This window comes from Lottia gigantea (genome assembly GCF_000327385.1).
Source record: "Lottia gigantea unplaced genomic scaffold LOTGIsca_33, whole genome shotgun sequence".
NCBI classification, from domain to species: Eukaryota; Metazoa; Mollusca; class Gastropoda; family Lottiidae; genus Lottia; species Lottia gigantea.
Window position 1 is genome coordinate 971,421 of NW_008709110.1, and position 72,089 is coordinate 1,043,509.

At 32.8% G+C, this 72,089-nt stretch overlaps 4 protein-coding genes across 4 annotated transcripts; 1 reads left to right on the forward strand and 3 right to left on the reverse strand.

Annotated features, from left to right (window-relative positions):
- Nucleotides 1–21,104: 21,104 nt before the first annotated feature.
- Nucleotides 21,105–25,246, reverse strand: LOTGIDRAFT_162274 (hypothetical protein; the record flags this gene model as incomplete). Its single annotated transcript, XM_009058233.1, has 3 exons — nt 21,105–21,216; nt 23,556–23,799; nt 25,165–25,246. 3 exons carry the CDS (start codon nt 25,244–25,246, stop codon nt 21,105–21,107), a joined length of 438 nt encoding a protein of 145 aa, XP_009056481.1.
- Nucleotides 25,247–29,386: 4,140 nt separating this feature from the next.
- On the reverse strand, nt 29,387–30,709 carry LOTGIDRAFT_216450 (hypothetical protein). The gene is made up of 2 exons (XM_009058234.1): nt 30,679–30,709; nt 29,387–30,575 (listed from the first exon to the last, which is right to left on the reverse strand). The coding sequence occupies exon 2, from the start codon at nt 30,545–30,547 to the stop codon at nt 29,408–29,410; it is 1,140 nt and encodes a 379-aa protein (XP_009056482.1). The 5' UTR covers nt 30,548–30,575; nt 30,679–30,709; the 3' UTR covers nt 29,387–29,407.
- Nucleotides 30,710–32,957: 2,248 nt separating this feature from the next.
- Nucleotides 32,958–34,097, reverse strand: LOTGIDRAFT_162276 (hypothetical protein; the record flags this gene model as incomplete). The annotated part of the gene is made up of 1 exon (XM_009058235.1): nt 32,958–34,097. The coding sequence occupies one exon, from the start codon at nt 34,095–34,097 to the stop codon at nt 32,958–32,960; it is 1,140 nt and encodes a 379-aa protein (XP_009056483.1).
- A 14,924-nt stretch (nt 34,098–49,021) lies between these two features.
- LOTGIDRAFT_120292 (hypothetical protein) lies at nt 49,022–51,842 on the forward strand (the record flags this gene model as incomplete). Its single annotated transcript, XM_009058236.1, has 3 exons — nt 49,022–49,800; nt 50,701–50,922; nt 51,713–51,842. The coding sequence occupies 3 exons, from the start codon at nt 49,022–49,024 to the stop codon at nt 51,840–51,842; spliced, it is 1,131 nt and encodes a 376-aa protein (XP_009056484.1).
- Between the last annotated feature and the right edge of the window lie 20,247 nt (nt 51,843–72,089).

A 72,089-nucleotide genomic window follows, 5' to 3' on the forward strand; every position in this document is an offset into this window, starting at 1 on the left:
TAAATATTTAATTAAGTATTTCGGAAATAAAGTCTGCATCATATGATTATCCTCTGAAATTTCAAGTAAATTTATAATCAGAAACAGTTTTTAATGTTGCTTCGCCCATTTTAGTATCACAAATTCATCCTTGAGCCACACCTCTCCAACACTAATTTTTAGACTAAAAACTGCTCAAAGTCTGTGTTCTCTTGTAGGTGGTGATACATGTAGCCGGCCTGGATTTGTGATAAGAAAGTGTATAGGTTTGATCTTCACGAGAGACAGGTTGCTAAGTCTACATATTAAATGTTGCATTAGTTCCATCTTGTATTTAATAGAACAAATGACATTTTGAGAAGGTTAAGAGTTTTTCTAGATTTCCCTAGTTGTTTCAACTTCAGACTAATTTATGAGCTCGAGACTTGCTTCAATTGTTTCTGTGCAGTCATAATAACATCTTTTGGGGATTTTAATGCCGTAAAACGTTGGTTCCAGTCTTTTGAATTCAAGAGTTGTGTTGCCAAAACGGATACTTAACTAGTCATTTATACTCTGTTTTTGGAGTGTGTTTATCCTTCAATTATAGAGGCTATTCGCCAGGTTTTTGTTCAAATCGTTAAAAAATCAAGGCCAAGAAATTTGTTTCAAAGCGGACACTAGAACCTAACATTTATCGAATAATAAACAAAAATGAAATGAAATGAATGGAGTTTTACGTCCTACTTTTCTGCACCATGTGTGCCAATGAAGACGAGCAACGCCGTGCAGGGTGCGATGAGGGAAATTTTGCATGGACAGCCTGCTCTTTTTCGATTTCCAATTGTCGAGGGATCGTTTAACGTGCACAGCCTGTAGCACACGGGGTCGAATAATACGCTGTTTTATAGGATGTATGGTCGAAAGTATAGTTCGAATTCCAGACCAGTGTACCGTAAAAAAAATCTCATAGTTGTACTTAAAAACCAGATGCATTAAAACTAGAATGCACAGCCAGACCTAGACCAGATCCTTAATAGAACATTGACCTAAAGTAAAAATAGAGGGCCGACTTGACAGCTGACAATGTTAAATTGACTGTGATTGGCTTGAGATAGATGTCAAGTGAACTTACTAATGACTTGGATTGGTAAGATCGATAGGTCAACTACAAAAGTGAATGTCACGATATCAAAGGCCACTGACATCTCTTTTTTGTCTCTTCGTTTGGGCTTTATTATAGGAAAAAATTTACGGCTGTGTTATGGTGTAATTACTTGTAGTCACTAAAGAGACCTTTCTCAAATACAAGTCTATTCATGTATTAAAACCTCAAACCATTTCAATTGTAGAAATCACTATACACGTACAAAATTTATTAGGTCACTAATTACACCTTCAGACAATGTTGGGTAGAGTTGTACATAAGTCTTGAACTTCTTGATGAATTGCAAATTCATAGGCCTACAGATGTGTCAGTGGAAAGAATCAACTCCTCATTTGTGAAGTGCTGCCACCAAGAAAGTGGCTTTCAAGTTCAGATCAGATAAAGGTTGAAAAAATCTACAAGAATCGCTGCGTCTGAACTGTGAACATGCTAAATGCTTCAATATCGTCCACAAACATGGTGGTATTACCACACCTATTTACAGCATATCTATATCAGTTTACCAATTTTAAATAACACACAATATAATAAGCAAATTATTCAAATAATATAGGTGACAGCCGTAGGTGTTTACAAACTGCTTTGTCCAATTCTAATATTTAACAAAAGAGTAACAAGTGCGAATATGAAAATGATGAATTTAAAGCCATTAGTAACGGTAATGACTTTTCTTATCGATTTCAAGGGCGAAACTCGGTCGTATTATGTGGTTATATATTAAATATGCGAACAACTGTTCAATGTGTAAATTTTGGCATGACTCAGATATGATATAAAGTTACGATGATGTGATAATATCGATGTAAAATATAACTTCATCATGCGGCTTTGTTTCAGTTGACAATGAAATGACTATTTACATAGATTCCAAAGCATCAAAAGTACCGAACAGATGGCAACAACTCATTGCCATGCCGAAATTTCATGATGATTTTAACTCTGTGACACTTCAACTCTGATAAAAAAAACTCAGTTCGACATCAGAAAGATTCACATGCGACTGAAAATGTTTTTATAACATAACACAAAAGCGATTTAGAGTGATTGTATTATATTGAATCAAGCACAATGATTCGCTGCAGGAAGCTCAAAATGTAAATACCTTCCACAATTTAATCTCATTTGATCTGTTGTATTAAATAGATCTAGTAGTGAATGGCTGTCAGTATTATGAATATAATGTATAAATAAAAAGTACTTGATAATGTTGTATATTGGTAGAAAAGTTCTATAGTGAAATGGTCAATTGGAAAGCTGTATTGTTCGTCCGTCTGTCAGGCAACAGAAATCGATGGTATATACTAGTAGTTCAATGCTTCTCTCTCTTTAATCAATACGCTTAATTGGATTGTAAAATTAAGTCTTTCTATATGTAGTACTATACTAGTGTACTATTTGATAAGTTAAGAATTTGGTTGGCTGATGTTGGATGCTAGATTTATAGATTTGTTGAATTCTTAAATCTCAACAGACAGGTCAATCATTTGCTGTATTCAAGAACTCATTATGAGCAACTTTCATTCACCAAGTATTGTTTCATTCGCAAGTTACTATTGATCTGATTGAATGTTGTCAAATATCAAACTGATGGGCAACAACTAGTTCTAATTTTAATATAAATCTTCCCTGGTATCCTCCTTAATTACACGTACAACAAATTGTAATACACACATACAAAAACGTGTTGATTGCGCTTTAAGTAGCCTTGACTTTAGCCTCATTTTAAACGTAGCAAGTGACGAAGATGATTTAAAGCATGGCTTATCCACAAGTTACCCCCACCTGTAATTGGAACTTTCCGGAAGAGATTTTTGTTTAAATCCGAAACTCGTATCGGCAACGTAACATGATCACTAGTCATTTTTTTTTAATTGTGGGTGGTTAGTCTCGGATTACAAAGACTGGAAGTTCATTCTCTCGTTACAATCCGTTAATGTGATTTGCGATCAGGTTAAGGATGTAATTTTTGAATTTCTCTTGTTACGCTTATCATTTATTGGACCACCTACTCGATTGTTAGATCGAATTAGATAATGAATGAATATTGGTTAGATATTATAGGTCTGTACTAAAATGTTCTGTAAGGCTAGTTCGTCCTTCGTTATATAAAGAGTAATTCATTTAAATTCCCATCAATCCTGTTGTAAATAGGTACAGATAATACTTATTTGCATTGATTTTTTCCTTTCCCTTTTTTCAAGAAGCATTAATTGGCCACATTGTATCAATTACAACTACAGGTATACTTGAGGGTCTGATTCCAGATTACACATATTTCAAGTTATATTGTGTTCTCTAATGGGATTGTCATGATGTTTTTAGAACTTTGTATGTGTATTGGGGACACTGTTGGAGCAAATTGATGCTTACAATGTCCTCGATACAACCCCTTTAATTGTTGTTTATTAAATTATAGAGAGTTATTTTAACACATTATGATATATCCATTGTCGATACCACTCCCTATATTTGCGAGGTTAAAAATCTAGAAATGTTCATCATCTGTTTGAATTAATGATATAGATATTGATTTATCATGAAATATGTAGTCTACGAGATCTACTGATATTATACTAGTTTATGTATGATATTTTACATTAGTCGCAAATTAATCATTATTCATGAAAATAAAACGAATTTCACAATAGATACTCGATTTTAATCATATTACTTATATTTCCCAAATAATCGATTGAAAATAGTTCAGATTAACATTGAGAAGGCATGCAGTCATGTTATGACAGAACGTACATATTCAAAGTAGTTTAATTTCGCAATTTTCGGAGTTGAAAGAAAAGACGAGTCGTCATTTTAACTCTCAAACGCCGATAATTCTGTATCCGTAAACTTATCGACACAAATGGCTAAAATTTCGACGGTGAGTTGTCAACACTAATTAGTTAAGGTCAATCAAATGGTAAAACGAAAGGTGAACTTATTCGATTTAATGTTAAATGCTTAGCATTCGGTTTACCGAAAAGTGAACATGCACTGAATCGCTATACCGGGAACATAATATATTATTATATTATTTGACAAAGTTCTGCTATTGGTTGATCAGAATCAAGTTTTGTGGGAAGAGAAGGGATTAAGTGAGTGGTAGATGAGTCATCCTTAAGTCTGTCTTTACGAGGATATACCGTAGTTATATAAATAGAAATGAAAGAAAATTGTGTAGATAAGAAGAGAGAATTCTAACTAAGATCGATATTTATTCAGTTAACTCTCATCTACAGTCTGGACTTCTATCGCTGGTAAAACATATAGAAATATATACTTTGTATTGTTTACCGAATTACAATAGGATCGGGTATAGTTTTAGACTACAAAATGGGTCATACTTATAAATAATCTTTTTTTTACATATAGAGTCAAAATACACCAAGGTGACACGGTCCTGTCTAAAATTCAGCCCTTATTACGATTGTATCGCAGAATTTGTTGAAATTTTGGTTTGGCCCTTTTATCTTAAAGAATAGAAGTTAACTATTAATCAGGTTTTCGAGAGACTCTTTCCATAAATACTAAAGATTATCGTAGAGTTCTGTTTTCATCTTGTACTTAAAGTGAGTCACTTTCTTCAATGGCATTTAATTCTGTAGTTCTTGACATTGAGGTCAAGAGAAATACATGTATTTAAACCTGGTAAAATTCTCCATTATAATAAAAGGTCACTCATCAGATCAGTATTGCCCAGTCTAGCTTAACACTTGATAGCAGGGGGTTACCCATAACATTAATCTGTCCGAAAATGACCATATATATCAAGCCATAACGGTCGAAAGTGGGATTTCAGCCTCATCTGAAAAAGTTAATCCGTGGACACATGCGTCATTTTGTCCTATGAGAAATACCATGATTCATGAAATATAAGCTATAATATATTATTCCATGGTATATTTAATTAACTCTATACTTTCTTACTAATTGAACTATATTAATCAATAATTATTGTGTCATTTTATGTATACCATGGTTTATACAATATTTACTTATAAAATGTCATGTACAGTTTTATATTGTTCAATGTACTTCCAGTTTCAATTACATTGTTTTCATCTTTCTAATAAACAGTGTATCAAATGACACTGTTGGCAACATGTAATTGACTAGCACATTAGTGTAAAATTCCCAACTAAATAAGTGATCCAACACATGGATAATACCCATGAGCACAGTTTCGTTTATTGTTAGTTTTCGTTAGCACCATAAGGCGTCTATAGGAATTTTAGAGTTGGTCTTTTCAGCTTGTTTAAAAAACATACTACTGTATTGCTAAATGAAACACTTTTGTAATTTATAGATTGGAATAGTTAGATGTTTGAATCTATTTACCAGGTTTCTATTTCGCTTATTTTGAATAATGAAATTCGATTTAATCGCCATTCAATTACAATATTTAAATACATTTCTATACTGACGTCATGTATATTTTAAACACAGATGTGACTAAATGTTGAAAGAGAAAGAGAATTTAAAATCTATAAAATGTTGTAAAGTCTTTTGTTATTTTCTATTCAATCAATTCAGATTATACAAGTTGTTTAAATACGTATCTATTTTGAGCTTAATAAATAAGACAATTTGAGTTTATTGCGTAATGAATGTTACTCTTCAATATATTGTCTTTTTATTTCTCTGAAAAGTTCCTCTAGATATTATCGTAAACTTCAAGAAGAATAAATAGTTGTCTTATACTCGACAAAATGTGGGCGTATAAGAGACATGCGTAGGTTACCATTGTTTCTGAACACATGTTTGTTTGACATCGTGTAAATGTCTTTGCATTAATTGAGATAAAAGAAAAAAGAATGTCATTACGCTGTTCGGAAACAATTAACAATATTCCCATCAGAGTGAATGAATGAAGTGAATGTAAGTTATGTAATATAATAAATGTCTGTGATGTTTTTGTACCTGTATACATGTTGTTAATGAATAAAATTCTATTACTGAAATTTCCATAGAAACTCACATTCATTCCTCAGTCATTAGTTAAACTCATGATTTATCTTCTTTCATTGTTCATGACCACTTCAGATCTATCATTCATTTATCCTCTCAATTGTACATTCATTCACAAATATATATATAAACAAAGCTTACCTTACCGATAAACGTCCTTGAGCATACCCCAACCCCCCTTCCCCCAATCCAAACCAACCATTGTAAAACACTAGAATTGAAATTTGTAAAAGGATATCCCCATTCTATGATCATCTTAGCATATTTTCGGATAAAGTTATCCTCACTGAATATAAACAGTGATCGACTGTTAGCTAATCCCATTTTGACTAATCTGATGAATCTCTGCTTTTTCGATTTGTTTCTTATAGATCCTTCTTCAGTACCTTCATCTCTACCATTTCCATCAACTTGGAAATTGGCCATTCTGAAAATAAAAGAAAGATTAGTTTAAAATCAGATGCTTTCTCTTGCCCACGCTTTTTTGGAATTTTTTTTGAAAAATGCTTCTTGCTGAAAATTAATTGACAAATACTACAAAAACATACTGAATTAGGCTAGTTTACAACTGTTTTTACGAATCAGATGCACAATTATTCTTGAATTTATTGACATTGTCTATTCCTAATATGACTCTTCTCGTCTTAATGTCAAGCGAAATGAAAGTGAAGTCGTACAATATGACCTGAACGAGATGGTTACATGGAACGCAAAGAGAGGGTGATCGTTCTGCTAAAATATTGTTTTCATGAACGACAGCTTACGTTTACACGTAAAATATGGTATTTATGCCACAAAAAAAACATGAATAATTAGTTGTTTTCAGACAACAATATATTTATTATGTCGGTGTACACGATGTTCAGATGCAAACAAGTGTACATTACAGTTAGCATAACTTCTTCGGCAACGCAGATATCATTATAAGTGAATTTTGTCTGATTCTTTTTTGTTTGTCAACGTTGTTTGCCTTATGCGTTGTATCATATTTGTCTTTGTCAGTATCAATAATACGTTAGCTGAAAAATGCAAAGTTAATGAATGCACATCCGGAAGTGTCCTTGGAATTTCATACTTATCTTTCCAGCTATATGTATGACATTTTATATAATGTGTTATCTATCAATGATCTTTCATTTAAGTACGGGATAATTCGGGTTGTCAGCTTTGTGGGTAAATTGATTTAGGTGTAGGCAAAAGAGTCAACCAAATGTACATGCAGTTGACATTAGATCTCCGATAAAATCAACATTTTAAGTGTGTCATAGTTAACAGACATGACCTTAAGGTTCTCCACTATTCTTTCTCTTTGTTTCTCTTAATACAATTACAGGAAATTGAATATAAGTGAGACTGGTTTTTAAGACTTTACGATTAGACAGTATTGTTTAATTATATTTTCTACTATTGATTTTTGTACGTACCAGACATCGTGTATATGCCAAGTGTTTTCTACCAAGGTGAATGGCTTCCGGAAAAAGTCATCGTTTAACTACATGTCTACAGCTTTGTTTTGAAACACTTTAAGTAGTGCTCTATTTTATTATAATAACGGCATTTACTGGACCTTACAGTGAATGTTTGTTGGAGTGTCAAGTTTGTTGGTCAAGTAAATTGAAAATGTATGTACTACTACAAAATATGTTAAACATTCTTCAGACAGAAACGTTAGTCTATCATAACCCTCACCCCCATTTCATATATTCGAGGGCTGGCTAAAAATTTTGTAAACCAATCCTTGAAAGCCCATAACAGGTCAATAGTTTTCATATATTTCTCTCAATGTATTTCCCTTCCAGATTTACACACTGTTGCCAGTGGTGTTGCAAGGTCTGGATTCATTTTCAGCTTCCACTTTGAGAATTCATTCAAAGTTATTAGTCCACAAAATGGACTAGCTAATAATTTTTAAACTGTTTTATGCATCCAAAATTAATTAATAAAGGTTTGGCATATGATGAGCACTTATGTTAATTGACCACTTCTGTAACCTATTTTTATATATTTGTAGATATATGTCCATCATTTTAAAAAATGTGCATTATACTTCAATAATAATCAGTAGATCATTTCCGTTGCATTAGCATTTGTAAACGTATAGAATATTCCGATATCTCGATTACTACTAATGTCACCACTCTTGTCTACTGCATTTTTTTTTAAACTTCTATTGGGAGCAATTAAATTCACAATGGCAACCATATTTTTCTAAAAGGCAGGACGTAGACCATTTGAAAGAAAATTATATAATTATATAAGAGTACCATGTTATCGATATGGTCATATTTTTATGGAAATTGGTATAATGAATATAGATATGAGATATAATATAACGCTAACTGAACAAATGAATAATGAATAAATATTATATATTGTATTATTTCTATATAACGATTCATTAATATGTAATTATGTCAAAGCGTTTTAATGTAAATGGCCACACTTTTATATTTTTGACAAGAAAAATTTACATACAAGCGAATGTGCTTACGAATGGAAATATTTGACAATCTCTCAAACTTCGCAACATTCGCCGTGTCTTGGTAAGCGTTGGTAACAAATTCAGAATATGTTACGAAGATTGGTCAATTTACGAAGCCCTTCCTGAAATTCAGTGTATGTTGTGAAGACGGTCATTCGCCGTCGATTAAGCGTGCGTCAGCGTTGGCAACGTTCGTAAAGGCATTTGTAAGGCGTTTGTAACCTTCGAGGGGCCCCTTTCCTCTGGTGCCAATGTTACGAATGCCTTACGGATGGCTTACCAATACTTTACCAACATTTTTGTTGCGAACACTTGCCAACGCTTCCTAATGTTTTGACAATGCTTACGAACAGTTACCAATGCTTGCGAACGCGTGTTTCAAATTGCCATTAGGAATGTATTGTAAATGTCTTGATAACATTTAGACAAATTTTGCAAATATAAATGGCATTTGCCCCCAGGGAGTTGTCCAGATGGTATAAAAGGCCCAATTTTCAATTCAATTTCATCATCACCGACGGATGACCGAGATTAAAATATTCCCCACCCAATCGCAAGTTTTTGGGCGAATTCACTGTGAAATTCAAATATTCATATTCGCAAGACTATTCGCCACAATGTGAGATCAGCATAGAAACATAACTAACAAGTCCAATCCGCAATTAGAGATCTTTAAGAAATATTTGCCGCTCTTTATGATTTCACCATCTGTGCCATCTAGTCAAAATAGAATAGAATAACATTAAATAGTGCTTCCTATTTGGTTCTATTTTCGATTTTGTGTTTAACTTTAGATATAGATTCGGCGGAGTAGCAACATTACAAACCATTAATGAATACCAACATCAAAGCAGAAATAGTGGTATTATACCATCATCAAATTGTCATCGTTTTGACAGAATATTATATGATCTATATCTATCTCTACCAACATCTAAATGGAACGTCCATTCAATTAGATAATTCACCATAACAATTTCCTTGAGGAATAACAAGAAAAACATACAATATAATACAGAATATATAGCAGAATGTTACATTCAACCATATACCGATATAGAACTGAGATGAACTTGAAAAACCTAATTGCAGAGTGGAAGTCGGTGCTCTTGAACGGTAATCATGGTCCGAATGGTCACATATTTGGTCACAACTAAAAGTAGACTACTAAAGTGGAGTTTAAGGACATCATTGAAAAGAGCCAATCAATGTTCCAAGAAGTTAAATGCCAGGCTTCACATCTACATCTCTCAGTTAGTGTTATATCTTTTTTATTAACATGATAATGTAATAATCTCTAATTTGAATAGCAATGCTCTTGAAATATTGAATTCATAATAAATAGTATCACATAGAGTTCAGTATTAATTTAATTAGTACCAGTACAATAGAGAGCAGGTGGTGTTTATGTAATCAACTTCCACCGTTACAACTATAAACCTAAAGTTAGCTATTGTGATGTCTATTGTTCAGTATATCAATACATTAAAATGTCCTGTTGCTGCTTCTACTTCCTGTATCTCCTCTTTCACTTTCTTTTGTGAAACTTTTCCCATATTTCAAGCAACAGAGCAAGTGAGTGTACCAAATAGCTTTCCGTTATATCTCGCAAGATATATGCGCAAAATTGAAATTAGTTTTCAGAGGATACAGACGAAGACGACTGGAGTTAATTTAAGTGTTCATCATGCCAGTATATTTTGGGTTTATAATAGGAAATGGATAGAGAACTGTATATCGCGAACATGTCTCATGTGCACTGAGCAAGTATAATAAATATACATGCATCACGGGCAGTTATACATGTATTAAAGTTATAGATATATAACAGATAGAGGAATGAATATTACGGACACGGCTGAACAGTTAACAATACTGTATATCCATGAGGGTACGTAATATATATAATATATATATATATGAAAGTGAGAACACCATCATTTAATTAATTAGCTAAAGTAGAACATCTGTTACAATTATTAGAAATATTGTTCCACCACAATGCGTACTTAAATCTATAAAATTTTGCATTGTAACCAACTTTTAAAAACCATTATTTAAAAAAGGGAAATGTGTTTTGAAAACACCGGTATAATCAATAACTGTGAAATACATGTGTATGTCTGATTTCTGTTCCTATTATAAGTGTACAATGAATAGTTGATAGTAGTCCATTAGATGTAGATCCTGCAGATCATGTAGTCTCTGGTCACGAAAACCCATGATGTGACAATGAGCGATAAAATTAGACTTCCACCATATGCCAGAGCAACTATTCAGATCCACAAAACATTCAATGCTCGGCTGCACATCAGCTCTCGGAACATCTTAAACAACACTTCACTAGAATCTGGAAGCCTTTCTAGAAGACACCAAATTCTTTTATCAAAGATTCGGATGAGTCCAAATTGAAATAACTGCAGGCCATAGGGAGGATGTTCTCGAATGACTTATTTACCAAAGTTCCATGTAAAGATGTGTTGAGTAATATAAGAGATACCACACTCACTACCGACGGCATGTTCGACACCATGTTCTATATCAACTTCACATCTGTGAACAATTCCACAGTCAACCTATGGGAAGGCTACTGATTACTGAAATCTAAATAACAGAAGAAGAGACGTTGGAAACTTCTCCAAACTCCTTCATCTGCTGGTCGGGGAATGGGCTAACGCCTTTTCCATGCGGAAGATGACTCACAACAGCATGGTAATGACAAGGGTGAAGTTCACTAAGGAAGCAGAATAAAATGACTCAATACCCTTTCTCTATGATGTACGACTCAAATCTCATCAAGACAAGCCCGTTATGAAGGTTCATCTACGGTGGCTAAACATCTTCTTGTGGGAAGAAAACTTAAAGTGAGCAAATTTTATCTTTATGAACATGATTGAAACTAGGGAAAGGTTGCATAAAAACTTTTAAGTAATGATTGTTTCATTAAGCTGTGTCTATAATAAAAGACTGTGGTTTAATGAGTCAGAAATACCGAAGAAAGTCGACGTATTAAAACCATTATTTACAATGCTAATATCCGTTAGAATACACGGGTCATATTAATCAATAACTCATGTTCAACAAATCCAGGTGTATTTCTGCTTAACTTTACGTCAAGGCCGCACAGATTATCTTTTTGCACTTTTTGTAATCGATTTCCATTTTCAATTAGTTTTTCTCTTCATTTCAACCAATTGATTTCTTTTAAAAGAATTTAAATATTTGTTTCCAAATTAATTTCATATAATTCACTACAAATCTTTTCATTCTTCCAATCAATCTGTTATATAGTTTGTTAGAAATTGTTTGACACATCAAATCAAGTTACAATATGTTTCTATCTTAAGGTTTGAATATTGATTGACGATCTTGAAAGTGTTTGAATTAATATAATTGTATGCGATTAAATGGTAAAATCAATATATAAGACAATGAAAGTAGAAAGTCTACGATATACTATAATAAATAATACAAATAACTTAGTTGTTTATATAAATATACATTGCGTTGTCTTACATGTCTTAAAACACTTTCGTGGTTTGCTCTGAAGTTACCTATTGAGACATGTGTTTAAGCGCCTGAATATGGCGAAATTATTCTCACAGTTGGTGGCCAATTCCCAAAAGTTGACGATTACTGACAAATACCAACCCCATTTCACTAATTGATGGATGCTAGAATCACGTCTTAGTCATACGAACCAATTAAGCTCAAGGTCATTCGTGCAGATTTTCCAAAATGTTTTGTTTTGTTTTTTTTTGTTCAGAATATAAAAAGATGTACAGTTTGTTTCATTGATATTGCTTCGGCTGTGCTTAGACATTATGGATTGATAGCGTCTACGTTCTTTGGCAGGTATTGTCAGACATTTACATATTGAAATCCTCTTAGTCTAGGTTGTAGGTTTTGTTCAGGACTCAATGAATTGTTTCTAATTATCGTGGAATTTCACAATTTCAGGATTTATAATGTCTATGATGTTACACTAGGGGAAAATTGTAATTATTAAGAATAACCGACATCTGTATATCAAACTCTATATCCTGCGGACTACGATTGTGCAACTTTACTGTAGTCTGTGTGTATAGTTAGGTTTGGTGCCTTATATTCTAAAGTAGGGATTCCTTACAAAACGATGCTGATTTACTGTAAAGGATTTATGTTGTGGCTCCAATTATTACATAATTGATATTGTATAATGTACAAACTGACACGTTACAGGACCATGATATTTTATATCAGATGGGCTTGAATAACATATAAAACAAAACCTGCGTTCTGTGCGATCTAAATATTACTCCAAAGGACGATTTAAGAGTTCCCAACCTCGAAGATTTATACAGACTTGTACAAAATGGCCACTGAAAGTAGGGAATCAAAATGGCGCCGAATTATTTGAATTTTTTTCTTTCATAAAAGAACACGTACTTTGAAAATAATATTATCCTTCCTAACAAGAATTCTTTGAGGTTTCTTCTTAATTTCCAAATGCCTAATTTCCACCGTATTGTCAGGAGAGAAATGGAGAAGGCTTTTTCAAACTATGCATATCTTGATTACTAACAATACATCAAGTGTGAAGTTATTTGATAATGAAATGGTAATTGTATCTATTTCAAGGATTACACGTTTTGAGATTAAGATAATATTTCCTTATTCTTCGTCGTGACTAATTGATTAAGATAAATGGAATAATATTCAGATTATATTCCTGCTAAATATTGGAATAAAGATTATATATTTTGTATTTAAATAAAATGTATAGAGATTAATTTACAAAAACGATGGAACCAAATTGATTAAAGTACAATTTTAATTTCATCTCTGACATAAAGTCGATTTTAAGATGATTTTCACCAGAAAAGACTGTAAAGACATTTGTAAATTCCAATACATATAAAATGAGGATGAAGCTATAGCCAGTAATGGTGTTTAAGTCTGATTTTAACTTAACTTCAAAAGACGATCGATAAAATGTTATGAAGAATATACGGTGAACTTACCATTTTGGACCTTCCATAATAATGGTTTTACCATTCCTTATTTCATTGATGATCTAGTATCCACTACATAGTCACCTAATCCTTTACAATATATCCACAATAAAATAAAAACTATAATAATACCCAATTCCACAAAACCGATCTGTTGTTGTTTGGCTAATCGTCTACGTTCAGTTTTCATCGGAAACCATTTAGCCGCGTTATTCGCCTTTCGGTTTAACAACACTCATTCCATAGTAGTCTGTACATCGAGATAATTATGGCAGAATCGAGCCACATACATTATTAATGAGCACATTGTCATTCTCTTATTGACAATCTAAACGTGGAATTCTACCAACCAATCAAATTCTTTCTCATAAAATGCTCTGAAAATTGGGATAATGACGTCATTTAGAATGTAACGATATTATATCCCAAATTATTTCAAGATACCGGCTTGTCTTAAGTATTGGCAATGAAGGAAAGTCATCGAATGAATCTGATTGAGAATGTGTCGCGTGCTGGTGGTAAACAAAGAGTGAAAAATAAACATGTGACGTAGAAAAAATGGATTTTTGTTGTGGAGATCTATAGAATAATGTAATTATAGGTGACTGTAAACTAAGAGACAGCCATCTGTTAGATATAGTAGGTTATACTGGTGTTTAAACTATGATCTACCTGATAATTATATCTCTTTATCACCCAATATCCATCAATAATTATACCATTGTTTCAAAACCATTTCATTTTCAACATAAAATCACCTATATTGTATTAATTGTAATGTTTTGAAAACATAATACGAGCATTATCTTAATAGACATGAGTGCAAAGCGACATGCTTTTTTATGTGTTAAAGACTTCTGAACCACTCTGAAATTGTTTGGTCCATAAGAACGTCTTCTTTTTGATTCAAAGTTTCTGTAAGATTTTTGCTCAACATAATGAAAATAAAAGTGAATGGAAGTTAAAATAAAATTGGTTGATATTGTATCATTACGGTATATTCAATAAGTAAACAGAAACATTGTAAATATTGCTTTATCATCTGTTATTTTTTGTCATTTTTAGCATTATATTAACTTATACTGTCTACGAAACATTATCGTGTTTTTGTTAAGAGTAGGCTACTGACAAGAACTCGCTGCTGACACGTTCACAAGGTTTTAAGCACATTAGCAAATTTTGTCATTTGCTTTTCGTTTAAATATTTTAAACGGTACGTTTTATTTAACCAAGGGCTCGAAAGTCACCCAAAGTAAGTTTGGATCTAGATAGCATTATAATTGTAAGAAAAATGATTATATTCACACAAAAACATGGCGTTACAAATAAAAGCGTCGTCTGGACATTGATATATAATTAAGTAGAGATTGATGGTGCGTTGCGGGAATAAAAGAAATATCCGAAGCTATTTCCTTTGCAATTTTTTGACTACCACAGCCTTTAAGCACAACACTACTGTTATTTGCCTGGTGATGTCAATGCAATAATTGTGTTGTAATAAATTTAATGAACACGACAATATAAAATATTCTTTCAACCTATAATACCTGTAAACGTTATTGATTTGGGACTTGAGGTTCCTAAATGTATGTACAGCATCATATCTCTTGTACTGATTCACTACGGTAGAAATGAAATGAATGTTTTAAAGTTTTACGTCCCACTTGCACCTGATCGACCTAATGAAGACGGGCAACGCCATGTAGTGTGCAGTGAGCGAAATTTTGCCAGTCTACTCTTATTCGATATTTAATTGTCGAGGGATGTTTAACGTGCACAGCCTGAAGCACACGGAACCCCAGTTCATTGCACGACGGTAGAAGATCTATTATATATTACCAAATGATGATATATGATGTATAAGTAATATCAGATGATATGTATTAATCATTCTATATTATTATATAAGACCATAAAAATTAGATATGTATCGTAATAGTATTACAGCAATGACCAATATCACTTACACAGTAGACATAATTCTTAATACAGCTAGAAACGTCTGACATTGGTCAAGTGGTCAAACTTTCATGTAATACCCAACCCTTGTGCTACATAATCGTAAACGTTATACATGTAATACATTACCATTAAATATGGTGCAATTAAAAAAATTAGGAAGAAAGTTCTGACCAGCTCAGTTTCATTTCTAGGTATCATTTAGTGGGGGCCAGCCTAATTTTTGCCATGCATGGTTGTCCCATATTGATAATTGAGTCTTTGTGCTTATTTAGGTTGAATATAATAAATATCGCAATTAATATGTAGAAACAATATACATCATTCGAATCTAAGCTACAATGATTAATTTATATTCATTATTCATTTTAATAACACGCTTCATAAATTCCCATAAGCATTAGTTGTTACAGCCATAATTGGTAGCAATATCAGACGGCAGATAGATTTAGTGTTAAGGCCATAATTATCATACGAGTCTAACGCATGTTAAAATTTCAACTACCCAAGGCAGATGGTTAATTGAAGACACAGTCGGACTTATCTTTTGTTAAAAAGAAAACAAAAACAAAAGGTGTTGTTTACCGCTGATATATTGTATTCAAAACATACATTTTTTTCAGCAATTTAAATAAAACTGAAAAGGTGTGAAAAACCACTAATCTACCGAGTGGTATTATCAGAGCCATTTTGTCTAGTTGTCTACCCATGAACTCAGATTTCCGCCATATTAATCTATTGTAAAACACCTTTCAGTTGCCAATGAAACAAAAATGTCGTTCAGATTAGCTTATCTATATGTCAACTACAACAATTTTGAAGCAACTGCGAGGATTTAGCTTCTCTTTTCAACAGCCTTGCTAAATAGCCTACTTTTGAAGCATCTGTGAGGGTTTGCAATGCAACAATGGTTAAAACGGAACATTGTAATTAACTATAAATATTGCCATGCTCAGAGATACAAAGATGACCAGCAATTGTTTCCACCAACCAACTATTTCTATACAATTATTACTGTGTCAATCATCCAATCAATAAGCTCCTTACAAATTCAATACAACACAACAATTACAACTGACGACTTGCCATTAATAAGTCTTTATAGACTACATTCAAACTTCATTAAATTCTTTATAATTTTCCTAGAAAACAGACAATTAACAATGTAAAAACACAAAGTATTGATTGCTTCTCAAGGCGATAAAACGATTTTGAAGTGTCTAACCTCGAAAAACGGGAAATATGAAGGCTCAGTTATCAATTGGCAGTATTTTAATCCTGTATTAGTGCAACGACATACGAAATTCAGACTGTGTATGTCTACACCACTCTATATTTATATGCCTTTATATCTAGAAGTTATTTGGTTAGTAATGATAACTTTTAATGGCAAACAAGACGAACTTTGAACACAGCATTATTCGTGGCCACAGGTCACATATTTTTTTCAAATCAACTCAAACCTTGCTTTTAGTAAAATAGCACTATGGTGGCTACCCTCTAAAGATTCCTATCTTTATATTTTAAGGGAAGGTGACAATTTACATATGCAGCTTCTTGAGGTTCATGTGCCAAATATTCCTTGTAGCAAAGAATCTCTCCGTAATTTCCAAAGCATTTGATTCCCGTTTGTATACATTTAGTGTTGCTCATAAACACATACATTACAGAAGATTACCTCACGAGAAAGAGCGTAAACCTCTCTACCCTTTAAAATTCGTATCTGTACACCTCGCCAGAACAAAAAATTTCAAACTATGAATATTGCCTATCAAAATAGTTTCTCTCCTAGAATAGAGTCTCTATCTACAAGTCTACGGATACTGACCATATTTTCTGAATTATCCATCAACAGCGCTGTATACGGTTTAATTATCTAGCGATAGTCAACAACAAATGAGATTTGCACATCAAGCTCGAATCATAGTGAAAGTGGTATTTTATTTCATATCTACACATATTAAGCCAATCCTGTAAAATCAGTGTAATAATTGACACAGACACATTTACAACATGTTTTAAAATCATATCAAGCATAGAAAAGTGTAATCTTTGTACAATACCTGAAAAAGGAAGGATCTACATTCTAAAAACATTCGGCCTGGTCAGAAAATAGGAACTGTTGTTCCCAATCTTGTCGAGAGGAAGAATAAAATAGCTATAATCTTGGGTTATAAAAGATCGTTTAACTGCCAGATAGGACATTTACATGAATGAATTTGCATGACTGATTTTTATGTATATAATATGATGGTGGAGTCGTCATTTACCCAATCGATTTTCTTTACAGCTTTTATTTTGGATGGAACTTACGTAGATTATTTTTCATGTTTTAAGGTCACTAGATAATTTATATGTTGTTAGATTTCCTAAATAGTGTTATTGATTAAAAATATGGTGCATGGCAAAATAGTACATTATGATAAGGTTACCTCCCAACAGGCTTTTCAAACTAAACCCCAAACACCAAACGAGAGCAATATGATACAGTTATGTTTTGCAATTTCAATGTAACAGAAATGCTGTGGATTTACAAAAATTAGCAAATGTCAAGAAGGTGAAACGGAAATACGAGGATGTGAGAGGAACAAAAACAAGTATGTTGGATCCTAGCTTATGCTCAAAGGGATTGACAAGGATTCCTTTGGTCGAGGGTAGGATAATCATAGCTTGTCATGATCCTGTTCCTCACGGATAAAAAAAGCGCTGTCATTATCATCAGAAGATAAATCATAAGACGAAATTGGCCGGAATCCAGTATTTTGCGTCCAAGCTAAATACTTGAGAACGAAAACAAATCAAGTATTTGTCGATCACCTCCAGTGCTACCACTCGCTGACCGGTTTAATGAATTCAGAAGACTTTCTCAAGATTGTGTTTGTTGGTATGGTGAATACAAATTTCTAACTTGGCAAGTCAAGATATCGTCGTAAAGATTAGTATTTCTTCAATCTCGCAGTTCTTCTTCAATTACTATAATACCCACTACAATTCTATGAATAGACGATCCACTTTTCATTGATTTTTGTCTCCTGCGTTAAATCGATCTTTTCACAGTGGAATTCTATTAAAAATGCCGCCATCTTGCCTGATATTTTATTTCATGCCAAGGAAAGATAACTGTGCAGTATAAGTAGCATCAAATAAAAATAATGCTGGTATTAATGATATTATAATTATCTAACATCATAATCATTAATACTCTTTGGGTTCTAGTTTCAGTTAAATGACATAACTCCCCATCTCTTTTTAAGACAAAGTCCAAAAATACTTCACGACTGGCATAGAAGATCACCACATATGAAAGGCACAGATTATCATTCTATTCGTGTTTAAAATCTCAACAAGAGTTGTTCCAATATATCCGTTTTGTAATCATGTCAAATTTTGAAGCTAAATTATAAAACAGAACAACGATTTATCTGCTTCCGTACCGTGGGGTTTCGGGACGACTCAAAGTGAGAGTCTTGCTCGCTTCAGAGGTTCCATATCGCATAGGTCAAGATGACACTTTCCAAGCTGCCGCTATCCTGGGAAGATTTCCCCCATTGAACACAAAAACGTAGCCCGCTTCAGAAGCCGTGAAGGGCGTAAAAGTCTAATTTAAATAGTTCCATATTATCATGGCTCATTGGAATACTAGCAGTAGCTCCCGTAAAAAATATCATTAAACAGAATCTAAAAACCATTGTTGAAACATGTGATGGAGATGTAATAATAAGCTGCTCACGTTATTTTCTAAAGATATTTGATGCCAATTTTAGACGAGGGAGTTAATAGAGCGATGGGTAAATGAGAAAGATATCATTGAGTGTGGAATGAATTAAAATCGTGACCAGATTTACCAATTGAATTAAACTACCAGTAAATAATATCCCACGAGATTCTAGAAAATTGATTTTTACCGCTAAACCTGTTCATAAAATTCAAATTTTAATATAATTCATTAACTTAAAATCTTTCGGTCTGGAAAACACATTACATACTATATGTATTGTAGCACATACTAGTTTCGACTATTTGTTTCAACTATGCTTGAAATAGTATATAATTTTAATTTTTGGCAGTGTATTCAGTAATAAAGGTTTAAACACATCATTTCCTATCATCGAGTTAGTCATAAGTTAAACAATCGATATCAAAACATTTACAAAACAGAAAAGTGATTTATTGTAGCTTTTAAGATTCTTTTCCGCCACTCTATAAATAACGATACTTTTAGGCAACCAGGAATGGTTAATTTATTCTTAACACATGAACAGAACCTGTGGCATGACTAGCCTCAATGTTGCTTTTCGAGGATGCATATAATTTAGGGTTTCTATCATTGTCTTGCCAAATAGTCAACACAGTAAAGTGGATCATTATAGCCAGTCGCTGACAGTAAACTTATCTGATCTGATAATGCAGCTTATTTTCAAACATCTGTCGGTTATAGGACTAATTACAATTTTTTTATGAAATGAAATGAAATGAATGGAGTTTTACGTCCTACTTTTCTGCACCATGTGGGCTAATGAAGACGGGCAACGCCATGCAGGGTGCGATGAGGGAAATTTTGCCAGGACAGCGGCATTAGCCTGCTCTTTTTCGATTTCCAACTGTCGAGGGATCTTTAACGTGCACAGCCTGTAGCACACGGGGCCTCGGTTTATTGTCCCATCCAAACGACTAGACGCTATTTCCATGTCAGCCCCTCTTACCTGCATCACTGACACCGTTCAGAATTTCAGAAGAAAAAAAAATAAAGCATAGTTTTCAATCGCATTGTTCTACGCTTAGGCTACATGAGATAGTGATAATAGTGAGTCTTACCAAAATTGATTATATCGTTGTTATCCTATAATATGTTGTAAAGAGCAAAGTAAAATCTAAGAGTCGACGAAATATTATAGTTAGATCTAATTTTATAGAGTTATTATGGTAATTTTTGTACAAGTTTAATAATGCTAAAATGCCTTTACATTTTATTAATAAAATCCAAGTGGTAGTTGATTTTCGAACCTAAACAGTGTCGACTTGATATTTGGAAATTCAAAATGGCGTCAAGAATGTAAGAAAATGTTGAAGGATTATCAGGGGAATGGATGTCAAGTATGATCAGATATACTGACTACAGCGAGTCGGGTTTTAATTCAGTAATGAACTATATAATCAATATTTGACGCTATCAACTCTCAGTATACTACATTACACACAAACAACTAAAGTGAACAATGCCATCGTCAAACCCACAGTTTTTCTTATATGTTTGACTTCAAAGCCGACATGTACGTAGAAGAAGGATTACTGATCAATAATCCTATTTTTTAACTGAAACCATCAAACTGTGGCAGTAATTAAACTAGAATTGTCCTTCAAGACTATTGGTATTTGAATAATAAATATGGCCTTATAGCACTGGCATGGCTGTTGATGTCATAGAAATGCCCAAGGTCAAATTTTTATAGAGTCCTTAAGACTTGTCTAGAAATTTCAACCTACTTAGATAATGATAATATAGGCCCTGTATATTAATCACCAAACTGATTCACAATATTAGGAGTTTTTTTTGACATTTGTCGTAATTTTGAAAAACCTAAAAACTACCACTGTTAATACTGTATGACCCAGTTAGAACACAGAATAAGAATATTGTGAAATTGCTCTTAATTTGCCATTTGATGATGTGGTTTCGTTGACTTATCAATCTGAAAAAAACATTTCAATCCAATCATTTATATTGTGTTGCTAGGTTGTTTTAAAACCATGGACAAATTTCTTTTGGCCTTCAGTTTATATGTTACTTAATTGTTACTCATGTATTTTATTTGTGTGATTTGCTAATATCCAAGATTGCCATTATACACACACTCCTTTCGACACTTACAGACTCTGACACCTACAGGGGGGTGGGAAGGGTTTACAAAAGATTTGATGGCTGTGTATGTCAGGAACCATACTGTATTCTCAGACCAAAACACCAAAGTGTATGATAAAGCATTATGAAGAGTGGAGAGTAAACTGTAATGTTATATCTTATATAAATAATTAACTATATGGTTCCCTTGTTCTCATCGATTTTCCTGTACCAGCATGATATACAACCACTGATACTATTATCATATTGCCAGACTATATTTAAACTATATAATATTCCATAACACTATCGTTACATCAGACTAGATTATCTCTATTTATTCCATGTGTGTTGCACAATGCACGACTGATAAATGCCTATTTCAATATGCATATTACGAAAGCTTGATATTGAGAAACTTGAACTTTTGTCCTCTCGTTTGACCTACTCCACTAATTAACCACAACGCCGTACATAACATTATGATGTTATTAGCATTACTATTAAAAGGAATGAAAATGTGTTTTACACCTAAATACCTTGCAACATAATTGCAAATATTGGAAGCTTATTCAGATTCACAAGAGAACTCTCTTACTAATTCGAACTTACAAAATTTATGACTAAGGAAATAGGTTTCAAAGCCTGATATTATTCCCCTAATGGCGTTGGCTTGATCCCAAAGGCCATTATGTAATAGCGAGCAATTCAGTTTGTATCGATGTTTTGCGAAATTATACATTCGATCGTGCATAAATGCTTGAATTAATTTAATAATAAAATTAGGTCACTTGCATAATTCTATTTCACTGTATAGCTCTCTATGTTACAATATCAATAACCCGAACTTTTATCTTAATATCAATTTTATGTTGAAATTCTTTTCTTATGCTATTTACATCTGCAATAGATGTATTCTACCAACAGTTGTAACATAAAATAAATAGTTGTTCTTTGGGCAGTTGTTTTCCAAGTTCCTAAATATTTCTAAAGGACATTTTATTATTCGTAGTAATGAATGCTAAAAGAAGAAGCAGATGACAATCCAAACTTGAAAACGTATCGTGGCAACGGCAATAGGAAACCATTTGTGAACGTTCAGATCTACCCATATTGGATTAGATTAACATGTAAAATTGTAAGATCTTGGATGATTTCAAGCTGCGCAAATCTCCCAACAAGACGCAAGTGTCCCAGTCCAAGGTAATTGCCATCCACGGCTACTAAATCTTGAAGCATCAAAGAAAACGTTATTTTGGTTAGTTGGAAGGCCAAATAGTGTAAGATAAACTTGATATTGAATAGATGAGTGCCTTAGGTTTTTCGAATTATGTTTTCAAGAACATCTAGGGATAGATCTCGACTGCACGCATGTGTTTTGTGCTATCAAGAGCAAAAGATTTAAATCTCATCAAGGTTTGGGTTATAAGATTGAATGTCATTTTTGGGATGAAACTTGACCAAGATGCAGGCGTGATTCGTTCCTTATATTGAAAGTTCAGATTTTTTTGACTACCATTACCCGCCTTATCCATTCAATGTATTCTTATGATGCCATTGTTCAGAGACCTAAGGTAAAATGGCAACTTGATGGTTTGGTTTATCAAATTTATCTCTTTCTCATATATTGATCAATGGTGACGTACGATACATTTCGATGGGAAAATTGTGATGTAATTTGAATGATCTATGTAACGTTTTACGAGTCTGTCATGTAATATACGATACTATTTCTCTCAAACGTGTGTTAAGATCTCAGGAGTTGTGGCCCCTCAATATTCTATTACAATTATTGTAAATCCTTCCAAGTGAGTGTAATTGAGTTAACATGGCTTTGGTCGGTATAATTGGATTGTTAGATGTACTCAATAAACTAAGAAATCCATATGCTGTGAAATACCTTACTTACATGTACTTATTGGTTATTCGGATGTTCAACAGTAAATATTTACATACGCAGATGTTCAAATATACTATCTGATGCTTTTTTATACTTAAGTGATCTACACATCGATTAAAACTGTTAAATATTTGATTACCAATGAACAGCTGATATGTACATCTCAGAATGTGATGTTAAAGTGAACCTAAGAAGAAAACATGATTTCAGTCAGTCAATCGGAAGCGGAAGTTTATCACATCTGATTAACATTCACTATAAAAAATGAAAAAGAAGTGAATTAAACTTACTCTGGATATGACTTGATCTCCTTTAATCTGGTTTGTAACAGGGCACATTGTCGTAAATCAGAATTATCCACCACCCTCCTCCTCGCCACCCGTACTTGTGGCTCCTCTTCCGGCATGCCGGGTAGGGCCGTAAAGTGGGACGGAAGGGCGGTATTGGAAACAAGTGAGGCACGACGTCGGGCGGCATGTCGACTACCTGCTGCTCCAATCATCCCAGGGGACCTGGACCGGTTCCGGTTATTACCTGAAAAAATAAAAAAAAAGGTAATGATGTAAAATGGCTGTAAAATAATATATCAGGTACAAAAAAGAATATCTGAAAAATCCTTAATAGCTTGATCATTAGAAAAAAATTGCTTAATGTATACAATATTAACTTAATGTCCTGGTATTTTTTTCGAAATATTTTCAATTTGGCAACAACGATCTAAACCGACATCCTTAATTTTATTGGGTATTGGTTAGAGTGGTAATATTACAACATGAAACCATTTCTTAAAGTATGGGACCAGAATTAAAAAAAGATATATTTTGAAGGAAATTCAAGGCCGAATTATATTGATATACGTGTATGATACGTGCGTTTTGTAACAAAATCCAATATATACCCATACTTAACATACACATAGGTAATCACCCGAAACATAGGCTTGCTCATAGTTAAGAATACTACTGAACAGATGTCAATAAAGCTCTGAAAACTACCCCTCTTATCAAGTGTATTGTTACTCTAGTTAAAAAAACTTTTTGTTATAATCTTGTTTCATCGAGTACAAACATTACATGAGGCCGGATCGACCGTGTACCAAATAAAACTGAAAAAGGCATTATATCTTATTAGAGGACATCGTTGGCTAAGCTAATACGGACTGGGCGCACAAAGTAAAAGAAGAATCTTAATAATGGTTAACAAATGATGTGAACAATTCCGATGGCATAATTTTTTGAGCTATTAACACTAATATTGGCTGGTGTTACGACAGACACTTGAGCACTGATTTGCTGATAAAAATGACATATTTATACTCCACATTCGTCCATCTACATTTGACTATGTAAAGGGGGTTTATGATAAATTTGATTTAAAAATATTTTAGCCATATTGATTGGTGCATGCGAAAATGCAATGCACATACATGTATTAGGTATAACCGATTTTTATTTACATTGTATTTCCGTGAAGGGGAGATAGATATATTTATCGCGTGTTTTATGTTATATATTGGATCAGAATGTGCAAAAACACATTTTTGTCAGTACATGACAAGTTTTTTTTTTTTGTTTTTTTAGGAATTGATTTATTTATTATTTTTTTCTATGTATACCTGTAATAAGTTAAGCGAGGAAAGATTCCAATGATTGAAATATTGTTTATTGGTCAACCTTTTGGGATAGGTTGGGATCTATCTTGTAAAGGGAAGTAACTGGTTGAATCCTATTGGTTAAAAAACGCCTTGTCACTTGGTTGATATGCGCGTGTCTTGATATATTGTTGAATAATCTGTTTCTCTGGGTGGACAAATGCTTTGTTTGCGTATCCTTATAATATGAAGACGATTGTGCTGTTTGTCCATGTGGTAAGACGATGTTTTTGTTCTGCATGTCTGACCATGTAGACGATTGTTCTGAACGCCGGACCCTACAGATGGACGATTAGCGTAGTAATACGATTGTTGTGTTTGTATGTCCATATAGTCTGAAAATAAAGATGCAATGACTTCATAGAATTAATTTTAAGTTTTCTGTGACCTTGATGCTCTGTCCGGATCTCACTTTCAATCATCCAAGTGATACTTGCTCATACTTGTATATTAAGGAACGTCTTAATAATGATTCTTTATACAACACGACATAACCTTTTGCCTTAGAGACTGTTTTTCTATTGACTAGACTGAAATAATATATTAAGATAATAATAATTGTCCAATAATAAACTAGAGATTTATAATGATGAACATCAATCGATATATGGATTTCTGTTCAATGAAGTCACCATGTTCTTCTTTATACAATCCTGCTTTACCGGTTCTTTATTTCAATACCTAAGCGATTTTAACTACTGTTTACTCCCCTGTAATTTTTGATGAGATGTGCTAGATTGCTATATAATGGTCTCTTATACATTTTATCTGATATTTACAATGCGTTAACAATACAACGATCAAAGCAATAAGGTCCAATAAGAAACTTTGTCAAAATGGTGAGAGTAAGAATCGTTTCACAGTGACCGAGACCCATGTCACAATGGCAATACTCTTATATTTGACAATCAGACAGATATTGAGTATGATAGTCTTCGCTGATCTTCTATGTCTTTATACAACTATGGTTCAGAACAAAACTGGTTCAATACATTGCCTCGCAGCTGTTCTGGATAATTAAATTGTAAAACATACACTTTACTTTCAACTCAAATGTGAATTTCAGAAAATAATTGCATGATTTGTTCACATATGCAATGACGGAAAATCTAATTTCCGGTAGATTAATATTCGTGGTTGTTGTTTATGCTAATCCACACCTTTCATGAAAATATTCTTTCGTATAGTGTATTTTAATAACTGGATCTCAGCAACTGGTTTAGTTTGGTTGAACTGGTTCAATATTGCCTTGTGTTAAAATTGCCAGGAAAGTCCAATATCATTCAAAGCATAAGGTTTTATCATAAAAGTACATAGCCAATTTTTAATTTGTTCATTAATAACCAAGGTGTTATAGAATGTTAATCGTTAAGAATACATTTCAGATAAACTCGTATTCTGTGTACATTTCCTCATATGTCAGGGAAAGAGTCTGAATGGGCAGAATACGCGTTTAACACCAATGACTAAGATTTTACATTAATTGACATACCATAGCTCGTATTGCATGCATGGTACGAAATTGTTCTGACCGACAGTCACATGTATGGAAAGGTCAGACGACCACTGACTTCAAACTCAATTGACCAGTTTTTCAGCAATTATGTCGTGTTTTCTATGTGTAAACTTGTGATATAACTATTGTGTACGCAATAAACTGTATCAACCTTCAATGCCTGCATATAAACTCTGCCATATTATTATGAATAATAGTAAATATTAAAACTGGTCTTAGATACAACAAGCCCTAATACTTGATTCGCTGAAGTTTCAGTTTTCGACATAACTTTGAATTTTTCAACCCGGTTTCCCCCTGTCAGTGATGCAGGTAAGAGGGGCTGGCATGGAAAAAGCGTCTAATCGTTCGGATTGAACAATAAACCAAGACCCCAAGTGCTACAGACTGTGCACGTTAAAGATCCCTCGACAGTTGAAAATCGAGAAAGAGCAGGCTATAATGCCGATGTCCTGGCAAAATTTCTCTAATTGCACCCTGCATGGCGTTGCCCCCCTTCATTAGCCCACATGGTACAGAAAAGTAGGACGCCATTCATTTCACTTCATTTTTTTCTCCAGTTTTCGCCAAATAATTTCATGGAATAAAAATGTTGCGACAAAATGATACTGTGTGGAAATTAACTATCTTAATTCACAACAAGAGACACAATCGACATTTGCTCAAGTTGAATAATTGGGTAACAATTGTCTTTAGTGACGAGAATATCGGCCTGGTAGACCAAGACGTAAATGTCGTTTTGGCTCGTACAATCATTCAAGATAGCCGAAAAGAGAACTATATTGTCCCAATGATTCTATATTCGATATTGTACACTAAATCCCATTGGTCACATCTAGCTAATAATGATTATTTATTACATGTAAATTAAGACAAGAGACTTTCATTATGTCCGGACGGACACACAATATATGATATCTAGGAAGTGAATAGTCTATTTTGACATTTAAATCGGATAAGAGAAGTGAATACATTGATTTTTTTTAACCCTTACCAATTCCAGGACAACTTTAAATATTGTTTGCTACCTTGCGCTATATCCCGGTTGTGATATATGACTCTTAAATGTCAACAAAACAGATAATCACAAAAACGGTGAAGGTCGCTCTAGCGCTCTGCAACATATCACGGCAATGAGTGAATGAATATATTAATATTGCCACGTAATCACGTGGCTCTGCTAATTTAAATATTAGAGGTTGGTTGTTTAGGGCTACAGGTAGTTGTAAAAAAGTTAACGGAATCCAAAATACGTAATATATGTATTCAGATAATATAATGTTTCATTGGATAACCAATAGTCACAATAAAATATTAAATGCATAAGTACATAATAAGGTTGTCTCCAAAAGGCTCTAAATTTGAGGACTATATTTAGGTCGCAATATTACTATCACTTCACAAATCACCGTAAATACCGGAAGTTGAGAGTCTCGCCAAAGAAGACACACGGAATTCTCTATTCAATTCTCAGATTCACCTTTGCGGAAACTGTAACGAATTGCCGAATACCATAACTGAGGTAGACTCACTTTTAAGGAAACTGTGTAGATGTGGCCGAATATATATATAAAATGATTTCATTGGTTAAAGTCACGAAGGTTGAAGTCTGCCATTGTCAACCTGTCTTAGTATATTGATCGCAGATTAAGTCGAGTTGAAAATCCCACAATTTATCATCTTCATGTAGTGATTTGACTTTAAACCTATTATCATTACCAATAGTCTGCTTACAAACGTGATTTGACCATCTTTCAAATATAAATTAGTTTCTCTTAAAGATAGGAGGAGGAAATTTGCAGGTCACGTTGTCGATCATACACTTTTAAAGTCAGTAAAATATCCGAGTATTCTGTATTTTGCAACATTTGCATCTTTGTCTGATATTTGAAATTTCATAATAAAGATGTCATTTTAACTTAGTCAAGTACAATAACTAAAAATCCCAACTTTACAATCTTCTACTTCATCATCACACCAAATTTTCTTAACCTTTAACTCGACCTTTGTTTATATCAGTAATCTTAACTTTGCAACCCCAGCCAGTGCTCTTATGAGACTATATTCTTATCTTCGTCTGCCACCAAATTTTATCATTTCAGATCAATTGAAATAAGTGACTAATGTAAAAGAAAATTGTTGGAAGTCAAGGGCAAAAGCTCAAAAAATGTTCATCGAAAAATCATCAAATTGGACCTAATGTAACAATAACACTGCGTTAAAATCGATTCAATTGAATTTACGTGTACAGGGTCGAGAATACTATGCGCCCACAGTTTCATCAAACTGTGATGTGAATGTGCATCTGAGGGTATAACAAATGAAGGGAAGAGTGATTTATTGCAAGAACTACATCGTAGTGTGCATACTGAGATATAAAATAATATTTGAATGCTAAACCTATAGGAAAATATGTGATTCTGTGTTTTCCTACCTGTGGCTCCATTGCTATTGATTTGAAAGACATGGTGGTTTAGTTTCAAGGTTGGTTGTATTTAATGAACATTGATAATTAGGTTGACAGGTGTTCACTCTTCAAGATCTGATCACCAAATGACTGATGAGTGGTTGCTCGGTTAATGATAAGTTAAGTTCACTTATACAGCAGACTACAAAAGGACATGTTTTGTCTGTCTGTTAGTAATGAAAATGGCGGATGAATACATTATTTGCTAAATTTGGACGTTATTAATGCTTACTCGTTACGTGGATTGTCACTTATGATCATAAGACAAATGTTTTGACACAATATAATCCATTAACTGGAATGACAATAGGGTTAACGTTCTAGTTTACGGCGTCTGATTGAGTCGCTTAAGACGGCTGACACAGTGTGCGATACGGGGAACTTTGGCATGGGCATATCTTTTCGATTAACAAAAGCCTTAGTAGCTGTGCCACTGTAATCAAAATCGGAAAACTAATGTTCTTGATAATGATATAAGGAATCTTGTATGTGACAAAGTGAGTTTTATTTATACTTTAAAGGCTACCAAACCACCTTTACTCTGGTCGTTTTTATTTCGTACGGATTTCATACCACGAAGTTGGTTAGCAGTGGAATCGGTATTTGACCCGTCAGCGTGTAAATGCCATGTCCATGCTCCACCATAACCTTGATTGTACGCCCATGCAAATTGTTCTGTAATATCCATACCAGCACCACTGACTTGGTTAAATTCAGCAATAACAAAAGGTCTATTAAAACCATAATCAGAAGCTTTATGTTTAAATGGGGCGAATTCGTCATATTTTCCCTGCCAGGCATAAGAATGAGATGAAAAGAAATTCAATGTACCATGTTTTCTTCCACCAGCTTTTATCAAACATTTATCACTATATAAATTATGGGTATTCATTTTATCAGTATTATCACGAGCATTCCAGGACCCAGCTGTTACTAGAGCTTCTGGATCTGTACGCCTTATAGCATCCGTTTGCCAGTTGATAAACCTCAGAAATTGTTGAGCAGAGTATGTAGCACCAGCCCAGCCGGCACCAGAATTCTGTAAGAATACCGTATCGAAGCAAGGCTCATTACTATGTAGCCCTGGTTTAATCTCGCCTTCAAATTCATTCATGATGTCCCAACCTCCTAGTGCAGGTTCGTCTTTAACGGCTTTGACCCATGGAATAAGTGCCTTGTCAATGTATGACTGTAGTTTGGCGTTATCAACTATAAGCCCATGAAGATGTTCGTGATTCTGTTTAACAGCACCATTCCATAAACAAGGGAATATCAAGATATTGTAACTCTGTGCCTTCGCTAAATATTCTTTGAATTCGGCAATGAAGGTACCAACTTTATCAAGACCAGTGACATAACCATTACTGTCAAAGTGAGGACTAATTACTCCTTCAACATGAATCCATACACGAATGGAATTACCACCATTGTCATGAACCAGTTTAAGATATTTTTCAAAATCCGCTTTTCGGTATTCATAGTTATGATCACCAAAATCATAACCATAAGCTATCCAAGCTTGGTTTCCACCGGACAAAAATACTCTCTTTCCATCCTTAACGAAATTGGTTCCCTGTATCTTTAGTCGTCCCATGTACACCTGGTGGCTACACAGTACTAGACAAAAGGCTGCCAATAATAGACGCATGGTTTCTTTTTCCAAACAAGTAAGCAACCTAGACGAGAAACATAACAGTTAACTATTATTCGGAACTGATTTTCTTAAAGAAAGTGAGTAAGACAGTGAAATTTTGAATTAAAATATCAATATGGTACTACCTGATCAGGGACAGTTGGTTCCAAATAAATCTCCTCACATGTGTTTAACTACCTTTTAGTACCTTTTATCTGTTCATAGCTTAACCTTGATTCGCGATAAGACTCCAAAAGTAACCATAGACAGCTTTTGCCTTGAACTAGAATATAGTAATCTATTAAAGCTCGAAGTGCCCAGAAATATTAATATGTCAAAAACTCAAAAACCAATAATTCAAAAAGTAAAACCACCAATGTCTTCTTTGTTAGGACATAAAGTAAAACACCATTGTTCTTGTTTAGGACATAAAGTAAAACCATCAATATGTTATTATATAGGAGATAAAGTAAAACCACCAAAATATATCTTGTTAAGGACACATTTTAAAACCAATGTTTTCTTGTTTAGGACATAAAGTAAAACCGCCAATATGTTTTCTTGTTTAGGACATAAAGTAAAACCTTCAATATGTTTTCTTGTTTTGGACATAAAGTAAAACCATCAGTATGTTTTCTTGTTTAGGACATAAAGTAAAACCATCAATATGTTTTCTTGTTTAGGGCATAAAGTAAAATTTTCAATATGTTTTCTTGTTAAGGGCATAAAGTAAAACCGTCAATATGTTTTCTTGTTTAGGGCATAAAGTAAAACCGTCAATATGTTTTCTTGTTTAGGACATAAAGTAAAACCATCAATATGTTTCTGGTAAAGGACATAAAGTAAAGCCACCCATATGTTTTTTTTGTCTGGGACATAAAGTAAAATAACCAGTATGTTTTCTTGAGATATCAAATTTGGTTATATTTCTTACAATTGTGGTGACAATAAAGTCAAGTTATTTCACAACTGATAAGTTGCAGACAGTTCCCCTTTAATGTTTTCATTTGGATGAAAGTAAAGAATCTGCAGATTAACATACATGTATTTTTATATAACTTTACTTATTCCAGGGTTATGAAGTCACCACTTGCTATGAAATCTTATCACTGTTTTATCAACCGAATCTGTATACAGTGGCCTATACTATTTTCAGGGTTAGTTCAGCACACAGGTACTTAAAAAGAGCTATAATATTGGAAAACTTCTTAGAAAATGACAATTTGCAATTTGAGAGTAACTTCTGTGATCAGTTTCCTCTCTTGAACAGTTAAAATTGGAAGAAAATATTTTCATTAGTTACCTCCCCTGAACTTTTGAAATTAGTTTTGATTTTGCCTTCCTGTTTGTTGTGTATAAGCAGCGATGACGACTGTGGTGCCAAGCAGGATACCACTTTTCATTATGAAATATTTATCACTTACGGTTGATATAATTCCTCATGTGAAAAGTTCATGCGCTGCTAGAGTCTACCAATGTTTCGCGATGATTTTGTATTTAGATTTCGGATATCGTTTGCGGTTCGAATCGTAAGTAGCCTACTTGGCTTATTACTTACTATACGCATATGAATTTTCTTCCGGGTTGTTCATGCCAATCACAGACATAAATAATAACCTTAACAATTAAAGGGGTTAGTACTAACGTTCCATTTTCTGTCGTACCAAGCATCACAGATTTTTATTATACCTTTAATACCTGAAGGATACAGGGGTCAATAAAGAAGCTCCCAAAAGCGATATCTGACACCTTTCTAATCTGCTGTCAAGAGCTTTGACACCCATATTCAGAAACATTTGTCATTTTCAACTTATTGTTGATGTTGTGCTCAATGCTCTCATAAGAGTAAGAGATGCCCACACCACTGGCAATATGTGGGTTGGCCAATTATCGATCAGGCATCACCGTGATATGCACCCGGTTGTTGTTTTGAAGTATGGTTGCTGTTAGACATTACAGGACACGACGGGTCATCGGTAAGGGTCTCAGTGTCATGCTTGAATTCCACAGCCCACTCCTTTAGGCCTACAATAGATTGTTTCTATTCGGTTAAGATATGTTCAGCCAACCCTCGTATTAGTAAAATCCGATGAAAACCGACAAGAAATGTCGACTATAAAACTTATCTATCACGGACATTGGTAAGAATGCGACGGTTGGAAACCTCTACCGTACTTATTTGCTAAATTTAGACGATGTCACTTATGTCAACAAGATAGATAAGCCTGTAACCTTTCGGTATATTAAAAGTTAATAAAGTTGAAGGCCATGTGTGTGTGCGATCGGTGCATCTTTGTACGATTGGAAACGCCGATTAACTTACCATTGTAATCAAAGTAGGCTATCAAAACTAGTGTTCATCGATAGAGATATAATGAATATAAGGAGTGAGAAGAGATAAAGAAGATTAATAGATCAGAATAATTTAAACTTTAAAGGCTACCAAACCACCTTTACTCTGGTCGTTTTTATTTCGTAAGGATTTCATACCACGTAGTTGGTTAGCACTGGAATCGGTTATTGACCCGTCAGCACGTAAATGCCATGTCCATGCTCCACCATAACCTTGATTGTACGCCCATGCAAATTGTTCTGTAATATCCATACCAGCACCACCGACTTGGTTAAATTCAGCAATAACAAAAGGTTTACTAAAACCATAATCAGAGGCTCTGTGTTTGAAAGGGGCGAATTCGTCATATTTTCCCTGATAAGCGTAAGTATGGGATGAAAAGAAATTCAATGTACCATGTTTTCTTCCACCAGCTTTTATCAAACATTTATCACTATATAAATTATGGGTATTCATTTTATCAGTATTATCACGAGCATTCCAGGACCCAGCTGTTACTAGAGCTTCTGGATCTGTACGCCTTATAGCATCCGTTTGCCAGTTGATAAACCTCAGAAATTGTTGAGCAGAGTATGTAGCACCAGCCCAACCAGCACCAGAATTCTGTAAGAATACTGTATCGAAGCAAGGCTCACTATTATGCAGTCCTGGTCTAATCTCGCCTTCAAATTCGTTCATGATGTCCCAACCTCCTAGTGCAGGTTCGTCTTTAACGGCTTTGACCCATGGAATAAGTGCCTTGTCAATGTATGACTGTAGTTTGGCGTTATCAACTATAAGCCCATGAAGATGTTCGTGATTCTGTTTAACAGCACCATTCCATAAACAAGGGAATATCAAGATATTGTAACTCTGTGCCTTCGCTAAATATTCTTTGAATTCGGCAATGAAGGTACCAGCTTTATCAAGACCAGTGACATAACCATTACTGTCAAAGTGGGGACTAATTACTCCTTCAACATGAACCCATACACGAATGGAATTACCACCATTGTCATGAACTAGTTTAAGATATTTTTCAAAATCCGCTTTTCGGTATTCATAGTTATGATCACCAAAATCATGACCAAAAGATATCCACGCTTGGTTTGCACCGGACAAAAATACTCTCTTTCCATCCTTAACGAAATTGGTTCCCTGTATCTTTAGTCGTCCCATGTACACCTGATGGCTACATGCTAGTAAACAAAAGACTGCCAATATCAGACGCATGGTAATTTTAAATTGAAAACATCAATATGGTACTACCTGATCTGTGACAGTTGGTTCAAAATACATTTTGTCACATGTATTTAAATACTTTTTATACTTTATAGTTTTCATTATAGATTAAGGGATCTTGAATATCCGCGATAAGATAACAATTTTCGATTTGAAAAGTCGTTAACACTATGAACATATTTTTCTGACTAGTTGACCATGCCATTCAGTAAAAAATAATGGTTAAGCAGGAACATTTAATCATGTACGTGTTGTATCAGAATCTTAACATCAGGCATCATCAACTTACATTCTAAAGCCCTCATTACCTGGGGCATACATGGAACGCCACGGGGTAACAAATAAGCTTTTAATGTGATTTTACAATCGTCCTTGCTCTCAGTCTAATAAATCTAACGAATAATCAGATTCCTTTAAGTGCCGCCACTTGCTAGAGATCTTTGATAAAGTTGCCAGCTCACAACCTCTGTCAGTTGCAATGCCGATCTGAAAAAGTATGAAATCATCTACACTTAATATGGACGGATGTCGTTGATTGTGGTTGTTTGGGGCTCCTCGGCCATAAACACTGTAACGTGTGTCGCATGCAGAATATGCGAACTCTTCCGGGCGCCTGATGTAGTTCTGACACTAGGTTTTTTATATTTTTTTATGTAGTATCAATACTTCGCTTTAAGGTCCGTTTAATGTTCGTCCGAGTTTCCCAGTGTTTTTGAAGAACAATGTATAAAATTTAAAAAAGACATATTTCTTTTAATTACTATCTTTAATCTTAATGACATGATAATGAAATACTTATTATTTTGCAACTAATTTTGGTTAGACAGGATGTGTTTTTTTATCTTAAAGTATTTGAAAAACAAAGCACAAACCAGTTATGAAATAGATCAATGAAAGATTCCATATATCATGCAATATATCGTTTTAAATAAAATGTCATGATCGATTTGTTACCAAAGAAAAACATTACTATAGTGATTATTTTTGGAGAACGATCAATTGCCTTTTAAATATGCATTAGTCACGCTGCAATAACAAATAACTGTTTCCTTTTTGTTTCTAAAACATAAAAGAACTAATAACGTTCTGGCAGCTTTTAGCTAAAGAAGAAAAAAATACTTCCAGGAGAGGAAAGTTGGTAAAACCTAGTCGTTCTGTCACTATTATTTGCCAAACTGTCAATCTAGTTTGTTAAATAAATAATGATTCGCTCATCAAATCATAAGAACAACTCGATCTCTAAGAAATCTGAGAAAATCTTTTAAGGAAATTATAGTTTGACAGTGATGATCGACCTACCAAATCTATAGACAGTTGTTATCAAGTCGTGAAACAGGCAGACATAATTGGCACCATCAATCGATGTTCGAATCTGTTTCTTGTCTGAGGTTTGTTCTGAAATCATCCGAATTGCGTAGTCTGTACGAATCCCTACGTTGGTCCACTAAATGAGTAGAATATTATATACATATAACTGCAGTGCATGTAAGTTATGTAACTTTTGTAGGTAAATATATATTTGACTGGTGTGGATAGATAGAATATGTACATGCATACAGTATCTAAGATAGAATAATAGAATTGGTATACAGTAGGGCTGCACGTTTTGATACACTCAACGATACTCATCCAACGATACGGGAATCGGGATTCGTTTATATATGAGACAGGGAAAGAGAACAATAGTAAATATATTTAAAATCATAACAATTTACCACATGAGAACATCTAGTATAGAATTTTGAAAGAAAATACTCAAGTCAGAAATGCTTTTTTGTTTTTTCAAATTATGTTTTACATAAATTTTACATAAAATAAAAAATCATGACACACATTCTGATATATACAGGTTTCTGTATCATTTGTTATTAAAGAGAGTATAACACAGTATTTAACTAGTGTGGATGGATTGCATATAGGTATATAACTTGCGGCTAGATAGGGCAAATGCTTGTAATTATCTGTTTTTTAAAAAAACATAGAAAAGGAATACACTGTATACTGTTCAATATGTCACTGGTGTGGTAAGATAGAATAGGTATACAGAATTTTAACTGTAAATAAGTACATGTTATCTAAGTTAATAAATAGAACAAGTACATGTTTTTAACTACTGTAGATAGGTAGATAAGAAGTATTTGTAATTTATCAATCTTTTATCAACGCCTAATAGGTCAGTTTGACTCAATTAGCGCATTTAATAGACGAACTGGCGATATATTTGTGGCCGTTTTAACATCATGCCTCGGGGAATTTCAATGATATTAATCACAATTCTATTTTAGGACTTTCCTAACTAGACATAAAATCACATTCCAGTCAGGATATTGGAGAGAAATAAGGAAAATGTTTAAAATGAGAAATATTACGATCAATTCTAATCGATTTCCAACTAAAATAGCTGGATGTTTTAAAGGAATACGAGGTATGTTCTCAAATGAAACTAATTTCAAAAATTAATAATGCAGTGAAATTTCATAACGAGAAAATGAAATGAAACAAGAGTTTAACTCAAACCTTTTAGCTCTTGATTGCGCTAATAATTCTGTGGGCAGTGTGATATGAAAGAAACTTTGCCAGACAGCGACATTAGCTCAGCATTAAGAGCTCTCAGAAGCGAGTAGTTTGGATTCATAGGACACTACTGTAGGCTATCTTCCGAGGTTACATTATCATTGAAAGAAATTGAACGAATCAAGAAATCGAAAAGGTCATAAAATAAGTCTTTATCTCATTTACATTGGTTTTATTTTCCAAACGACAAACGGAGATTTCTCAAGACAATCCTGCATTCGTATAATATCCAATACAACATTTGGCAATTTTCATTGCTTTATGTAAAATTCGAACGTTATAAGCGTTCAATAACTGTCATACCTATGACTTATAACTGTTAAAACTTTAGCGAGGACATTGGCTTTTAAAAGGCTAAATAGTTTACGCAAGTTACTCAGTAAATGGAAGACTTAACACCAAAGTAGTTTGTGCACTCTATCTAGATTTCTTGTGTAAATGAAAACAGAGTAGGCATTTGATTATTTATGTACGAATTTCAGAAAACTATATCGATTATTAAAAGTCGACGATGCTTGAAATACGGAAATTGCGAACTAGAAAAGTCAATTGCAACACTGTTATATATCTGTAACAGCGTTTGACAAGAAGATACAATTTCTTAGCTTCTCTTTCCTTCAATAAATGACAAGATGAATGTCCGCCAGGCTATTAATTATTAAACCTCTCCGATTCACCATTTTATTACAGTCAGCAATCTGGTTTATTTCTTTTACTGTAATCTTCCCAAACGTTAAGCTTAATTGTAAGAGATCACCTTCTAAATGACCAGAAACCAGTTCCATGTATCCTGTATAAACTAGATAAGCTTCTGTTGACTTTGAAATACTTATCCTTCACGATATGCAGACATTAAAAATCACAGTAATGTTTTGTATGATCAAGATACGGTCGAGGTTTTAAGATTAGCGTCTTAATTGAGACAGCTTTTGATTAACAATTTACATTGATTTCAATTATAATTTGAATTGTATATGCATGGAAATTAAAAATGAGATAACAGAGGTTATCAAAAGGTTTCCAAAGTATTGTCCCGATGGAAAACAACTGTGGCCCTAGCCAATTTTAACGTAATTGCAGTATGCAGTACTCCAGTTAAAAGGTTTTAATATAAAACTGTTAAATCAAAAACCTCTGAGCGAGTTAAATAAAGTGCTATAAAGGGGGCATTTTATTGTCTTATGATAAAGGTTTAAGGACAAACATACTTGACTAAAAATACAGTAACTATCAACGATCTTTTAGGTCAGCGTGTCAACTCACTAGTTCTAAGATCTAGCGTTTCCAAATCATTATTGGACTGGACCTAATGAGGACAAGACGGTGGTTATTGATTTCGAGTAAATTTCAATTACACAGTCATAAGTATTCAATCTGTAAAATTTACTGTACCATTGCCTGTCAATTTGATTTAAGTCTTACCATTATTAAACATCCCTGATGTCCGTTATCACAATACTATTTATGAACTGGCAATCCCCAAAGAATCATATGAACTTGTGCTTCTGTGGTATTGTCTGTGAGCGTTATGGAGTAATTGGATTGAGAATAAGGTTTCGATCATGTTTCTCTTCACAGTAAACGTGTTGTTAACTGAAGAAATAAAGAATGTACATAAAATATTTTAACAGCTATGTTCTCAGATCATATCGCTTCTGTTAACTCTATTATCTATATTTCACACTAAAGACTCTCCATATGGATGTTTTACGTTCTGTGTTGGATAATATGCCTTCATAGAGGGAGAAACTAGTAAGCTATGGACGGAAGTTTTTGTTTTATAATTCACAGCCTTTAACGCTTTTAATGGCGGATTTAAAAGATTTTTTAAAGAAGATTTTTAACTCAAGTCGAAAGAAAAAAGCAGATCGTGATATTCAGTTCATGTCTACAAACCCTAATAGGATTAGTGAGGCCAATCAATTTTACCAACATCAAGCCACCAACTTAATTTATAACTAATGACAAATTTACACTTGTCATCCTTCTTGCCACATTTCAATGAGTTGACAATAAAAGCTATAATAGATCAGGGACAAACCTCAATGATTCTATTTCAAGACGACGACTCTTCAGAATGGCACCAGTGACAGGTAGAGTGTCAAGTCTTAAATGATAAATGTGAGACTGTAACGACATTGACTTGGAAATGAATGTTATAGAGTTGTAATTTAGAGCTACATTTTCCATTAAAAGTTTCAGGGACCCAACCGATGTGTAATTTGCTCTATCGTCATACGGGGGTTCTTAGCCTTTTAGTTGGTCGACGGATCACCCTTTATGATCATGCTATGTACTTTCCAAGACATGCGGCCTAACAATCAGTAGTCAGAAATTTTAATAGTTTCTTGTTCCTGTGGGATTTCTGAGCTCTAGGATAAGAAGAAGTTTAATTGCATTTAGTGACATTAAATCATATTAAATTATTGGCGATAATGAGCTATATACCATGTTAAATTAGGACTAAAATCATACATATGTTTCAGTGCATTTCAATTATGTTGAAAACTAATATTGATTTTAATAATGAATAATAGATTTGTTATAGGTAAATTGAGTTTTCAGTTGATGTAGTAAGTTAAATTCACTGGTTGTTATTCAGTTCAATGGCTATTCCATATCCCTGTGTTGCCTGTTGATTTTGAACAAATTCTAAACTAACGATCTCTCGACACTGTTGCCGAGACCAGTACCAGATCACTCAGAGCTGTGTAATAAACTGGGGTGAGAATGCAGTTAGTGCCACTGATACATACAAATAGAAGTTTCCCTTTCTAATTTTGCAGTCCATATAGGTTAATATTATACCGAGTGTTGTATTCTATAAAGCAATTGGTGTTTTGATAATTTCATATTACGTGTACTAAAATACAATTCAACGGGAATAAGGTCCATGATAATTGTATCAGCTGGGAATGAGAAAAAAAATTCCCCACGAGTTCCATTGGAAGCATAGAAGTCAATGGTTTTCAAATAACACATATCGCCATGAAGACAGGTTAAACTTGTCAAAGCAGTCTCTCTAGGGAATATAATAAAAGTTTACAATTTGTTGTGTAAATATTTCTCTAGCAATATTAACAGCAATACGACCTGACGTTGGTTTCTATGATTTAATTTCTGACAGATTTTCCTTTCCTGATTTTCTTTCCTGATATTTTCTAGTGTCACTTCTCAAACTGACTGACATGTCATGCCATTTAAAATATCACAGCTATAGAAAACCTGTACTCAATTTGACACTGTAATATCGACATATTGAAATAAGATGCATATTTAATAACCGACTACGTCAAACAGATCTCCGAAGATGGTGTTTTTTGTACTTTGATTATTTTCTGGTCTTCTGATAACCATCTACTCGGATTTAATTTTCTTATTTTTTGTTCATAACTTCTCTACCATAAAAAGGCTATTCCACTATTTTTATCTCTTGAAAGACACATTCAGTTTTAATTTAATCTTAAAGCAAGATTTTCAGAAAATCTTTTACTGTATTTTTGCCTTAATCGACACAAGCTAAAAAGAAAGTTATAGTCGTTGATTAAGGCCTAACTGTACAGAAAACAGGATCGTGGTTACAGATTCCATTTGATTAATTTCATTTTTTCCTTTTCCACGAATAGTTTTAAAGTTTTATTTGACCAACTTACTGTTATAATGATTGAATTAAATAAGCGAGTAGATCGTTCATATGACAATGTTAAAAGCGTCACAATTTGCCTCGTTGACGTATAGGGTACCAATGACCAATTATGGAGGTTAATTTGCATTTAAGGCCTTACGAGCGTTTTAGAAAGAAAATCTACTTCGAACAATGAAATGTTTACATTTTCTTGGCGCCTCGTGATAACTACCCTAGTTATCCCTAGTTAGTAATTTTAAAATAGTATTAAAAGGTTTGTTTTTCAAGCAAAATTGTTGTTACTTTGGAATATTTTCTTTAATTTGAAACAGAGGTAGTGCGTTTAAACTAAATGAAAATTTGCCCACCCAATCGTATCACACGCTAAAGAAATTTATACAGCAATAATTAATATTCAGAAATTTCATAGTGCTGCTAATAGTATGTCTTGATATTCCCTATATATCAGCGAACATTTTGATGAAGCAGAATTCAACGTACAAAAATAGACACTTTTCTTCCGCCTACGACACTATCCCGCAGTACAAAAATAAAAGAACCCTGAAGACATATTTTGTTTCGCGTGAAATTTCATTTCGCCGTCAGAAACGTTTTTAATCAGCCAACTAGGTGATAAATGTTCATATATGATATTTTAAGAGTAATAAAATCTCGTACCATAATAATATTTGACTTTAACAACTTTTAATAACGATGTCTTCTCAAAGTTCTTTCTTCCAACCTATTGTCAGATTCCACATGATCAAATGACATTCCATAAACCTTACTCTTTATTGATTACGAAAATAACAACTCCTGTTTCAAACACAAACAATGGGCGACAAAAATTGTGTATTCTTAGTTGTCATAGTAACGAGATGTGGATGGTTGGCATTCTATTGATGCTTGCTTCAGGAACTCTGATCTAATTGTGAAGGACGAGAAAAAATCACATCAAAAGGTTGAAAAATAGAATTATATGTCTCTTTGATTTAGTCTTTATATTTATAATTTTTCTATGCTGAGGCTTTTGGCATCAGTAATGGTAAAAAATCATTTTTCTAATGACATAGTCAGTTATTTATTAGTGACTATATCAAATAGTTCATATATAGATTTAATTATCGATTCTGTCATACACCATCGAACCTTAGCAGTTGGATATATTGTTTTGCTTCCAAACTCTTTTTTCTACATTAATCACTTATTTTACGGAAGAAGTTATCTGAGGGTAGCATACTTTATACATTAAAGGAATACTACGTCTTAGAATTAACATAAAATTTAATAATTTTAAACTTGGCCAATAAGAGCATATATTCATCAGTAAATATACCTCGTGTCATAAATAACATAACAGGATCCTTATATAATCCGAATTTGTTGCAACTTTATGACACCAGGAAAGTTCACTGATGAATATATACTCATACCATTCTTCAGCACTTAAATTTTGTGTTTATTCTAAGGCGTTGTATCACTTTCAGGAGCATCAGCACCAAACGACCTGTACAGCACCTTGACAAGCTACATTCTCATAAACAGAAGTTTGTTCAAAACGCTGAAACAAAGATCCAGTACTATAGTAGTGTGAGATGAGATGCTTGCAATGAACTAAAATGTGTCTCGTGTTGGAACTGACTAGTAGAGTTCATTGCATAGGCTACAGCCACGTGATACATAAACCTCATGGGGACAGCTTGTGTTGGAAATAAATATTAACTGTCCTATAGATCTAAGCGTATAAGATTTGATATGGGAAGAAAGAGAAACATCTAGTTTATAAAAGGTCAATATTGTGCTTGAAGTACACAACACTGACTTCTACAAAGAGAGTATTAATAATGAATGAAGTAGCTGCAAAACATGAAGAATCTTTACAGATGTATTCAGATGGACAACTTTCAAAGTGTAAAACAATAACAGGTCATAAAGGTATTTCTTCACATCAACATTTATACATTATCATGTTCGCTTGGCAACTTCTCTTAAATATATGTCAAGTCGGGTTCACGGTTACTCACGATGTCAAGTTAAGTTCACTGCTACTCACGATGTCAACTTAGGTTCACAGTAACTCGCATCCACAACTAAAAAGCATCTTAACCCCATAATAAAAATGACTCGAGGTCTATCGGGCTAAATTTGTCAGGAACAGAAAGGTAAGAAAAGAAAGAAACACCTACTAGCATATATTTTACAAGGATTACAACTTAGGTTCACTGTTAAGGATCCTTTCTACCGGCTGGTCTTTAGTCAAACCTCTTGGTTTTGATCTTTCTCCGGATTATCCGTACCCATTTACAGCTGGGTCGACTGGAATTATGAGTGAAGATGATTTATTTAATGTCATCGGACTATCACACCCAATTGAGAATTGAACCCACAGCCGCCATTTTCTCGACGTAACCAAGTAAAGGACGTCATGTTAAGAACCAACGCTTAAGCCGATACTAAGATGTGAACTCCTCGTAAAATATGCTTCTTTAACAGACTGCGATGTGCATTGTCTTCACTGCGATCCAGAAGATCAGGGCATTTTGAACGTTTAATTTGCATTGTCATGTTTCAGCCAAGTATCAATTTACGCCTTACTTTTATCGTGTGCTCGGGAAGTTTTTCCTTGACTGGTGCATATTAGTTTTCTATAAGTATAATTTTGGAAATATTCCACTTGCTTCCATCACGAGCAGAGGTGTGCTTCCACCTTGGTATTGAACAAATGTGTCACTGAACTTGATATATAATTTAAGAGACAAGAGAAACTTTGGCCTTTTAAAAAGTCCTTCACTCTAGACCATGCTTCTCATAACATTTAATGACGTTGTAGTTTAATGATCTAAGTATCAAATAAGTCTATGGGGAATCACACAGGAGTGAAAAAGTAATCTAAGAGACAATTACCTTTGTCCGTCGTCTTATTTCATGTAATGTCTCTAGAGACTCAGCTTCAATGGAGATTGCAAGTTAACCACAATTTGTTTTTGTTGGCTTGTCGTCAGAGAAAACTTTATCAATATCCCATATATTCAAGATAGAAAATTCATCAAAAATTCATTGTAATTATTGGGTGAAGAAGATAATTGATACACGATAACTTTTTAATCTTGAAAATAATCTTCAAAGAAAACTTTTTTCGATCGTGTTACAATATGGTTTACATAAAATGTCCTTACTCGTTGTAAAAGCAACTGCTAAATATGGAATATATTTGTAAATGGATGACGCGTTGTTTTTTTGATTTAAAGAAGGTGTGAATGCTCAATCCAGCTCAAGATAAGTTATGAAGTAACAAGATCTACCAAGTTCTCAATTGATGTAGCAACTCTGAAACTTTTGAGGACTATACTCAAAATTTGAATATAAAATTCCTTGGACCTAAAAAAAGGCGAGAAGGGACACTTTTAGTTTTCTGGCCCTGGATGATTTCATGTATTTGTCAATGTTGCGTAGTCTAAGCTACTGGAACAGATGGAACTTCAAATTAGGTTTTGATGGAACCAAGACCGCTTGATATGGTTGTCTCCGGAAGTTGAGACCTTGAACCATATTTTCTTCACACCGTCTCGACAACGCACTTATAAAGAAAAAGATCAATTAAAAGAAACACTTTGTGATTGTCTGAATAGACGTTTTTGTAGCATGCCACCTGAGTCTCCGGTATGTCTATTACAATTCCGATGTGTTAACTAAAAGAAGTGCTTAGGACTGGAAACTATCACGGGGCTTTCGTGCTTCTATGATCCCTTTGATACTGTTCATCTGAAACACTTAGTGTAATACTACTTCGCAGCGAAAACCAGATGATGGTTAAATCTTGTTGTTTTTAGATTAAGACATACGTAATCACGAGTGAAATAGAAGAACAAATACTTGGCATTAATGACATTGGCATTGTCCAAGTTGTTATTGTTAAATGACATAATCCAATGTGTTGTGGTTAAATGACACCGTCCAAGTTATGTCAAATGTCATTGTCCAAGTTATTGTTAAATGGCACTGTCCAAGCTGTTATGGTTAAATGGCATTGTACAGGTTGTTATTGTTAAATGACATTGTCCAAGCTGTTATGGTTAAATGGCATTGTCTAAATCGTTATGGTTAAATGGCACTGTCCAATTAGTTATTGTTAAATGGCACTATCCAAATCGTTATGGTTAAATGGCACTGTCCAATTAGTTATTGTTAAATGGCACTATCCAAGTTGTTATTGTCAAATGGCATTGTCCAAGTTGTTATTGATCACTGGCATTGTCCAGGTTGTTATTGTCAAATGGCATTGTCCAAGTTGTTATTGATCACTGGCATTGTCCAGGTTGTTATGGTTGAATGACATCGTCCAAGATGTTATTGTTAAACGGCATTGCCCAAGTTGCTATAGTTAAATGGCACTGTCCAATTAGTTATTGTTGAATGGCACTATCCAAGTTGTTATTGTTAAATGGCACTGTCCAAATAGTTATTGTTAAATGGCATTGTCCAAGTTGTTATTGATCACTGGCATTGTCCAGGTTGTTATGATTGAATGACATCGTCCAAGATGTTATTGTTAAACGGCATTGCCCAAGTTGTTATAGTTAAATGACATTGTCCAAGTTCCAAAGTTTAAATCACACGTCCACGTATAAAGATGCTTTTCAAGTTTCTGTCTAAATTTCTTAATTTAAATGTCAGGATATCTATTTTTTTAACACAATTTCAAAATAAAACATAGAGAGATAAAAAAAAAAGTGATAAAATATCGAATCTTTATCTCGGTCTCTTCTTTGTTGCCTTTCAACGGCTAACTTAATTTATATTTCATTAGGCGTAAAAAGTTATAAATCCCAATGGAATATCTCGCCACTGTTTAAAAACAGATTTAAGGACTTAATACAAATCGTGTGGTATGCTAAGTGTTTCCAACGATAACGTTTGTCAAGGTTATTTAATTATACTCCAGGGAATCTTCTAAAACAGTTTCGTTCATTAAAATTATTACAATATAGTCCTCTAATACAGCCTGCTGCATGTCTTTTTAAGTACAGATCTTGGTCTATGATCAAGCAATGTGCAATGATCTGTTTTGAGTTGACCTGCACATATTTAATAGTATTTTGAAATTTACTCTCTTCAGTGTGGGTTTGACAAATATTAAAAGATTGAAAGATACAACTGTTTTTTTTTCTCTATTGCTTTATTTTTTCAATTTTCTTTAATTTATAATTTCTATATAGGAAAGGTCGGTAACTGGCATGATACTGCTTGGTCACTTATGATAAATGTGTCATCCATAGAAACGTCTGGCTGTCTCAATCCAAACCAAGAAACATTAATAATTTTGGCCAATGGTTTCTGTACTAATTGGCGATATCAGTTCAACAGTATGATCTAGAAGGCCAAAACGCCTGTAATGCCAATACATCAATTTCACAAGAGCTCTTGAATGATGTAAACTGCCACATTTGGGAATTCTACATTAATTATTAACCATCATTGATAAAGAGATGAGCTTCTTAATGAGAAATGTCTAATGAATGTTACATATCGTTAATTAATGTCATTAACATAATGATTTCAATTGTATTGTCAAATACAAGTGTTCTGAGACGTCAAAAATTGCCTCATTTGACGATTCCAGCCAAACATTGCCTCTTGTCACAATTCCAGCCAAATATTGTCTCTGTTACAAATTCAGCCAAACATTGCCTCTTGTTAAAATTCAACGTTCTGTTATAGGATTTTACAATGCCAAGACACTGTGCCTGAATTAACTAAAACTTATGAAGTGATTGTTAAATAATTGCAAGGTAATGACCCTCCAAAAATGCCTTATGGACAGACATCGCAGAGCAGTATCATAAATTTAACAAGCAACGTCTGTGAAGTATGCAATATTAATTGTACGGTAATGCAATGGAAGTCAAGATTAAAGAATGGTATATATCTTCCTAGGCCTGGTTAGTTTTAAGATTGGAACTTGCCAATTTACTGAACGATGGGAATCGGAAATTTTGTCTGAAATTGGATTAATGTCAATTATATCACTATTGAATTCACAAAACAATCTTAATTTGAAGGAAATTACCTTCTAAATGGCTCTTTTATCATAGTTATTGCCATTATATGCCAGTTAAATCAAGTCATGTATAAGAATATTGTTCCTGTGTCTTCGTGATTATTTTCAGACAAGATATCATCGAAAACACCTTTTGATAGATACTTGGAACTGGGTTGAATACTCAGGCATGTTTTACGGAACATGAAAATATTCAAAACACAAAGATGTGGATTCTCCGACTGGGGTGAAGAGTTTCCAAACAAATATCATTGTATATACATCTTAAACATTATCAGTATTGCCTGATCTTTATGGAGCCATGCATCTGGACTTCCTTATTGAAGACTAGTCTACCCATGTTTCTTACAAGTTTAGCGCATTTAACGTCATCTTTGGCGTTCTAAGTTCTTGGACATATTCTGTCACCCGTAGTTTCTGGTTAAAGAAAAAGAATGATTGCTGGAGACAGTTCAGACCTTGGAGTAAATTGGAAGTCACCTTTAATGAAGCAATCTAAGAATAGACAATACAATACTAATTAACGTATCGTCTAATGATTCAAACGCGTTTACCTTGTTCAATAGATTCTATTATCGACCTCACAATGCTTCTATCTCTACAGTAACATTTGCACCATTTCTTTATAGCCGTCACTAGACAGGCAGGTTAACTCCAATGAATATAAACTTAATTCTTACGTCAATCTTCTTTCATAATAAAATGAAGTGTTACATTTTTATGTTCGCTACCAATTTTCGTTTGTGGCAAAAATATCATACATGTATGAAGATGTGCTGTATAAATTATAAGGCAATCTCCTACATATGTACGATTACACATACAATCGTATCACCTTTTGTTCAAATATTCCCCATTAAGAATATCATTCTTGGATATGTTATCCAAGATGAAGTCATCTGCGACTGTGCTTTTTAATGTGTAACATAATGATTAATACGTTGATCTATTTCAAAACCATTTTCACTTACTAGAACTAATGTTAGAAAAATCTATTTGGAACATACAAAAAGATGAAATGGACAAATGCTATTCATATCTCACTATGAATTATGCTGAAAGAATATCAAAATCTGTGATCTAATTAACCTAGATATTACATACAGTTAAAGTAATTATCATCCTTTGTTTAATTAATAACTGACAATATCTAATTTGATAATAACTGTAATATGTGCGAGAAACAAATAGTCATATAACAAAAGTCGATCACTATTGGAACCCAACCCAAAGTACATTATATATCATTCTTGCAATGCATTATTGCCTGAATCGGAAGAATTAATGTACAATTTTTTTTTAAATTAGTTGTATCACCGTTTCCAAGACATTTTTATCTTCCTGCACAGTGTATGACGTTCTTTATTCTTTTCTTTATCCTTGCAATCTTAATAATCCCAGTTAATATAATTATTATTCCTTTAGATTTATTTACAAGGCCCGGTCAGGATGCACTGAGAACAGCCTTGTATCTTTGAGCTATGTAAAGTGAATTCAGTTATCTATAAATATTTGATGTAAGAAATCTATAAGACAGGTTACTATGTTGTTTGTCACAGATTAACTTAACCATATATCACCTTAATCATTTGTGCATAAAGAAAAATGGAGCTTTTCGTCTCAATGTTCTGTACCATATTTCGAGATTAAAGTTCTACATAATGATAGATCTTTCTTTTGATGCTTACCGAAACTGATCTGCTGATGACTGGAAATATTGAAGTGTAGTCGTTCGTTCGAATAAACGAAGACTTTCCTTATTACAGACTGAACATGTTCAAGATCCACAGCACCGGAAATCTACAGAGAATAGGTTAAAGGTACTGTTATATGATTTACTGTGTCCAGTGCGGGATTATACAGTAGAAAATAGAATAGGCTAAAAGATGAACTGTGCTTTCGAACGTAAAGCTCTCACTGATTCCTCCATTATATCTTGCATCAGTCCGGTCTGAACTTAAACTTAGTTTCACACGCATTCACAGGAAGACGAAATAGAATATAGAATTGACAAAATAGGATGGCACGAAGACCTTGATACATCGTTTGTCAATTGCACACGAAAGAATTAATTAAAGTGGAATTGTTTGGAAGAGGTGAGGCATATAATGTCTTATAGGAAACAAAGATAATTAATTACATGTAGCCTTAATTACAATCGATTATAGGGAAGCTCTATATCATTAATAAACTATTATCGACAAAATATCTCTCCACGCAGGTTTAAACCTTGATGAGAAATAGAATTTAGACAGTGTTAATATCAGTTTTATAGGAGAATCCAATAGTCTTTGATAATTAGAAAATAATGCGATGGAAATTACTGTAACAGTTAAGATCTTTTAAAGACAATTACATGTTACCTCAGAAAACAGATGACTGAACAATTTAAAGCAGTTCAAGCTCTTGACCTTGAACTCTAATCGCTATCTAAATTAGGTACATTTTCACCTAGCAACCGTTCAGTATCATCTTGAACATTTACAATCGTTCAGTATCATCTTGAGCATTAACAAACGTTCAGTATCATCTGGAACATTTACAAAAGTTCAGTATCATCTTGAACATTTAAAAAAGTTCAGTATAATCTTGAACATTTACAATCTTGAATGTTCACAAAATATTATGTTTCTGTATCAGAATCCAGAATGTTAACAAATGGTGTGTATCAGAATCTTGAATGTTAACGAACGTTTTGTAACAGAATCCTACAATACTACAAACGTTCTGTTTCAAAATCTTACGATATTACAATCTTTCTGTATACAAAATTACATTCTATCTGTATCAGAATCTTACAAACTTTCTGTTTCAGAATCTTACAATATTACATACTTTCTGTTTCAGAATCTTACAATTTTACAATCAGTCTGTATCAGAATCTTACAATATTACAATCAGAATCTTACCATCTTTCTGTTTCGGAATCTTACAATATTACAATCTTTCTGTTTCAGAATCTTACAATATTACAATCTTTTTGTATCAGAATCTTACAATCTTTTTGTATCAGAATCTTACAATATTACAATCTTTCTGTATCAGAATCTTACAATATTACAATCTTTTTGTATCAGAATCTTCAATATTACAATCTTTTTGTATCAGAATCTTACAATATTACAATCTTTCTGTATCAGAATCTTACTAAATTACAATCTTTCTGTAAAAGAACAGAATCTTTCTGTATCAGATCAGAATCTTTCTGTATCAGATCAGAATATTTTTGTATCAGATCAGAATCTTTCTGTATCAGATCAGAATCTATCTGTATCAGAATCTTTCAAATTACAATCTTTAGGTGTTAGAGTTTTACAATATTACAATCTTTCTGTAGCGGAATCTTACAATATGACAATATTACAATCTTTCTGCAGCAGAATCTTACAATATTACAATCTTTCTGTAGCAGAATCGTACAATATTACAATCTTTCTGTAGCAGAATCTTACTATATTACAATATTACAATCTTTCTGTATCAGAATCTTACTATATTACAATATTACATTCTTTCTGTATCAGAATCTTACAATATTACAATCTTTCTGTATCAGAATCTTACAATATTACAATCTTTCTGTAGCAGAATCGTACAATATTACAATCTTTCTGTAGCAGAATCTTACAATATTACAATCTTTCTGTAGCAGAATCTTACTATATTACAATATTACAATCTTTCTGTATCAGAATCTTACTATATTACAATATTACATTCTTTCTGTATCAGAATCTTACAATATTACAATCTTTCTGTATCAGAATCTTACAATATTACAATCTTTCTGTATCAGAATCTTACAATATTACAATCTTTCTGTAGCAGAATCTTATTATATTACAATATTACAATCTTTCTGTATCAGAATCTTACTAAATTACAATCTTTCTGTATCAGAATCTTTCTAAATTACAATCTTTCTGTATCAGATCAGAATCTTTCTGTATCAGAATCTTTCAAATTACAATCTTTAGGTGTCAGAGTTTTACAATATTACAATCTTTCTGTAGCAGAATCTTACAATATGACAATATTACAATCTTTCTGTAGCAGAATCTTACATTACAATCTTTCTGTATCAGAATCTTACAATATTACAATCTTTCTGTATCAGGATCTTACAATATTACAATCTTTCTGTATCAGAATCTTACAATATTACAATCTTTCTGTAGCAGAATCTTATTATATTACAATATTACAATCTTTCTGTATCAGAATCTTACTAAATTACAATCTTTCTGTATCAGAATCTTTCTAAATTACAATCTTTCTGTATCAGATCAGAATCTTTCTGTATCAGAATCTTTCAAATTACAATCTTTAGGTGTCAGAGTTTTACAATATTACAATCTTTCTGTAGCAGAATCTTACAATATGACAATATTACAATCTTTCTGTAGCAGAATCTTACAATATTACAATCTTTCTGTATCAGAATCTTACAATATTACAATCTTTCTGTATCAGAATCTTACTATATTACAATATTACAATCTTTTTGTAGCAGAATCTTACAATATTACAATCTTTCTGTATCAGATCAGAATCTTTCTGTTACAGAATCTTTCAAATTACAATCTTTAGGTGTCAGAGTTTTACAATATTACCATCTTTCTGTAGCAGAATCTTACAATATGACAATATTACAATCTTTCTGTAGCAAAATCTTACAATATTACAATCTTTCTGTAGCAGAATCTTACAATATTACAATCTTTCTGTAGCAGAATCTTACAATATTACAATCTTTCTGTATCAGAATCTTACAACATTACAATCTTTCTGTAGCAGAATCTTACAATATTACAATCTTTCTGTAGCAGAATCTTACAATATTACAATCTTTCTGTATCAGAATCTTACAATATTACAATCTTTCTGTAGCAGAATCTTACAATATTACAATCTTTCTGTATCAGAATCTTACAATATTACAATCTTTCTGTAGCAGAATCTTACAATATTACAATCTTTCTGTAGCAGAATCTTACAATATTACAATCTTTCTGTATCAGAATCTTACAATATTACAATCTTTCTGTATCAGAATCTTACAATATTACAATCTTTCTGTATCAGAATCTTACAATATTACAATCTTTCTGTAGCAGAATCTTACAATATTACAATCTTTCTGTAGCAGAATCTTACAATATTACAATCTTTCTGTAGCAGAATCTTACAATATTACAATCTTTCTGTATCAGAATCTTACAATATTACAATCTTTCTGTAGCAGAATCTTACTATATTACAATATTACAATCTTTCTGTATCAGAATATTACAATATTACAATCTTTCTGTAGCAGAATCTTACAATATTACAATCTTTCTGTAGCAGAATCTTACAATATTACAATCTTTCTGTATCAGAATCTTACAATATTACAATCTTTCTGTATCAGAATCTTACTATATTACAATATTACAATCTTTTTGTAGCAGAATCTTACATTACAATCTTTCTGTAGCAGAATCTTACAATATTACGATCATTATATATCAGAATTAGAAGACCCATAAGATTATTCAGTAAATGAACCAAATTAATGTTAAGCGTTAGCCTAGTGGTATTTTGGCGATTTAAGCAAAGGTAGAGAGCAGTGTACTTTAAAGATTCAGTGAATAATAGAATTTATGCTCTCGTGTCCCATATTTCAAACATTTATAAATTCAATGAATCCAATTACAGTTTTTTTATTTAATTTCTGTACGGTAAATGACTTGTGCAATTTGTTAATAGTTACAGTAGCAAAATACTGCGAAAGTGTCTGTAACTTTCTGGATGATCTAAGTTAGATAACGAAACAGTAATTAGTCATGCTGATGTCTAAAGTGAGTTTTTCAAGATGAGTATTTAAAGTGGGTCAACTCAACTTTAAATAATATATATCATTAAATATATCTATTTAATGTTTCTGTTTTTAGTTTCCTTAATATTCTAGGAAACAATTTAAATCTCATTTTGTAACATGGATGATTGTCACTCGTAAATTTCTATCGTCTGTTCCATTCACACTGTAGAGAAAATAACGTCTGACATTTCAGAAAACACAACAACAGTTCACAAAGACATTATTGAAGTCTGATAATGTTTCAAATGAAGTGCTTGTTACTAGTTCGAAAATATTGTGATTATTTGTCTTCGGGCATACTTTTAATGAAATAAAATATATTGAATTTTACAAACTTATCAATATCAGGAAACACCTGATGGTACTTCTTATTTGAGGAGTCTACTGATATACAATTATTGCTCCCGAAACTGTCATGCTTCGGATGAGATTTTTTGGTTAGCGGAATCGTTTTCCTTGGGCATATTTTTATTCCATCAAAAGACAAATTCTACAGGCGGCAAACCTTTGTCAAAGAATTGTGCACCCTTTTACCGAACCATGGTGGTTCCATTGGTATACATAACACTATGTAATCAAATAAAATTGTTTAATAAATTTACAAAGAAGTATATCACATAAGGAAGTGAGAGCTTATACTTGATGACTTCCTTGATATGTCCTTAACGATCGTTTGATAAAAAGAGAACATTATTTTTGTCAAAGAACGTGTAATTCTTTATACTGGCAATGAGTATAGCAACCCTCTTAGCACATTAGCACAAAATCAATTAATGGAAAACACAGAAGTGACAGGCAAATGAAATTAATAGCCCAGCGGGAATTCAATAATACATTTTTCTATGACACGATCTGTTCTCCATACATCATTATACATTATACAATAGAGAATTGGCAAATAAAAGCACAATCACATGACAAGTTTGTTGATATTTTTTTTAGAATAAGTTGATTTATATCGGTGACAAGGGAATGTATAGAGTACAAGAAATGTGTGTCCTTGAATGTACTGTCTTGCTTCCTGATTATCCATTCTTTTTATTTGCGACAATCTGACTAGAACTTCTCAGAAACGGTTTGGACAATATATTTGAAGTAGGCTACATTTATTCGTTTATGCTTCATTGTTGCATTAAATCAAAACAAGTAATAACGATCCGGACTGCACAATTTTAGTTTGAACAATACTTTTTGTGCTGTTTATTTAACTGTTGGATATTGTCATTTGTCCTGTTGTTTCGGTTTTCTTTTGTCCGTTTCATATTATGCAATGTAGGTATAAGGTAAAAGTAGACATTAAACTAATAACTGACACCAAGACTCAAGACAAATCACATCGCACAGAAAAACGCCAGCCATATTGTCAACCAATTGTATCGCTGGCTTTACATGACATGCTTTCCCTTCCATTGCTCTAGTTATCAGTATGCTACTAAATTTGATTTGAGTGTGGAAATATTCTACAGTATTTTGTATTGAAGTGTATCTTTACATTATCGTATTAACGTGGTTAAGAGATGAAAGTCAATGAAAATCCACTGGGCTTTATTTTGATTATAGTTAAGCTAGATGATGTAACAATGAACCGTTCCACCATCATATTTGATTGACACCTTAAGCCAAAAATTATCGTGTTTAAAGCGACGATTGAGTGTAAATACTGCTTTAATTAGATGGTAGCTTATGTCAATATTTGACCACTGTTTGATCCAATATGTCTATTTTGTCAGCCTCATTTATCAAATAATATGATGGAGTAAGATCTCTTAACTACACTTGATTCCACTTGATTCCTCTCTAATGTTTTTGTTCACCAACAGCCCCGATTGGAATAAACTGTTTATGTTGGTGACTAGGACTAGTATAATGTGTGAAATGAGTCTGTGTTAGGTCTATCATTACACGTTTTTAATGGAAAGCTAAATGCTAGACGGAATGATCGACTTAAGATTCGTTTAAACTTACTTGCGTTGTTACTCCTACTGAGATTCATTGTTTTATTGTGGCTTTGACGCGATACACGATCAGATTCAACTTTCTCTTCAAGCGTAATTCAGTTTTCAGTTGAAATTTCATAACGCCTCCACACGTTCACCGCAAAACACAATAAGCCAACGAAATACTGTATTTTAATAACTAGTAAGCAAACAGTAAGCAAATATTCTACGACGAATATGTGGGTTAAGCAGAACCATGACCCAACATAACATACACTTCTATGATTTATATAGTTTGTGCATTGACAACTAAGCTTTATGGTGTTGTCATAATTCTTTTTAATAATTCCATTTATACATTACCAAGCTTTACATAACCATATTAATATTGACAGCAACATAAATACCCGTCGGCTTTCATTATTCCCTTTTCTATTTTAGTCACATGCCAAGAAAGGGAAGTCGTTATTTTGATTAAAAAATGTAAATTCACGTTAAAAGGAAAGTTGTTCTTTATTGAATTGAAATGACATGTTGTAATATCTCCTTATTCCTACAATCGTATACACCCTAGTTCCTTCCACTCGCTCGTGTATTTAGACTTTATCACTTGAACTAATAGTATTTTCCTGTCTCTAATTGAAAAGGTGGCAACATCTACCAGTCGCGATGAGCTTCGGGAGATACAGAAGGTTAGTGATATAGTAAATGATAGATGTTAGTCGTTATCTGAAGTGAAACAATGTCATTGATAGTCTGAAAAAACAATTAGCTATGTTACCAGCAAGTTATCAGCAATTCTTTCCGGCTTGATCTTGATACAGAACGATAGATGTTTAATATACGTATAATTACGTTAAATATATTTACCGTCCGATTAGTCATTGGAAAATCCAAAGAACTTGTAAAATGGTATTGAGTGTTTTTAAGAGTGAAACTTTTTTGCTTGCCAAATCGTCACCGAAATCTTAACGAAATCAAAATACAAGTTAAATGTGTACATTAATTTTATGAATATCACGGCGAACTGTTACAATTTAAGTTTCGATTGCGTGGGGAAGTGACTTGAGGCAGCCTTTATGGTATAAAACGAAACGTATATTCAATTTATGTATAACGGGAATCGTTTTAACATATATAAAAAACTAATAAACCTCTTCAATGCTTACTATCGATCATACTAGAAAATACATTTTATAATAATGTTCCACTTTATGCATTTCCACAAAACAACTCCAACCGGTGGAATTATGAGTGAATAGATCAAAATAGCATTAATCAATCAATATCCTAATCAATCGACACATTATAATCCCTTGAACACTGTATAATCAATATATCGATCTGTATCCAAGTGATCAACTTAAGTACACATTATTACAATCTCAAATAAAAATCACAGCAATTCCTCAATGAAAACGAAATAAAAAGCTTTATTTTTCCCGACAGAGAAGAAAATTAGTTATATAACGCCATGATATGATTAAAAGTGAGAGATAAAAGCTTCACTGTGACTGGTTTTCTGATTTTATTTAACAAAATAGGATTATTAACTGTAAAGTATCAAAATCTTTATATTACATGCAGTTTAAATTTAAAACAGTTCGCTAAATGTAATGAGAGAAAAGTCTCTTGTAACTGGTCTTACGAAGACAGGCAGCGCCATGCGTTGAGCGATAAGGGAAATTTTGCAGGGACTGTTTTGGCTTCAGCTTACTCAGTTCATGGTCACAAGGTCAAATCTATTGCACACCCTGAGTCTGGATATATTGTCATTTTTGATTGAAATAAGCTACAATTTTCAATATTTCTTACATCATTTTTCCAAAGTTAAAGCTATCATGTTTGATAAAGTTACCTGGACACGTAAACAATCGAAAATATTGTCTAAATAAACTTCAAACTAAATATAGTTTAAAGGATTCAGTAACTGGTTGGCTTGACAACATCAGAACATAATCGGTAATATAGTAAGGTTAGATAACCACTGATGTTCATGAAAGCGATACATGAATTTTCGAAAAAGATTAAAATTCATAATAACGAAATATATAGTATATAATAATAATCTAGTGTAATCAGTCTTGCGTTAGATCATGAACATGATATTTATCCACAGATAAATGAAATCAGACTTGATGAACGCAGGGAATTTAGTATTCAATATTAAAAACATATCTGTAAGGAGGCCAGCCGATGATGTCGAGAGCTTCGATTTGTCTGTGAAAGTATTATCTGGAAATAGAACAATATCTAATGTCCGTTGGAGACAATTTCATTCTCACGCAAATGTCAAAAATGAAAATAGTCGATAATTGTATAGAAATGAACTCTTAGAACAAAATAATATAGATTTTTTGATTTCTAAAATCAGTCTGGCTACGTAAATCCCCAAGAAGAAAAAAGTTTCATCGTTTCACTTTGAAAGCCGACTTCACAAATCCAATGGAAGTTCATTTAGTGGATGATTCTGGATAAGGTATAAATTTTTACATGGGAAAAGAATTTTGGGTGATCGCAACTTAAAGGGATTGTAAAGAGGATTTCAAAAGTTTGTATGTTTATAAGAGTTGCATTAATTTACACCATTCCAATTTTCAATCAGACGTCTGAGGTTCCTAATGCATCGCGATTAGTGACGCCATCTAACACTTAGTTTTAGTTGAATTGCAGGAACCACAGACATCTGATTGGAAATTGGAATGGTGCAAATTGATGCTATCAGTTTCACCGATACATGTATATTTTTTTTTAGAAAACCTCTGTACAATCCCTTTAAGTAAAGACAAATGTGATTACGATTTAAACATTAAAGGCAGGAAAATAAACTGTAATTGGAGTGGGATTAAAATATTTGGATTGCATCTTGATTAGAACATCGTGACCAGACTAAATGTCGGCCTGTTTTTTTTAAGATAAATTAGAAAAGTATTTAAACTCGTGAATAACTAACTTAAATAAAATTGATATAAATACTCCAGATGTTGCAAATAAACATTAACAAATCACATTAAACTCATCACAATCCTAGCTTATCACTACCATTTCTGTTTTACATGCAATGGTATCTTTTTCCTGTAAATTTTAATTGATGTCCGCTATAGAATGATTTAATTAATGTTATAGCATTACATATGGAAATTAGATGATGTCTTATTCAACACATGCTATAGCAAAACGTCATTCGTCAACACAAATAGGCCTTACAATGTCTAAATTTCATGGTTAAGCTATAGGCCTTTGCAAAAATGCCAGTTTTATAGGCGAACGGTGTAATAATTAGGAATACTATCGTGGGTAATATTTTATTGCTTCTAATTAACATGACAGCCAGATCATTACAATTCTGTAAGCTAGACATGTTGTTCTGGTATAGACTGCAAATCAGCATAGCAAAGTGATAGTCAAGAACTCATCTGGGATACGATAATTATAATTTTTATGGCACAATACAATCCCGTATCATGCAAAATTTGGATTGAAACCTGATATTCTGTTTTATTATCTTAGAGAAATACAGTAAGGAAATTGAAACACGATATCCTATTTTACCATTCTTAGAGATACACAAAAATCGAATTGGAAAATGTTGTCCTCATTTACCATTTTATAGAAACACTATGGCAGATTGAAACATGATATTTTGTTTTATCATTTTAGAGAAAAAGAAAAGTGGAATTGAAAGATGATATCCTGTTTTACCATTTTATAGAAACACTATGGCAGATTGAAACATGATATTTTGTTTTATCATTTTAGAGAAAAAGAAAAGTGGAATTGAAGGATGATATCCTGTTTTAATACTTTATAGAAACACTTTGGCAGACTGAAACATGATATTGCGTTTTATCATTTCAAAGAAAAAGAAAAGTGGAATTGAAAGATGATATCCTGTTTTACCATTTTATAGAAACACTATGGCAGATTGAAACATGATATTGCGTTTTATCATTTCAAAGAAAAAGAAAAGTGGAATTGAAAGATGATATCCTGTTTTACCATTTTATAGAAACACTATGGCAGATTGAAACATGCTATTTTGTTTTATCATTTCAAAGAAAAAGAAAAGTGGAATTGAAAGATGATATCCTGTTTTACCATTTTATAGAAACACTATGGCAGATTGAAACATGCTATTTTGTTTTATCATTTCAAAGAAAAAGAAAAGTGGAATTGAAAGATGATATCCTGTTTTACCAGTTTATAGAAACACTATGGCAGACTGAAACATGATATTGCGTTTTATCATTTTACAGAAAAAGAAAAATGGAATTGAAAGATGATATCCTGTTATATCATCTTTCCGTAGGATGGAAACACGATATTTGCCATTTCAAAGAAAAATCAATACCATAAACCTTACGTCGAACCTTTTTAATATGATTGTATCAAAGAAGGTCCAAATGTAACATGAACACTATGACACTTATTGTGTATTCGTAACAAGAATCATTTGATTTAAGTAATTACAGAATACATATTTACTTTGACTAAACATAAAATGAAAAAGATTGCTTTCTAGTTCCTAATTATTTAAGTAGATGAAAAGAAGTTCGCTATTTTAGAAAATAAATATTAGATCTCAATGTATTTTAACTCACATAACTTTCTACTGAATTTAAGTGACATTTTCAAAAGCCCTCAAGCGTTTGTCTAACTGGAATATATTTGAAAAGCAAAGTCAATTATGGCGATAATAGTTTACTCTCAACAACCTGTCGACATAGCGACTAAAAAGTAAGCCAATAGAAACACAATTAAATTTTGATGTTCGTAGAAATTTGTGGCTATAATGGGGATGATACTTCCTTGTACGAACTTCATGCAATATAGATGCAATGGCAAATTCGTATTGTCTATCAAACAAATAAGCATTTTTACACAGTTTAGCCAAAACAGCGTTTAATTTTATCAGTCACAGTCACTTTGGTTACACATCGTATAAACTAACTTCGTAAATAATTTTCTATGCTACAAAGGATCTTGTAACAGGTGTAGTACAAAGGCGTAGAATATCAATTTATTTTTCTGACACATCAGTGTGTGTAGGTCAATGTCTACATCATTCACTTGGACCAACGCATTACTATTTTTTTCTGTTTAATGTATTTAAATTTTCTTGGTAGTAGTTATGTTTATCAAAACAATGGTGCACCAAGTTACGTACACAATTTAGTTTGTTGTTTCCATTTTCTAATTCCTTAAATATTTGAAGTTCATTATTCAATACTCTGTTGTCATTTACTGATTCATTCATCACCATATAGTTTTTGGAATGTCCATTATAAACAGTTATATTGCAGTTTGACTGTCCGGTCCTTCGTGAGTGCATTATTCAACATTATATTGTCCTTCGTATGTGCACAAGTTATCACTCTATTGTACTTCGAATATTGATTGTTGATCATTCCTTTGAAAATTCATCAGTTATCACTCTACTGCCCTTTGTGAGTTCATTATTCATCATTCAATTGTACTTCGAAAGTTCATAGGAAGCTATGGTGCCTGAGTGAGTTAGACGCTTACTCGCTAACCTGAACGTCTAGGATTCAATCCCGGCATAGGTTGAGATAATTTTTCAGCTAGGTCTCCCCCTGTCAGTGATGCAGGTAAGAGGGGCGGACATGAAAAAAAGCGTCAATAAACCGAAGCTACAGGTTGTGCACGTTACAGATCCCTCAAAAAAGAGCAGGCTAATGCCGCTTTCATGGGAAAACTTCCCTCATTTCACCCTGCATGGCGTTACCCCATTCATTAGCCCACACGGTGCAGAAAAGTAGGACGTAAAACTATTCATTTCATTTTATTTCGAAAGTTCATAAATTATCACTCTATTGTCTTTTGTGAATTCATTATTCATCATTCAAATGTCCTTTTTGCATTCATTATTCCTGTACAAATTATCTTTGTATTGTTCGTTATTCATCATTCTATTGTCCCTGGAGTGTCCCTTACTCTTATCATATCAAAGTTCATTACCCATTCAATTATCATTTAATATCATTAGTAATATTAAGTATTAATGATGCAGCATTATATTGTCATTATTATTTACAATAGTGTCATCATAATGCTATCCATATGCAATATGCACCGATCTATTGGTTTTAATGTGCATTTTACCCCATAATATCATACCACTGTCATATACAATCCTATCACATGCTACGCGTGATATATTATAACACTGTGTCATCTAATATATCAACAACGACTATATAGTCATTCTGATTATTATATTATTCCATCAGTATTCCAGTTGCTAATATAGCTTACTAGCCATAATTATGGACGACTATTACTGGGAGTATTATTTGAGTAAAAATAGTCATCTTAATATGTGGAAACTATCACGATAGATTATCATAATGACTATTGGGGATTAATTAGTATGGAATCACTAACAGTTCCATGCTTGTCAATATCATGTCAATTGCCTTAGAGAAAATAGAAAAGAATAGATAGGCCTCTTAACTGGTTTGGGCTAATATGTACAGAATATATTCGTGCTACAAATCATTGCATTGTTGCAAGTGTCAAGTTGTTCGATGGTCAATCGCTACACCTAACGTCAAGTTCAAAACGAAAAGTTGAACGGATGACTACTCTGATTGACCTTTACCACCATTCACCCATCCTTAATTACAGTTCTTTTGTTTATTCTGAGTGAAACAAACAGTGGCGAAGGCCCTTCTGCAATTTTTCGGGCATTATTCTCATAACTAGGTTAGAAATTCGGGCAACCTCAGATATTTGCCCCTTCCCGCGGATGTCAACCTCCGCCACTGGAAATAGACTGGGAGCTACAAATCTGAATATTATATCCAAGTAGATAAACCAAGGTGTGAGAGGGAGATGCAGTTATCTATGAGAAATGCACGGACGGATTGATTTAGAATCAAACTGTGTAATGATGAAATGTCGGTGATATATTTGATGACTTCTGTAACGAGATTGGTCAGTGAATTATTGATTAAAAATGTCTGTCGAAATATACTTTATCAATACAGCTATCTATTTTTAACAACATGATCTATTTTAATTCGAGATATCAAGAAACTTTGCCATCCAAAGCCTGTCACTCATCGAAAACAATTTCCTATTGGTAAAGCTAATGTATTTAATTTTTTCGATCAATTACTATACAATATTCCGGACCTTTCGCTATTTATGAACAACGAGCTTTAAGAGATTTATTAAACAACAAAATTGTCTATAAATAATTCGACAGTTGATATAAATACTTTGTATACTAATTCTTTTTGAAAATAATAGCGCAACCATAAGTAAATTGACATCAAGTAAATATAAAAATGTGTATTAATTTAAAAATCTTTAATGAAATTCACTCAGTATTATTATCAACACAATAAAGGTCAAATCTACCGTTTTCCATTTTCGCGATTCATTTAGCAAACGGTCGAAATGAAACTCAATATTTTGTGTAATAAAACATGTTGGAAACCGGTGATAGGTCGATACGTAGCTTGCTTTTTGTTGGTTAAAATAATTCCATTTAACTTTGATCAGTGACAAAAACTGTCGGGTAAAATGTCATTTAAGCACATCGTTCAGTCTTTGATGAATGATAAAATATTAAATCTTGTTGAAATTTTCTATTATTGATTAAGACTACACAATCTACAATCAACTTATATCACTGTTATAGATATTATACAATCTACAATCAAATTATATCACTGTTATAGATATTATACAATCTACAATCAAATTATATCACTGTTATAGATATTATACAATCTACAATCAAATTATATCACTGTTATAGATATTATACAATCTACAATCAAATTATATCACTGTTATAGATATTATACAATCTACAATCAAATTATATCACTGTTATAGATATTATACAATCTACAAACAAATTATATCACTGTTATAGATATTATACAATCTACAATCAAATTATATCACGGTTATAGATATTATACAATCTACAATCAAATTATATCACTGTTACAGATATTATACAATCTACAATCAGTTTACAACTTTATATCACTGTTATAGATATTATACAATCTATAATCAAATTATATCACTGTTATAGATATTATACAATCTACAATCAAATTATATCACGGTTATAGATATTATACAATTTACAATCAAATTATATCACTGTTATAGATATTATACAATCTACAATCAAATTATATCACTGTTATAGATATTATACAATCTACAATCAAATTATATCACTGTTATAGATATTATACAATCTACAATCAAATTATATCACTGTTATAGATATTATACAATCTACAATCAGTTTACAACTTTATATCAAATTCAAACTATAAAATATTTCTTTTAACTCTACCCAGTGAAATCTACAATCAAACTTGTAAACACTGATATTTATCCTGATACTACTACCAGACATGACAATTTACCTCTACAATTAGATCAACAGGAAATTGATGGAAAAAACTTAGGGTATTTACTATGTCTGTTAAACATTTCTCTTCGTGGTTGTAATTTTTACCCTTACATTAAATTCTGAATCGCATTTCAAAGATTAAGTTTCATTGAATTTGGATTCGAAACAAATTTCGTGAAAATACAAAGCCGTTGTTAAATATATATAAAATACTGCTGCTTAAACCAAGTACTAACGACCCGAACCGCAAAACGAAACCCATATAATCAATTCCAAACCAAGCTTATTTTCTCTAAGCTTGTTGTCATTGTTATCATCATCTTTAGAGTGTCTCCAAACACCATAATATGGTCTACACCCAATGATTGTCTAATATACAAACCATAAGATGAGAAAGGATGAAATGATGACAAATTTCCTTCCAATTATTATTTATTTTTATATTTCAACATTGGATTAAATCATTCAGTATCGTAATTGCAAACTACCCCCACGTTGAACTTGTTGTAAATGATATTGGTAGCTATAATGCATCTCTGTCGACTGGATCTTTGATATTGATAAAAATCCGTAAAATACAAGCCAAAAAACCTGTCTAAAGCGGGACAAAATCCGGAGCAATAATTGTATAGTATAGAGCTCTGTTAGGTGCTCTGCACTCCAGTTGAAAGCATTGTCTGAAGACAAAATTTAAGAGACAGTAAGGTAAAATACGATGTTTGTGCAGTTCATTCCTTTAATGACTTCGACATTTGCAGGAACAAAGACATAAATGTTTTATTCATTGCATGTAAATACTAGATAGATACATCATTTATAATTTATGAATTCTAAATAAGTCTTCCATTCTCTTGGTATTAACAGCAGCAAAAAACACTTGATGACTTTACATTATTTTCCTATACGTGTCGTGTAAATGGTATAATAAATTATTTTTTAAAAGGGTATTGGAAACATGTAATGAGATGACATTGTATGACATATTGTAATGTGCCTTGCTGGGATACGATCATGGTGTAGGTCTAAAATATAAAATGAATCAACCCCATGCATTAGAGTACTTAACATGACATAGGCAGATGTGGCATAATGAACTACTTTTTTTTTTATCTGTAACAGGAACAAATTCAATTGACTTATTTCTGATTGTCCCTAAAGACCAAAGAAGCTGGGAGACGATAAGATGTCTATTTTTGAATGAGCTTACTCACTTGTTGATTAAAAAAATAAGGAAGGTATTGGTGATAAATATATCCCTGTAGTCAGTTTGTATACATAATTTATTAAGAACTATATCATTGAAACTTGTCTTGTGGTTTTCAACAAGAAAGAAACAACACGTAATTCTATCCAAGACATTTCCTACATTAGACATGTTTCAATCAAATAAATAATATAAATTAAATGAAGATTCAAAAAATCCAAAACAGATCCGTCACATGAAGCTACGCAATAGCTAGATGGATCTTTCATTTAAAACTTAGGAGCCAGAGAAGAGGTTCCTGTGAAGCTTTTTACTGTATCTGTACAGATTTTCATTGAATAAATACCGACCCTTCATTGCAAGGAAAGTTTCTAGAACTAGACATATAACATGTATGTCAAATAGTATTTCACAAAAGTGTACAGTATTTTTGAAGTTTAGATTATAAGGAGTTTAACTTTAAAGTGATCCTCCAAACCTATTTCTTACCAATCCAATAATTAACCAGATATATCGCCCAGCTCTTCCTCTCTGTAGACATATCAATACTGCTGTGCTCTCTTCTCTGCTTAAATAAGGTGAATCTTGACCGTTACGTAAACCATATATTAATTCTGTTACAGAAATATTTTCTTTTAATATACTGATGACAGAAAAAAGAAAAGAAAAACACTATCGATCTGTTATTTGAAATACAGTGGGCGATAAGAGAAATAGAGACTTCCACCTGTTTTGTTTTCAAAACCATATGCCATATAAGAAAGTATTGAATGACTCCTTAATAATCATGGATGATAGAAAAAAAACTTCTTGGTATTTTATTTGCTTGCTGAAAGAAGACGTATTTACTAATATCTTTTCCCATAGTGACGTAAGCAATCCATTATAAAATGACTGACTCATACCTAAATAAATAAATATTAGAGTTAAAATTAATAAAGAATATTTCAGTGAATAAAAAGTGCTTTGTTGACTACATTTACCTAAATCTTATTAGTTTACAGTTCATTATGATAAAATATATTGATTAATGGAAATTTTTCACCACATGTTTACTTCGGAGCTATAGTTTATCAGTCAGACTATTTTTAAATAAAAACATTTTAGATAAACGATAAAGCCAGTTCGAGATTTTATGTAGATAATCTTGACGAACACTGATCATTAAAAAAAAAAATGAGTCATAAATGGTTGACATTTGCTCAGATAAAATTAGTACCAGTATTTCTCTTGGATTATTGGTTGGGATGCTTGTGATCCAAAGGACAAAGGAATGTTTTTTTGATAATCATAACCTTATATGGCACCAACCTTGGAAGATTTTTTTTTAAATGAGATGCAAATGCAAACTTAATCATTATATAATGTGATATAATATATTATGGAACTTGGACTCAGTCATCTTTACAATGTCTATCTAATACGAACTTTGTACTAATACCTTGACTGCAATAGTCACCTTTCTATATCTTTCTGTATCTCGGAATGTGGCAATTTGATTGGATTGTACGCCAGTAAATACAGCCAATCAGAGTCCTCGACCGAAAAACTGTTAACACTAGCGATTAGTGTTTTCAGATTTACTATCGAGCCTTCTGATTGACAGTATTCGCTTGCGTACAATCAAGTCAAATCGCCGCATTTACAAAATGCCGTGATACAAGAAAGGTGTCTATTGCAGTCAAGGTCGTAATAGCATTGTGAAGATGAGATTGTTCTGCAAAGCACTTTCCACTGATTCTTTGTCAATTTTTACAAATTGTCTTTTCTATAGAATACAATGCAAGGCATCTGAACACTTTTTTTGTATATAAAAGTCCATTATTCTAAACTATTGATAAAATTGAACTTATAGAATGTATCATTGTTAAGATATTTGTTTAAAAAAAATCATTAATGACAACCGGAAATTGCCTGCATATTGACTACTTCTTTTGATATTGCTTTAAAAGCTTTGCATTTATTACTTGCCAGTTTTCTGCGATTTATTAATGGCGTCTGAGAGTCAGGACCTGCTTGCTCCTTCCTGTGGATCTCACACCAAGTTATTCCACCAGCTAGAATTTTAAAGAAATGCGAAATGTCAATATTTTGACTATTAGTGATAAAGGTCATAGTTAGTAATTAGTATCATGTTGCACATACCGTCCCAATACTAATAAATATATATCATATACTACCATATTGACAGACATTAAAGCCTTATTAGTATTTTCATATCAATAATTAATACTTATTGTAGGTGTAAATTGAGATGAAGTACTGATAGAATCTATCATTAGATTAATATTAAAAGCCATGGGGGTAACATGATACATGGTGTATTAAATCGATGTCCAATGAAGCTTCTTTCTTTCAGTAATGTCAGAAAAATGCATTTGAAATTGTTTCTAACGTATATTTACGACTACTTTGAGATTGGCATGGATCTTCAGATAGGACTGTTGTTTTATCGTGTTGGGTCCAGAAATAGTCAAGAATACGTTTTGCCTTGAACGGCATAGTATTGTGCAAAACGATGTAAATTAAAATTGTAGATTCTTTAATAAAATATTTTTCGATTTCTTAGCTCAAGGCGGCATCGATCATTTTGGAGAATTCAGTCGACAGAATTAAACCCACACTTCTAGTATTTTATGACGATTGTGGAATGTGAAAACAGATGCTATGATTATAACTAGATACGGTTACTTATCTACGTCAAAAGAAAACATTTCAAATCGATAGGACGTTTTGAATCAATAAAATAAAGATGTTAACAAACGTTTGAAATCACAAACTGCATTTACAGAAGAAGTTAATCTATAAAGTGATAGAAATATAAACAGCATGTTAAGTAATTTATTTCAAAACAAACGAAAAACATACATTTGCTTTGTGGTGTTATAGGAGTGTGTAATAAACACTTCCTAATGACCAAAATGGAAATATATACACCAAATCATACTTTATACCCACTTAGTCAGATCTTTTTCAGAAATTTTTTAAATCTTAAACGGACATATCCAAATACAAGATAAAGATTTATGCAGATCATGTATATTTTCAACAGTTCTGTTCTCAGATACATAACACGGGTTCATCAAATCGTTACAAACTAATAAGACAGTTTAATAAGTATGCAAATTTAGGTCATATATCCATGCGCCGTGTAAACAAACAACATGCCATTCTTTGAAGTTGAAAACTCAGTTAGAATTGAAATTAAAAGGCATGAAATTGTTCCAAATAACATAACTTTGACAACAAGTTTCAAATTAATAATCACATGAACGCGTTTACCAAGATCTTGTTTTATGCGCAAGGACATTTTGCAGGCAGGTGTAAAAAGGCTGAGCTCTAAATAAAAGCCCTCTAAAGACAAAATGCATGGGACTGAAGGAAAATATTCGTTTCTTGATAAAAATGTGATAAATAGAAATTTTCACTCGTGCCTATGTAATATGAAATTTATGAAATCAGTTGCCAGATTAAATATTTTCCTTGTCAAGGCTCGGGAAATATTTAATCCGGCAACTTATTTAATAAATTTCATACTACGTAAGCACTCGTGTAAGATCCTCTATCTATTAGAATATTTTTGAAACAGTTTTTGTTATTATAAGATGTTTAAGTGTACTCTTTATATAGATTGCATCCCATGAGGCCAAATAAAAGTATATGCAAGGGAAACCTTGTAACCATTTTCTAGGATACATCATGGTCAATGTCTGGGACACATTAATAATACATAAATAATACATTAATTCCGTGATGGGAGAATTAATATCGAGACATTTCTTTAAAAGGTCATAGATTATTAATAGTTATCGAAATGCTAATGATTAGCCAAAGACTTATATCGTTCATATAAGTGATTTATCACTGTGCTCTGAAAGTATGACACAATAGCCTACTGATTGCTGTTAAATCATTTTATGTGGATTTTTACAGAAAGGGCTAAGACATCCAGGGTTTTGATCTATTGGCTAAGTTAACTCATTTCTCCATTTACTTCATTATAATTTTAACAATTTGTTTAATCTAACTGATATAGTCAACGTATTGTATTCAGTAAAGTATCATTTGTTTTTGTCTGATCTGAAACACCTTCCATAGTATTTCCAGAGAACGGTTTTTACCGATGCCATTTGGTTGCTATGTTATAATATGAGTTTCAGCAAAAGCTTAATTACACTGTCAATCAATATGATCGGACCTGGTATTTCATCACGACACGCCTTTATATATCTTTCTAATATACCTTTATCTTATTATCAACCTTGAAACACCTACTGCCTAGAAAACTATCATCTATCATTTTGTCCTTTATACTTACATACTAAGTGATTTTGACAACACAACTAACGATGATATCTGATGTCCTGAATTCAGATCAGTTGATTTTGATGAATACAAGATCCTCCAACACGAATTCATACTGATTCTATTGTTATTGCCCTTAACGTCCTGAATTTGGTATTGAAATTAAATCATGGTATACAAAAACATATTTGCTTTAAGGATCCTACAAATGATTATTTTCATGACGTGAACGCCTAACTGTATAGTCTACGATTCTTGCAAATGGAGCATGATTTAGACATCAGACAATGATTAAAAATATTGTGATAAAACTCCAATTCATCTTATTTCTATTTCTAAATAAAAGCAAAACACTCGATCATCAATTTTTATCAGTAAACGTCCTGAATTGATTGTGAGAATCCCGCATCAAAATATGACAGAGTAATGACACTTCCTGTACCATATAATTCACCATGGACATATTGACGATATGTTACATCGACCTTACAATGTTAGAAATGTTATAATATTTTATTATGATGCACAATATTTGCAGACGGAGTCTAACTTTAGATCGATTTTACAAGTAAATCATGTTACCTAGTTTGAGATAATTATTATAAGCTTACTATTACTAGCTTGTTATATTTCTACACCATTTAGGAGTTTATTAATCATTCACATACTTTTCCGTTGGCAATTTGTCTGTAATATGGTATAGTTTGAAAAGGGCCTCAAGGAATTAGGTATATCACTTCTTATTATTCAGATTATTTCTAAATCAGTTCCGAAGCACTTCAAAGCCAGGAGTTAAGGTTCCAATCAACTATAGTAGTCAACCTAACATATTGTGTGACTGGTTTTAATGAGAACTAGATGGATTGGGTCCAAGGCATGGTGATTATTGGACTGATAAAGTAATGGATGTCGCCCTGATTTCTATCATACATTAATCATTGTCCAAATCACCAGCTATAGGACAATGAACAAAGTCATGGACATACCACTGTAAAGTTTCGTCTTCAACTATAATAATAGTTTCCTACTTCAACAATTATTGGTCCAAAGATAAAGTACAAGTACTTGCTTTACTCACGGTAAAATATATAAGTAATTAGGGTTGTCATCAATTCTTGGTAAAATGAAACACTTTTTAATCCATTTTCGACAGAACAAGTTATATATATGTATATAAATGGATAAAAAATTGAATGTCGCACGTGTAAATCTATATAAATCATTGGAAGGTATCTGTAACGTTAGGGCTTCTGGATCCTGAAATAACCGATGAACTCGATTGGTAAACCTGAATTACTGTTCTTATAATTATCCGAGGGATTAGCTCCAAATCATTATGATTAAATCGGGAGTGTTTCAATTCGTTAGATACAATAATGAAAGTCGTCCATTCACAGTCTCTAGAAATCATTGTTCGGTTCGCTATAAAGTGGAAAATGACTAGAATCATTGAAATAATATAACTGTTAGAAAAGTTAGAACTTTAAAACCTATTGACAATTTATTGACACGGCGTGTATTGAATTCGTATGTATTGAAAACTACGACCTTCAAAAGCTTTGTAAATTGTTCAATCAAATGGCTTGTAATTAGTATGTTTTATTGAAAATGTATAATTTACAGTCTGGCAATCCAATTGAAAAAACAAAGGGTTGATCTGAATACTATGAAATTGGAATGAATCTGTGTAAATCTGAATCTGTTTTTATTTACATATATTTTTGTTATTATCTTACCTTCCCCAGTCCAGACACCTCCATCACCACCTCCCACATCCTCCTCATCAGAGGCGTCGTACATATATCTATCTCGGCTCCTTGTATACATTAGATACACATAATCCTACTGTTAGTTATACGATACCAATTAGCGTATCCGTAACACATTTAAATTACCAAATCCACCAGCAATATTCCGTATTAAAACTGTATTGTAGTGAAAGTCATGACCTGCCATATGGTTTATGTGCCTGACACTTCCCACCTGTTACCAAGTATTGACTATTTCATTCTTATATCCGTATGTCAAGTATGTAAAAACAATATTAAATATTCAAAAACAAATACATATGGAAGAAATTCCCACCCACCCGAATTTGTTTGCACTCACGGATCATAAACATGCTTATCCGAAATTTTCCACATTTTAGTAAGATTGAAAGAGATATGGTTTTTATCCAGCACACGGTTAAGACAATTAGATTTCGCGATAAGTATTATTCCATAATCTAAAACATATATCCAGGAGCTAACAACTTTTATTTTCCTACAAACTGAATATTACAAGTATCATTATTGGCACTAAGCACATAAAACAGAAGACACTATAGGGTTTTTTAATAAGGGCTAAAACTATTGATAGAAGTTAAGGAAACTGTGAGAAAGTCTAACTTCCATCACTTCAAACTCAACATCTCATCACTTGCCATTAGCTCGTGCTACCATATTAACCAGTCTTTCATTGGTTACCAATGTGACACGTAAAGCAGCGTGCGACACAGTAGGGCGTGAAGCTATGGAACGTTCAGGTATAACTGTGTAGATATTAAAAAGTCGATATATATTGCTGAACCAATATGACATCAATATAATCGTTCACTTACATACCTCTATACAGCTATGGTTGGTTATGATAAAGGTGCGCAGTGCTAATTAAAATGCATTCAGATTGATTCTCTGCAATTTCCAATAATGTGATCATGTCTTTATTGGACACGCTTATCGCATTGCAGAAATCAATTAAAATTTAAAACTTTTATTTCGACATGCAATTAAATTATTTCGGTATATTTAATTTTGACTCCTGTAAAATCATCATCAACATCAGCTTGGTGAGTTAATTGGTAGTTTTTTTTTTTGGTTGACCAATTGAATTGTGAAAAAAAAAACAGAAGTTCTAACGAGCCGAACCACAAAACGAAACCCCAAAGAACAATTTGGCAATACATGGTAGCAGCTAATGTACTTTTCACATCAGGAAGTATCTCAATGAAAAATGGTATCAGGTGTCTAGAAGAGTAAGCATACCCTGCTTAGCACCCCACTCATCATTGTTGCCCAGTATTACACACTAAATAGGTCCCAATCTCAAAACGAAACCCGAAATTCAAAATTAAATCAGAATTGCTTCAACAAGCACTTTCTTTCCTGTCCGAAGTTGATATTAATACCGAACTACTTCTAGATAATATTAGCTTCTTATAGCAGTGTATAAGTGTTTACCACAGACTAATGCGATTCTCAATTCTGCGATTTCAATTATCCTAGTTGTGTTCTGATTTGATTTTCTAACTTCAGATCAAACCATTAATAGTCTAAATGTATTATCGACAAGAAAAGGCCAACAGGATAATCGCATTTTGAAATAGAATGCAGTTAAAAAAGAAAGCTCTTCAGCTTTACTGCGATTATCAATCTCAATTAGTGTTCTGCACTGGAAATCTTACGGTTTCTTTCTCCGTTTTTTAGTATTATTAGGTAATGTCGTCTTTCCTAATCAATAAACAAGTTGCTAAGCTTTTCCTTCTTTCTCCAATCTATGAAAAAGAGAAAATCTGTAATCCAGGAAATCTGCCGTTCAAGAAGATATTAACCATCAGCAGCGGTTATCAGACGAAAGGACTTCGGTTGGAGGAGAGTACGTCATGTGTCGTGTGCGATTCTTCAATATACATTTATTTGTCCGAACAGGCAGTCAAACAATCGCTTAGATTTGATATACCACAACGTCGTAACTTAGTTTTAGATGCACAACAGCTACCCCGATCTTTAATTTAAAACTATCTGTTTAGAATTTAGTATTTACATATAACTGGCACTCAAATCAAATGTATTGAGCGAGATTTGAAAATATTTCCAATAGGAAAATTGAATTCAATAGGTTGTCTTGTGTTGACGGATATATTATTTTTAAAAATATTAATGTTTGGAGGAGGACATGATAATCATGGCTAACTATAGATAGAGAAAAGCTCACATTTTCTGAATAATAAAATAAGTTTTATAGTA

Excerpts from the sequence above, each read along its gene's own strand:
- LOTGIDRAFT_216450 (XM_009058234.1), bottom strand. The coding sequence starts at position 30,547 with ATGCGTCTATTATTGGCAGCCTTTTGTCTAGTACTGTGTAGCCACCAG.